The sequence below is a fragment of the Scleropages formosus genome, chromosome 24, assembly GCF_900964775.1.
Source record: "Scleropages formosus chromosome 24, fSclFor1.1, whole genome shotgun sequence".
NCBI classification, from domain to species: domain Eukaryota; kingdom Metazoa; phylum Chordata; class Actinopteri; order Osteoglossiformes; family Osteoglossidae; genus Scleropages; species Scleropages formosus.
In genome coordinates this window covers 6,709,007-6,781,095 of record NC_041829.1, presented here as the reverse complement: position 1 = coordinate 6,781,095, position 72,089 = coordinate 6,709,007, and the positions used below count along the sequence as shown (strand labels likewise).

Genomic DNA, 72,089 nt, shown 5'->3' with positions numbered 1-72,089 from the left:
GAACAGTATAATGTACAATGTTTGCATGGTAAGGGGGTGCGGTGGCGCAGTGGGTTGGACCGGGTCCTGCTCTGGGGTGGGTCTAGGGTTCGAGTCCCACTTGGGTTGCCTTGTGATGGACTGGCGTCCCGTCCTGGGTGTGTCCCCTGCCCCTCCAGCCTTACGCCCTGTGTTGTTGGGTAGGCTCCGGTTCCCTGTGTGGGACAAGCGGTTCAGAAAGTGTGTGCGTGTTTGCATGGTTGCCATGGCAACAATCCTGCAGTTTTAGAATAACCAGGCACACCTACCTCAAATATTTTAGTACTACTTTAAAAAAATAAATAAATAAATAAAAAAATAAATAAAAAAAGACTCAGAAAATTATACGGAATGACTGTCAAAGAATGACAATGAAAACCAGTCCCATGACAACATGGGTCTCCCAGCTATTAATGACTGTATGTACAGGAGCACTAAAAGAAAATGAATAACTATCACATCATTTCCCAAAAAGCCTTCACGGTACAGGCTAACAATAACCCCCTTTGCTCCTAGCAGAGATCAGGCTCACGTGACAAACTGGACATCTTCAAATGTTGACACACCTGCAGTGCAGGACCACTCAAGGAACTAACAGGCAGGATTTTTTCAGTCATCTCTTGTCACTTAAGCTGTCAGTTATGTGGAAGTCGTAATAGTTCGATAATCCACAGAACTGAGGCTGAATTGTTTCACGTAAACTTGGTTAACTATGACTCCAGGAAGGCTTTTTAATACCGAGAGAGTCCTTAGCCTGTAAAATGAAGAGGATTCTTCGGGGGGGACTACAAGAGGCCTTAAACATTAAAATTCTCTGCAGTATTACACATTTTCAAATAATTAATATTGCACGGGACCTTTATCTGTGAAAATTACACAACTGTGCCCGTAACTCTGACAACTCATGATTTTATGTGTCCTTTTATGAGCATTTTTTGGTTTGCAGTAAATTTCAACGTTTCAATGAAACTTTTATGAGCGGCAATATTCTCTTACGGCCACCCTGCTGGAAGGGACCTGCCAGTACGGAAATACAAGCAGCCATTGTTCATAATTACTACACATTGGGGGTAATTGAGGAAAATTATTACTAGGGTTGATGGTGTAATTAGAGAAGGCTTCAATATTTCATGGATCCCCCCCAGCCCACACACACATGCACAACATAATGCTTGAAAGCGCCACAGTGCATTAGGTCTGAGGGTGAGATGTGCTTCAAGTGGACGATCTGACAGCTCCTGCTGGGAAATTACCTTGTCAGAATTCACATGTGCTAGGTACGAAAACGACGGGATCAGAGTGCGCTTGATTTGAGTGCGATTCCCCCCCCCCCCCCCCCCAGGCCATATCCCATCTTGCGATGGAAAGGAAGACACAGCCCATGCTCATACGTGGGTGATGGGAAGTGTCTGCAACTGCTTCCATCCCTATCAGAGATGTGCACCTGCATCCTGAGCAATGCCTGGGAGTTTTTCTGGCTGTTAATCGGCTCGCTGTCCCCCTACACGCGGTACTATCAGTTTCCCAGCGACACCCACCCTTCCATGCATCGGAAGGCAACCCTGAGAAACTAGAAGCTGACAAAGTCGTACTCGCGTCACAGAGGCAGAAATTACACATGAACGAGAAGAACCAATAAATAAAAGATAAAGTGCGTGTGAGCGAGTCATTGCTGGAGCGATGTTCCATTTATCACATTGCGATGTTATCCTGACCTGCTATGACAAACAATCTTCAAAATATCAAAAATAGTATATTAAAGGATTTTATTTGCCTTTATGCAATGGGAGAACTTTCCAAGGTTTTTTGTATCCAGAGTCTCTCTTCAAGATGCACTTTACTTTCACGGTCAGGCTAACGATTAGCTGGAAGCAACAAGTACCTGTTAAGTTTTACTTTGCGTTTTCACTTTAGAGAAAAAGCAGCAAGATCACCCGGCCGGTCGAACAATCTCGTCTTTAATTAGGGTAATGTTCGGCGGTCACGACAATGAACGGCGCAACCGACAAGAGAGCACAGGTGGCTAATGAGAACACGAGGCAGTCCGGCAAGGGTGCAGAAATGAAGATGTATGCGCCAAGAGCCAAGCGCTGACAGATCTCACTTTTATTTGTGCAGCTAATGGGATGTGCTTTGCCAAACAGACTCGAGCTCATCAGTATACATTTTGCATAAGTTATGCATAGCAGCAACCAGAGGACATCTGTTGTACATTTACCGTTCAGGTTTTTTCTTTTTTTTTCCTGGGTGGTGGGGGGCTTTTGATAGATGCCCTGGGATGTACTGCATCCCAGGAGTCTCATTGGCTGACACTGTCTGTGCACTGTGCAGTGTTAATGAGTGTGTGCATCTTTACAGAAGTCTGTGACGAAAAGCTGGTCGGAAATGGCAAAACAGGAAACCTGTCTGGAGCACAGATACAACTGACATATCTTCAAGAACTCCTCCACTAAAACAAATTTGGAATTTGTTAGATGTAAACTCATTTCGCTCCTTTACCTTCCCCAAGTCATTGCAACCACCTTCAGATTACAATCATATACCAGCATAGTTTTTTTTCACCTTGTCCCAGTTTCTTTAAAATTAATGTTTTATTTACATTTATTCAGTTGACTGATGCTTTCTCCAAAGAAACTTACAATGCTAAGGTATTTATAATTATTTATCCATTTATAAGCTGGGTAATTTTACTGAAGCGACTGAGGGTAAGTACATTGCTCAAACCTGAGACCTTTGGGTCCCAAGGTAGTAGTGTTACCCACTATGCCACCAGCTGTCCCTGTCCTTCATATCACAAGATCATCAAAATTTATTCAGAAGAATCCAAAGGATGAGTATTATTTCTCCCCCTCCCCCATTCACAGTCAACATATGGGTAGAACTATATTGACTTGTGTTTTTTCATCCCAGCTACATCAACTCAATTTGAGGCATGCATGATTTTTTTAAAAAAAATAAAGCCATGTCATTTCTAAGTTCTTCAAACCATGTCAAGGCACAGGCAACCACTGAAAATATTATGCATTTGCGCTCAAACAATTTGCAAATGGGAAAAATCCTTTGCAGCAACACTATACCACTCCAACTATCACAGAAGGGCACAGCCGGCTGCATCGATGTGGAAGGGAGCGCTGGCATATTTCTTAGCTCTGTGGAGAGGAGCAAAGCGTCCTGCTGAACAGACCACGGAAGAAACAAAATGGAACGTTGCGGTAAGAAGGGGCTCCATATAATTCTAATTACAGGGCCTCTAACATGTGGTTTGACATTCCTTCATGACAGTGCTCAAGTGAAGGTTCAGCTTTTTGTAGATATTAAATGAAAAAAGATTGAAGTTATGGTTATTTCTTTTTTTTTTTTAAACTGAACAATTATGCAGAATACTCCAGTTGAAACATAATTTTTTTTTTGTTGATAACAATGCACACACACACTGTCTGAAACTGCTTGTCCCAAGTGGTGTCGCAGCAAACCGGATCCTAACCCGGCAACACAGGGCGTGAGGCTGGGGGGGAAAGGACACACCCAAGACAGGACGCCAGGCTGTCGCAGGGCACCTCAAGCAGGACTCGAACCCTAGACCCACCAGAGAGCGGGACCCGGCCAAGCCCGCTACACCACCACACTCCCCCAATGCACAAACATACTAAGCTATAAGATACTTCATAGGAATTTCTTATAGAGTATGTACTCTTTTGTACATATTAATACCCTGTGATGAACCAGTGTCCTGTCCAGGGTGTACCCATCCTAGCCAAGTACCGTATGATGCTGAGACAGGCTCCAGAATGTCACGACTCTGACAAGTGAATATATTCAGTATGCAATTATTGCATTTTTTATTTCCTTCAAAAATATATGCATCGAAAATTAGTCATTGTCCAAATGTGATGGAGTTTGAAGAAAAAAAAAAAAAAAGCAGGGGAAATCTGAAAGTCAATATGAACAAGCAACTAACACAGGATATCATGAATGTTTAGCTATTAATATGCCTTTGGTTGACAAGAACCTGCTAAAATGCAACCTATGTATTAAAAAAAAAAAAGAAAGCACAGAAATTAAAACATGCACTTTAGGTATTCCCTCGATATCTGACAGAAAGGCAGGACTTCCTGCCTTTAATAAAAATTAATTACTTACTTAGAAGCCCAGTGCTGGGTCATTGATCATTCTGTGAGGTACAATAGCTCCCTAGAGTAAAATAGCTGTTCTCATTCTCTAATTGTTACTGTATGTAGTTCATTCCAATTCAGTGTTATTGATAACACCTTTACCGGAGCTCAATGTATAGGACAAGCTGGATAACTGACCTTTTGCATTGAAGGTAGCGATGCATCATCTTGTCAATGGTTTTTTAATGGGGCCCTTTTATCCTGTAATAGATCACATTTATACAGAATGCCCCTAATGATCCCCCTGTATAGGTGGCAAATCGATACAACTGGGAACAGCCACTTGGAGAAGGAGTTAAAAGAGAAATTGCTCAATCAATTTGCCCCTACAGTCGATGAGACCTAAAGTTTATAAGCGATTGCAATGACAACCCCATACAATTACAGTTAATCCACACTTTTAAATTTTACTTTGTTTTTGTTCTTCCGTAAATACAGAAACAAAAAAAATACTGCTTAGCATTAAACATAGTCTCTGGGGACACGGTGGGTATGGCCAGTGCCCGCTGTATGGCAGGTCTGGAGCTTAAGCCCTGCTTGGGGTGCCTTGTGACGGCGTGTCGTCCCATCCTGGGTGTGCCCCCTCCGCTTTCGGCCTTGCTCTCTGTGTTGTTAGGTAGGCTCCGGCTCGCCGCGCCCCACTTGGGACAAGCGGCTGTAGACATTGGTTGCTTATTAAACATCGTATTAATTTTGTTTTCTTCTGTCCATCTCCATCTTAGTATTTTAAGCCAGTGTTAAATTACATCCAGGTACTGATTAAGCCCCACAGATTAGTTTCATAGTAATAAGAATGAATTGTTAGTATTACAGTCACGCTTACAACCTTGACCCATTACAGATGTACCACTTCAATGAAAAACACATGAGAACTGTCATCTATACCCATAAAATAACTTGCATCAAAACTTGGAGCTTTGGAGCTTTTCTATTGTAGCAAAACACTAGTTCAAGTCAGCTGTCATTACAGCTTTTCTATTGTGCTATAATAGCCTTATTGTTTTGAACAACTGTGCTCTAGAAAACAACATTTATAAAGCTATAAGTTGAGCAATTAATAATTTGCCAAAATAATTACAAAAAGATAAAAATCATTGGTTCCCTACCATGTCTTTGTCTTGAAGCTTCTGGGTTGGTCAAACGCATATTCCATTGAAGCAGGATTGTCAAGACAACCAGACAGGTTTCGGCAGCTCACAAAAAGGTAAGGCCAAACAGTTGTATCTAGTAATGACTTGTTTGCTTTCTCTGCCCATATGCTGGCACTTGCAATTGGATTTATGGAAAGTCAGACACTGAACAGTCAAACAACATGTAATCAAAGACAAAGCAGGGCAAGAAACATATACATGTAAAGTCATAGACCGAAGAAAAAAATCCATCAGCAGCACCTAATACCAATCATCTCCATTGGTTTAACAGCCCCTAAGTGAACAAGAGGTTACAACGGTTAACAAATAGTTAACTTCAGTTCTCCAAATGTTCTGCAGCATCTACATTCTTTAAACCTTGCTTGATTACAGATGCAAATTTGCTCTTGACATTCATGCACTGAAGAAGGCTATCTTGACCACTTCAACAGAATAGTTTCACGATACGCACCTGTTTCAGGACATGGTCTTAATTTGAATGATGGTCAACATTTAGTGAAGTAATATAGGTTCTTTCTCCACTCTAAAAACCAACCAGATGTTGACCTACAGCTGTTTTATCCCCATCTGGGACTACTGCACATCACAGCCTGAACAGTATTGAATTTTTTGGCTCATTCTTCAATCCAATAATGCAGATCAAGCATTTGCATTCAAACAAAGTTTACAGCACAGGAAATGACCCTGAAAGAAGTAATTTGGACAACTCTTTGAACAACTGGGCCACTTACAAAGTCATCCATAGTGATTTATTTATTTCATGAATGGATCATTAATCAGTCCTATCAGACACAACATTGAATTTCTCTCCATTTTGCCACCTAAACAGATCTGAAACAGCACAGGTTGAATATTCATATAAAGATTACCTGTTAAGCACAGTGAAGGTAGTCTTCGGTGTAATCAATCAAGTGGACAAAATGTAAAAATAACACTTAGTCAGTTTCTAGTTTGTTTTGCAATCCAACCAACCAATGTCAACAACCGCTTGTCCTGAACGGGGTCGCGGCGAGCTGGAGACTTACCCGGCAACACAGGGTGCAAGACCGAAGGGGGTGGGGCCAAAACAGAGCTCGAACGACAAACTCGCCACACAATGGTCACTGCTGGTTGGTTGTTTTGCAACCCTACTTTGTAATTACAACTTAATGGACATTGTCTGTAAAGCCTAGAATACAGGAGCTAAAATCCAGAAATCATCCAGGAATCAGTTCTGCTGCATTTCACTTGCAAGATTGTATGCCTCATGTATAAGATGATATCTTCAGAGCTTAGATCAAATGCAAGCAATGGACACACCTGCCTATACATGTGTGTATTTAGGTATCTCTCCGTCTATCACATAAACACAGGATGATGCCAGCCCATGGGATGGTGATGCATGTAGACCCCTGGAACTCAAACAGGAGAGCTGGAGAGCTGTGATGTGACTGATGCCAAGTGATGCCTTCAGATACGTTTCTTTACATACCAGCATGGGCCTTCAGACAGCCTAACAGCTACCTCCGCAAAGAGAAACCTGTATTTACATTGTCCCTCCAAGCTTCAACTGCACCATGTAATACACTTTGTGTACACCCATTTTTAACACAACAGGGTTAATTCCTTCTGTGAAAGCACTCTGCTAAACAAACTGCCATTGTGATGGGGCTGAATTATCATTATTTCTTATGGAAAGAATTGGTTTCTGGAAAAAGAACGTCATCTAAAATGAGCTCAAACACACAGTTTTTTTTTTAATGACACCTTATTAATGCCCGTAGGGAGATTCACTCAGGCCGTCGCTGTGATGGCACTAAATGTAAGTCCTTGGACTATGTGTGGAAACCAGAGCACCCAGAGGAAACCCACGTGAACAACATGCAGTCTCCACACAGACTCAGTATGGATTGAACTCATGTTCTCTACAACCATCCAGCCGCTGTGAGACAGCAAGAGTATCTGCTGTGCCACTGTGCCTGCCTATATCTGTAATTCTGTATCTCTATGCTTGATTGACAATTATAACGCAGAGCAGGCCCCGGCCAAATCCCCTGCGCCATCACTCCCCGCCTGCTTTAAATAACATATATATAATTTGATCATGTTTTTGTTCAGCTGCATTAACAGTATAGCATTCTAACAAATTGTACCGCACAAATTAATATGAATAAATTAAAGATTTAGGATTTTCCAACGAATGTAAATCGAAACAAAATAGTATATTCACATGTTATAATCTTTTGCCGATTTTATGAAATTTTCTTTTGTTGAATGTGTGTGCATTCCTGATTCCTCTTATGTGAAAATGAGTTGAAACCAGCTATTATAACTTATGAAAGTATGACTTTTAAATTGTGGTGTACTTTGCATCCATGGGAACAGTGAAACTATTACTCACAGTACAAAGATTCAATGAGATGCTGTGTTTTTGTAACACATATAGACTGGAAAACATATGCAAAACATCTTTCCCATCCAAATACCCCAGCAATGCTTGAGCTGAAATAATGTGTGGCGTGTCCAAAATGCACATTCGTTTGCTACTGGTAAGCGTCCAAATGGCACAAAATTCTTCTATAAAGAGACAGTTTGACAGATGTTACACTACTAGTTTCAGCCGGGACGGTTCACAAGGCTCAATCTCACCCAAGTGGAAATTCAAAACCCCTGTAAAACAATCAGGGGAAAATTCCTCGAACATTCTGCAAACAATTTTGTGATGACTCACTGCAAAAAAATATTTGGCTTTACTACATTCCTTATTGGTACACTGATGATAGGATTTTTGGGGGTTCTAGAATTTAAACTGGTGGCTACAGACCAGCCTTTACAACACACACATTTCTTAAACAAACAGTTACTGTTTTTCTGTGTAGCCCTCCAAGTCATTGATTGTAGGCATATAATATAGACCAAAGTGCCCAACATTTCTTATGTTATACATTGGCAAACAAGCACCTTTTTAATGCTACAACTTGAGCTTGCTTATATATAAAGAGGAAAAGTGATGTACGACCCCCTTACCTTCACTGAAGGGCTTCTGGACATTAGAAAGGACAGCTTTGCCAACGTTGGCATGGCCTCCTTCAGGTCAATGTGTGGTGGCACTGGTGTCCCGGTCTGATAAAATACAAGGATCAGGAGAGCACGTGGGTCTGTGGAGAAAATGGGCTGGGGGTCCTTAACTGGGAGCATCTGACAGCGGCACGAACCCCACAGGAAGGCTCTACCACGAGCTGTCGTGATGCTGATCCCAGCCCTGCAAACCCCAGTTGCTGTGCCAGGCTCTTCCTTCCTGCCACACAAGTGGAAATTTGTTTCTCATAAATGAATAGAAATACAAGCGACACATTTTACATTACGAAAGATTTAGTGGAGTGAGAGTGGAAAATCCTGACAGCACTTCTGCTTCCTAAGTCAAATCTTAGATGCTTGTGGGTGGAGGCAAATTAATATTTTATTTTCCTTTTGAGTTGCCATATTGTTTTTTTTTTTTTATAATTATAAATCTTCTATTTTTTTTTCTCTCCTCCCCTCTGTTTCTCCCATCATCTGATTCCGCGAGGCTTTTAATAAATAAACAAATAAATATCTGCTCACTTATATAGGGTAATAATATTTTCAGAATGTCGTAAGACTTCAATTATGGTGCTTAGCTTCTACAAGCAGTTGTTTTTAGTCACATAACTGCCCCTGCTATTTGACAACACTGCCTCGTGGCACATCTCTGTAAAAACAAACTCTGAAACACACATTTGGAATCAATTAATTAATTGTAATTGGAACTCCATAAAAACACACTTGCCTTGAACCTTAGGCAACTTCAGCTTAACTAATTAATTCTGCCACTTGTCCTTGGCTCAGGGTTTTATAACTCCATCTCCATGGCAATAGTCTTCAGCATCTGCTTACACATTTTCCCCTAAATGTTTTGTGTCGTTCATTGACGAACAATGAATTCCACATATTCAATAACAGCATATACCTTGTAGATGAGGAGCAAAGCCAGGTGAAGGGCGTTCTGTGGGTGTGTGGGTTGTGTGTCCCTGTCTATGACTCACCATTCAGGGAAAGAAACTAGAAGAAAACTGGTAGAAATACTCGAACAGATGGGACTCAGAGTTAAATCTCAGGCTGGCAGCAGTCGTTCCATGAAGGATGTGAGCCCTTTCCATGCCAATATTCACAAGTCCGCACAGACTTCAGGCTATGAATAACGACAACACACGCTGTCTGTGCCTTTCCTTGGTCCCCAAGTATCTTTTATCTGGAGAGAGTGGCACAGATATTTACACCACTGGGCAGTGTTTGCAAATGTTGGCATACATAATGCGTATAAAACAAAATACTGACAACTTTAACTTTCTTATGGTATTAAATGAAAATAGAACTTTCACTTCCAGTTTTTACATTGAGTTTCTGAAGCCAAAATATCATCTTCAGCATGGAAAGCAATAAACCATTAAATTTTCCGTGGATAGGCTGCCTTTGCAACCATAAAAATGCACAAATGACATCGGGGAGATGGTGCCAAAGCACAAGTCATCATCTATAATTACCACAGAGATATGAGGACATGTGGACAAAGCAAATACACATATATCCGCAAGGCGAAGCAGAGACGCCATAGGGAACATGAGACAACTGAGGCCCAGACAGGTCTAGGCCACAGGAGTGTGTGTGTGCGGTAGTGTGTATTCCATTCAGTGCGGGCGGTAGCGGAAGTCGGGAGAGTTCGAATGTAAACATTTCAGTGGCATCATGGGAAAGCGGTAGGCCGCTGTCTGCAGTGCTTGCCAAGCCAGGAAGCGCTTCCCTCATCCGCTACAAGCCTCTGAACTAAGACAATCCCAATGAATAACGTTCTAGGACAGAGTCACACCTGATAGAGAAGCACTGGAATCTCCTGACACCACTTATGGCTGCTTTTATTCTTTGTCCATTTCGTTTGTATGGAGCGAAATGTAACATCAACTCCAAAATGCATTTCCTCACTTGCACCATACACAAACATGCAATGAAAAAAAAAGAGATGTGACATGTTGAATTCACTCAGTATGTCTTGTGAGATTGATGATAACATCTTTCACAGATACAACCATGAAAAAAGTTCTGAAAGTTATTAGCAGTTCAGTGTAACGACCGTATATCAGCATATAGCTTTTGCAGTAGAAATTACATGTATTATTATTATTATTATTATTATTATTATTATTACTCCTACTACCATCACCATAAAGTTAAGCTTTATAACACCTGAGTAACCTGGGTACAAGCTATATAAATTCACCTTCATCTGAGCTGCATGTCACTTTGGAGAAAAGTGTGTGTTAAATTCATATGTAAATTACGCATTTTTATCCTGAGATATAAATAACCAAACGTTGTTAATTATGAGGATCCTATTATTTGAAGTAACATAACTGCTCAATCCGTACTGCTGTTTATAATTCATAATCTTACATATGAGCAACATTCCACACCAAGCACAGTAATCCATAGATCTGTCCTGTGACCTGTGGCAGCTGTTGAAATATTTTGTCAGATTCCTCTATAACTCCTCTGTTTATTTTCAACTCAAGGTTTGCAAAATCAGACAGCAATGCTTACACCAGAGAGGGCTTGTGCAGGAGAGGATTTACATACTTCTATCGAGCAAAGGGGAGGTGTAATTTTTCATTTAACCTGGATTTAGAGTGACACGTGATGCTTTAGAGCAGCGGAGTCCAACCCTTTCTGGCCAAGGGCCACAATCATTGTCATGAACTGGTCACAGGCAAAATCACAGAAACTGTCTTACAGAATATTGAAATTATTTTTTAACTGTATTTTATTTATCTGTGATGTGTGTTTAAGTGTGCGGGTTTCACTGTATCTTTGCTATATGATTCAATAGCATTTGACAGTATTTATAGTAGGTATATCATATTTTAATAATTTTACACGTGTTCTTGTGGACCACATTACTTGAGACCCTTGGGCCAGACACTGGACACCCCCGCTTTAGAGAATTGACAGTATCCCAGATAATGGGTGGGAATTGTTTGCTGTCCTCCCTAATTATTTGCAGTGTTTGAATGGCAAACACCTGGGCAACCGGGGTCTCTCACTTCTCACCATCAGCCTGGAAGGACGTGCCAGTTAAAACTGTAGCCCCGCTTGCCTCACTGATGTATCGGCCACACAAATAGAAGGTGACAAGGTAATCCATTTCAAATTATGCCTTCCTCAACTACATTGACTGATGGAGCAGCAAATCGATGGAAGTCCTGCTCATTATCCGACAAGGGTAACTGCTGAAGGAGATTCTGACAACGCACAAAATACAAAGGTGGAATCCAGTTATTTTAAATGAACACACAATTAAGCCAGCTCACCCCAAAACAGTATTTCCCTGTTGTTTATCAAACATAGGGGTGAAAAATATCCACGAACACCGTCCCGTATTGGAACACACTGATTTAACCCAAAAGGAATTTAGCATGAAGTATTTCAGACTCATATTGCAATGCACTGAACACATTCTAATTCCAGTACTTGTATCTTTCTGAGGAAAAACCACAATCTTTTCATCTGATTTAATGTCTGCCAGCTCACTTGAGTGGAAAAAAAGCAAACAGTGTTTTCCAAGTCGTGAAAAGACAACACTCTTAATTTTGTTACTGCATGTAATTTGCATGCCACTTTGCTCTTGTAACCTCAGCCCTGGAACAACCCTGCAAAACCATTGGCGCTGAAGCCAGTGTTTATTTAATTTCTGAACATAATGCTAACAGTCGCAATGGACAAATAACTGAATGCTGACACCAATGAGACAAACTTAAAATTTGTTATTCATAAAATAAAATATCAGCTTTCCATTCTGGGGCCCAGTCCATTTTTCTGCTCAGACTTGGTCTCTTAGTTCATAGTCCACATACCAACCTTTAAAGAGACATTGTAGTTATGCTTACAGTTAAAGAATTTGCTGTGTCTCTCAGTGAAGTAAAGAGAACCTATATACCTAAACCTATAGAGCTGATACCCAACTTAGACCATAAAAATAGTGAAAACCAAAGAGGACAAGCAATGAAACAAGAAGCAGTCTCCAAGAATGATATATAAGATGAAACCTGTAGGGTTAGTCTAGACTGGTACTTGGCGCACACGTGACCATAACCCCTTCTAGATCACGTACAGATAAACATATGTTTTATGGAGTGTTCTGTGGTTTGCAGACAGTTCCTTCATGGTGAAGACCTTCCAAGTATAGAGCTCCATATTTCAGGTAGAACATATTCTGACTGAATCATGTCACGATTCCTTTGCAACAAATAACAACCCATTTAGCAACACCTGGAACGTCCAGAATTGACTAACCAGAACATATTAGAACCACGTGTGATCCATACAGTGTTTGTCATTCCTCTGCTGTTATCTGTTCCATATTGCAGCTGCTATGATTACACATTATTTTAACAGATGGAGATTTTTAAAACTAACCAAAGGCTATAACCACAGAGCTAGCAGTAGGAAGCTTGCAAGAAGTCTGCTGCTAAGCACAATAAAATGGTTTTATTTCAGCAGAACACACACACACCGGCTGAAACCACTTGTCCCAAGCGGGGTCGCGGTGAGCCAGACCCTAACCCGGAAGCACAGGGCATAAGGGGGAGGGGACACACCCAGGATGGGATGCCAGTTTGTCACAGGGCACCCCAAGTGGGGCTCGAATCCCAGAACCACCCAACACAGAGCAGAACCCAGCCAAGCCCGTTGCGCTACCACACCCCCCCACTTCAGTAGAAGAACTACGGAAATGATTCATAGATACTAAAGAAAAGGTCATGGAAATATATAACCTGCTACTTTCAAATCTATGAATAGGAAAAAAGGGAATTCTATGTTTGCACTGAAGTAATAAACTTCTACAGAACTAAAATCTACAAGCTTTGCCACAACAGTGTGAGCCATGTAAATCGTTTGTACACTTAATATGGTTTATATTTTGTAAGAAAGATCTTGAAACATGGACAACCTCTAAAATATATTCACATTAGGTATTAACCATGACAGGGTTTTTTTCACATAAAACCCCATCAGCTCTTTGATTTCACCAGAGATGCCCCTGCAGTCACAAAGGAAAATAACGTACAGTAACTGAATTACTGCTTCTCAGCTCGATTAAGAATAAAAGACTGTAACTTAACACATGATGCTCGGGATATAACCAATACAGCACATACACGCACACGCACACACACACACATAAACTGATTAGAGTCAAATGCTTTGTGACATACTGGACACTAACTACATGTGTAGGGAAATTAAAATTACACATAAACCATAGCATGCTGTCAGCTATAACCATATTTAATGAATTTACATAAAACAATTCAACATCTTATTGTGTTTAAGGACACTGAAACAAAAAAGGTCATACGTATTTCATGTGATTGACGTGACAGCCGGAAACAAGAGCTGAAAGAAAATAATTAATTCTGCAAGAGCTCCCAGTGTTTATAGATGTAACATTTTTCTTTCTGCAATGTTAAACATTAATGCTGTACATAAACTGGCTGCTTGATCCACTTTATCGTTCTGGGAGAAATGTTCCAAGAAAATGGTTTGAATGTCTGTGCTGGAGCTTTGAATTTGTCAGAGAGCTTTATCCCACACTGGTGGAACTGGGCAACTCTCCCACAAATGACTTAGACCACATTTGGGCTTTACTGGTATCAAACCGTCGGCCCTGGAGCTCAGTGCTGTCCTGTGTGCCGCACTCCGCATAATGGCTCATTACAGGATTAGCATCTCCCACACTCTCCCTCGAGCCCCTCATCACCTTACCACCACTGTCCCTCTCCGGACCCAAAGGAAATACGGTAATCCTAAGACTGAAGGTCAATTACCCTGCGAGCTGAGAGAGTGAGGGCAACGGATAGGGCACAATGCCCAACAGAAACCGAAATATTACACTGTGAATGATCCAGGCCCACCACCGCCTCCCCATGGTGTGTTTGGGCTCCACCAAATCAGTACAGTGCCACTCGGGGGGTTGAAGCTGAGAACACCATAAGGGTGGTGGCCTTTTTGTGGTGCCCTGACCGCATTCAATAGTTGTCAAGCTGCCTCTATGGTTTTACAGACATTGCTGAGGGTACAGTTCGGCAAAAAAAAGAAAATTGGAAATGTTCAAACTATTTCTAATGAGGTGAAATATAAAATGTATCAAGGTCATTCATCGTCATCACATGTTTACATTCGATCCACAATTCAGTGCGGCTTTTTTGTAGCTTATAGTATTTCCCGTTTTAACAATATGATGAAAACTCCATAAGAAAACATTAATTTCTGGTTTGGCTGAATAGCCTTTAGACCACCCATCTGCTGTTTGTCATTTGTCTTCTTATTGCAGTCTTAAATACTTTCAGTGTGTTTCCTTTTACTTGAATTTCACAAGTACGCAAAATTCATGAAGGAAAAAAAAAAAAAAAACTGAATACCGAATCCCATTCCACTTTGGCCCATTTTAGTCCCTACAGCCAACACAAACAGCACATACTGTACTTTTTTCTTACTTTACTACTGAAAAAAAATTGCATCATGAAACAACTTTTAACCTTTGTATTGTTTACAACAGCAAAATACACAAATGCACACATACGGAATAACACCTTCAGATCAACCAGAAAGAATCTTTTTTGTCACTTTCTGGATTTCAGGTAAGAGATCAGAGGAACTGCCACAGGTCTGGTCTGACACATAACCTCACTTTAAATCACAAACAAGGAGGTCATACCTTGAAGGTCAGACACATCTGTCTAGCAATGCCGCCATACTGGTGTGAAATGAAAGTTTGATTATAAAGCTTTGCTATGCCTATATGCTTATGTATTACCGTGTCTAACTAGTGAAACGGCCTATGCAAGAAAGCACCACATTCCAGGCAGCAGTCTGGTGCCAGTCTGTCCCTTTCTATGTCAGCCTATTATCATAACCTATCGGGAGGAACACAGAATTACGTAGTTCCCGTGAGACTGTGCGTAATGAGGATGGTAACACCAGCGACGGCTGGGAGTGTTTTCATCAAAGGATGGGAGATTGGGGGGCACCTTGACCTGTCTGGGATGATGAAACAAAACATGTATCTCACCATGCTTGCGAAGAACCGCTCTAGAGTATGTATAAATATCTGCTTGCTTAACTGCTGGGATGTGACTCTCTCTGGGAGGCTCACCCATGTGCGCGCATGAATAAATGAACTTTTCTGCAATTTGACCATCTTGCTGAACTGAGTCTTTTCTTCCTACCACAGTTCTGGGGGCTTGTCCGGGATCACGACCTTCTGCCGGGACCGACCCGTGAGCTGCGAGGATCACGACTGAGGGGGCGATTATCCTAGGATACCCGCTGGTGACCGAGCGCGAGCAAAAGTTAGGGCTGGCCCGTCCCGCGGTGCACGGATCGACTCGGACAGAATACGTGATGCAGAGGTAGGACCTGACAGAGCCAGGTTGCAGAAACGGTGCATGGTGTTTTTCTGTGCCAGGAAAAGGCACGAGGAGTAAGAGATACGTTCGCTACTGTCCGCCTTATACCTTAAGACAGATTGGTGAAAGGCCCGTCTGCTAGTTTGGTTCGAGTCCAGACTATCGGTTGGTTAGAGTCCAGCAGGAAGGGAATAAGAGAAATAGAGATACGTATCGGTTGGCCCAGGGAAACGAAAAAAGGGGAGTCAGGAGTGTCTGTTTGTCTTCTTTGTGGTTTTCATCTGTTAGTGTATCAACAATCTACCTCATGCATGTTATGTTTTATTGAAAAATTACTTTGCTGTTTAATCAATAGTAGTTGATAGAAAAATATTATCCCTTTGTAAGGCTTACGCAAGCCTTTTGGTCTGTGGGCCTCTGTGTGTGTGTGTGTAATTGCGCATGGGAGAAAAAAAAGTGTGCATGTGATTGCAAGTGAGGAAAAAAAAAAAAAATGCATAACCAGTACTAGTTGTAATTCCAAAAGTAAAAAAAAAGAAAACCAAAAGAGTAAATTGCTAAAACTGAAGTAAAAAGAAAGGTGGTGTGTTCAACGGTAAAAGAAAAGCACGATGGGGCAAACTAACAGTAAACCACACTGGGGTCCAGAGCCGGCATTTGATCTGGCTGGGGAAACTGAGTTTGAAACGCTAATGAAAAAGAAAGGCAGAGGTGAAGCGCCACTGGATTTGAGTACCGAAGACAGAAAAAAGACATATAGAGAGAAAATAGAAATAGAGACGGGGATGAGCTTCAGAAAACTGTGTAAGAAATGGCATAAACAAAATCAAGGTTTTTCGCCACAGGAAGTAATAAGACAAACTAAGGAGAAATTGTCGGAGAGAGAGGTTCCTGTTATGGGTGTAAAAGTTCGGAACTGGAGAAGTTTAAAGCATGGGAAAATGCAGCTCAGAAAAGAACACTAGAAACGGCACAGAAACGTGTTGCAGACCTCACGGTTAAATTGAAGGCTGAAACTGGGAAACCGAAGGCAGAAAAGGAATAGACTGAAATGCACAATATTGTCTTGACTATGGCCACTCAAGCTTTTCCTGCAGGGGAACGCAGGAGAGCAAAGGAGAAAGAAGAGATGCCTCTGTATCTTGCTCTCCCACCCTCCTACGACGAACAGGGGCCAGAGGGACCTGTTCCCAACAATACCTTCATCTCTTGCCATTGTGACTAACTACACAGCATAGAACATAAAGCAAGGCGTTGCAAGTCATGTTGTATGAAAGGCCAGATTTTAAGAATAAGAATTTCTCTCACAGGTCCTAACATCCTTCAACACAAGCCAAGCTTGGCTAGCCCCCCACCGATTCACACCACAGTCAGGTGATGGCTGTCGCTGTGCTTCTTCAACATGGGGGTCAAGCCACTGGCACCAGTTAAAGGAGTGTCACATCCTCAAAGCAGGAAACAGGCAGCTTACGCAGCCCAACACAGTCCAGTGAGGTAAATACACAGTACAGTCATTCACTCCCATTCTAAATATTCAAATTGCATTCTTCCATGAATCAACTCACAGTACAGTCAGGAAATTATAACCTTCAGTCTGAAACCATGATCTGATGGGAAAAAACCTTTAATATAGTTTCTCAGCCATTTGTGGCCAAAGTAATCAAATTTTAATTATGTATAACACCGTTAATGAAATGCATTAATTAAAAATCCACACTTTATATTGACATAATAAATATTATACACTCCATACTACAGCTGGAATGAGTAAAGGCATAAGGATGGTCAGCAGGCAGCTCCTTCAACGCAAGCAAACACATCTTCGATATCAGTCCCATCAATACCAATCCCAGGGCCGAGTGAGCCCTCCGTCACAACTACATGACCTTGATAATAACCTTCTGAAACCCTGTATGGCCCCAGCTGCACTCCTGTGACTGTAACCTTATAAGCAATAGGCAATAGCTCCTGAGGCTGATTCAAGGACAGCTGAAACCACACACTGATACAACAGCCTTTCTGGCCACAAAAAAATCTCAAACTGATTATCAGCAGAAAGTTCATACTACAAATAAACTATGGAAATCTAAATTATGAAAGTATTCTAAATTTTATGTATATTTGTGTTTATTTCTTTCAGAATTACAAATGTTTACTGCATAAGACAAATGCTGAATAACGAATGAATAAAATTCATAACAAGGAGCGATTCACATTTTGAACATCGTAGTAATAGACGATCACTTTTTCAAGAGCAACTTATAGTTGAGGAGAAATGTGAGTATTCAGCATTTTGTGTGTATCTGTTCTATTTGAATAGAGTCTCAGCCAGTGCGGGTGGGTTCAACACAACCAAAACCTGAAAAAAGTCAACAGCCGAGGGTCAAGATCAGTCAAGAACCAGTCAACCAACCACAGCTACTGATCAATTACGCTCTACTGGCACACCTCTCCACTTCTAACTTTCGACAAGCTGATGATATTATCTCAACTGGTAATGTTCCCACCCAAAATGTAATCTCAGCTACCAGCTGAATGTCAGTCTCAGCAACCCAAATTATTAACATCCCCTTTCATCTCTAATGACATTTACCTAATAATTACTCAAACACTACTAAAAAGAAGGGTGTATACAGCCAAATGGTTTTACTGGAACAACTGAAGGTAAGTACCTTGCTCAGTGATACTTTAGTTGAACTGGATACCTTCAGGAGGTAAGGGGAAAACACACACCAGTACAACAGCTGATGCCTCTGAATATTTGGGGTAAAGCACCAGGGGTATACTGACTAGGGTTCCTTCAGTGGTATGCAAAACAGGAAAAACTATTTCCTTGTAGACTGAGGTACAAAAACATCAGATAGGATATTTTGGAAAGAATCACTAATTGTTGTTGAACATTTGCTTGGGGAATCAGCAATGAATACCATCTATATGGGTGAGATACTGAAGGGAGCTGTGGGAAAGTCGGTGCCAGGCTGGGAAAACGAACAAAGGACATCCTCACGGACCACTAGACGGAGTTTCCACTCAACAGCAGATAAACTCTGATCTTTGTGTGGAGGTCAGCGTGGGAACACATGGGAACAGAGCTTCACAGAGCTGGACAGAGGCCCAAAAGCACCTGTTTCTTTGCTGGTCCAAGAGCAGTGGACGAATACAAGACTATCTGACAGTCTCTTATTGTCCAGCTGGTGAATGGTCATACAACATTATGGCCAATGCCAGAGTTTGCATGTAGAGTTTACAAGTGACTTACTTTCGATGTGGGGTACATGATCCTGCCATGACCTTTTCACTGCACTGTACTGCTAGGAGGAAGTATAACGTCTGAGCACTGACAAATTTTAGGATTTCTTTTTTCCCATTTTTACACTCTTGGCTAGCATGAACGTTCTTCTGCCAGATGTCACGCAAATCATTGCAACATCACACCTCCTGCAATTTATCACCCTGAGTTTTCCCATTCCTGCACACCGTAACTTCTGACATGGCATCAGAATGCACTCAAAGCTGGTGTGAAATGTGCCACTAAGAATATGTTGACACGTGAAAAGCAGATCCAGGAGCATTTTGGTTAACTCTACAATGTACAGTCAGTAAAATGGTCTTCTAATATGCGTTGATAAATCTTTGGTCAGTCAGTCATGTACATTAGTTACTGCAGATGAGAGGTATAGAGAAAAACATACATGGAGAACACAGTCCAGCTGCAGTGATTCATTAAAGCACAGATAGAAACCCAAAATGCTCTTCAGCATGGGCACATCCACATGCATAACAGTTCTGGATATACCGTAAAATTAAACTATAAAGTGAAAAACTTTATGGTCCATTTAGAATGGCAGAAAGCACCTCTAGTAATTATTGGGTTTCAGAAAATATCTTCCTGAGTGCCAATTTATGCAGGTAAAGATTTTGTCAATGAAGACATCTCTCAAAGCTCCAAAAACACTTTGATAACATCTGCACATCCCGACCCCTATTCAAGCTGAGTAAAGGTATAAATCAGCTGAAGCTTGCACAGGTAGTCATTATAGGTTTATAACTCACAACTGTTCCTTCAAAACTCATACACATACTTTTGATGTATTAGCTTCAGGCTACCATTAGTACAAGCGATCCCACTGAAGACCCCCCCACCCATTTTTGAAAAGCAAGACAGAACTTCACAGTCAGTATCTAACATCCACAAACACCTGTATGAACATCGTTTCCCTGTAATAATGTACCCAAGAACACCCAAGCTCAAGGCTGAGGGTTTCCTGCATTCCTTAATGACACATACTGTGATCACATAATTCAATGCAGGTTTTTTTTTTTATATATTTCTAAAGTCAAATAAAAATGTCTTTATCACTCATGTTTAAACTCTCTGCTTCCTGTCAGATACTGAAGTTTGTTTAATTATCTTGAAAAAGATGCTACTTCAGATGTAGAAAACGTCCCACACAACCTTTTCCATTATTTCTTGTACAAAGTGAAGAGTCCATGTCTGACTATGGCCAATGCGCAGAAACCAGGAAATGAGCCAATCTGCCAAGACTGATTAAAAAAAGAAGAAAAAAAAAAAAAAATCATGGAAAAATTTTAACCTTTTGGATCTCTAGGCACAGGGGGTGCAGTGGTGCAGTAGGTTTGACCGGGTCCTGCTCTCCGTTGGGTCTTGGTTTGAGTCCCGCTTGGGGTGCCTTGCGACAGACTGGCGTCCCGTCCTGGGTGTGTCCCCTCCCCCTCCAGCCTTACGCCCTTTGTTGTCGGGTTAGGCTCCGGCTCCCCGCGACCCTGCATGGGACAAGTGGTTTCGGACAGTGTGTGTGTGTGTGTGAATCTCCAGGCCTGCAAAGCAATGTCTCATTACTGTTTGCTTTTTAACAAGAAGGGCTCATGAGATGAATAGAAGATTGAAGTGACTTATGTGTCTATAACATTCCACCCAAACAGGGCTTCCACACTGGGTTATCATCAACCTTTTTGGCTTTCGCACCTCAGATGGCATTAACTGAGAGAATGTTAACTGAGGTTGTCACACTCCAGAAAGCATTAATGAAGCGGTGCATAAAAAAATTTACTTTTGCTTTAAGTGCAGAGAGAATTGTTAAATTCAACACAATTTTATCAGAAATGCTGCAACGAGATACCAAATCTGGGCTGTTTCAAGTATTTATTCTGAAACTGTGCATTTTAAAAGAACTACATACATCCTCAAGGCAAACTTAAAAAATAAAAGGTAATATAAGGTCTTTCACTGCAACCAGAAAAAAACAAAAGCAATACAATTTTAGCAAACTACAACTAAGGACTCAAAAACAACACTGTCTATTGTTCTGAAAATATGAGTAGAACAAGTGTGACTGTCATCAAAACTGTTCTGAAATTGTTTAGTTTGCAGTGCTGAATACCACACATTCAAATGTAATTATTCACACATCACAAAAGTTGACAGATCCCTTTAATATTCATAAACTATTACCAATAATTTAGGAAAAAAATTTATTTTCTCAGATGTATTTTCCACTTGCTTTTGCAGAATTTACAATGTTCATTCTTTATTTCCGCAGTAAATAGGACCTTTATCAAGACAAGTAAACACCTACACCAATACCTGTAGACTAAGTTACATGTTTACCATAGGTCATGGAAAGTGTTTGAGTGTGCATGACCACTGGTTTCTCCTAGCTGCTGGAACAGACATGCTATACACAGATTCCTACACACAAATCTCAATGACTTTGAAAATAGAGGTCATTCATGTTTTACTTGCAGTCTCACCATCCCCAAACTCTAGAGGATTAAACCCTGACTATGGCAAGAACCTTGGATAGCTGACAGCAGCTATCCTCAATGACAACACAGTCTAGAATCTCACCAAAGCCTCAGCATGAAGGTAAGGGTCAACACCAAAGAGAATATAAAACAGTGAGGTTCCAGTTGTGGCATGTGGTGACATTACAAGAATAAATGAAGTCAGGTAGATACTCAGGCAACCACTTTTTCTTTTCATGGGATAATGAACGTTCTACAGAAACATTCATATGGAGCATTTCTCTCTCATCAGCCATATAGATTGTGGTGCATGTTTTCTTACCTCCATATAATTCAGCAGTCATTTCACTCTCAAAATCCCACCATTTTTCAGAAATGCGTGAGTAAAATTTGCACATGCTTCAGTGACAAGATATTCTCAAAGCCATCAGATGGAAACTCAAAAATGCAGACACTATAAGGGGCTGCAAAGCTAAAAATTCCACCATGTGTACATAAATCACCTATAGTATTTCTAAAATATGAAATCAATTTTTTCTAAAATCAGTATGCCATCTAAGTCAACAAGCATACAGTTTAAATCTGAGCTGTTCATCTTCAAAAACCTGCAGATATTTCTGAGACAAAACAGTTCTGGGTCAAAATTCATCCAGTGATACGAGACACAGGTCAACAGCTAGAAAGTTGCAGTCATTGCAGCTAAAGGTGCCACACCCAGAACTTCGATCACCTTCCACACAAAGAAAATTACATTTAGGCCTATACAACAATACTGGTGTCAATTTGTCCTCTATTAAGCTCAATTCATATAGAGCTGACAAAAAAATCTAAATTGAGCATAAAAAAATCACCTAGAGAAAATTGGAATTGGGAAAATGTTTTTCATAGCACTGTAGTTACCTCAGTCCGTACCAGCAAATGATAATTTTCTTCTTCTTCTTCTTCTTATTATCATTATTATTATTATTATTATTAATAATATAACACCCGAAAATCAAAGAACTGAAGTGAACAAGGATTCAGGTCCTTCTTAATTAAAAAAATATCCCCACACAATGTCCGAATTGCTGAGAACGGTTGTCCAATAAAAAAGGATCCAGGTGATGGTTGTTTTGGAGCTTGTAAAGCAGGAGGACTAAACAAAAGAGCCACATCTTAAAATTTTTGGATGTATCCATTATATTATTCAGGGACTTTGGAAACGATGCCTTATTTTGTTTGGTAGTCCATTACCAAATATTAATGTTTCTCCCGTGAAGGGATAACTTATGCTCTCACTCTTACAACTGTAACATCACATGCATTAATAGATGTCTCTTATTTCTTCTATACTGTATATTGTACATACTTCGGGGGGGTGCGGCGACGCGGCGGGTCTGGGGTTCGAGTCCTGCTTGGGGTGCCCTGCAATGGACTGGCGTCCCATCCTGGGTGTGTCCCCTTCCCCTCCAGCCTTGTGCCCTGTGTTGCCGGGTTGGGCTCCAGTTTGCCGCGACCCCGCTTGGAACAAGCAGCTTCAGACAATGTGCATGTGTATGTGTACATACTTTCATCACTCTAATGCACAGTGCTGTGGCATGTGATGGCATTTTGCATATGCAGACTTCTACCTTTTAATTTTGTGAATGGAAACTTAATACAGTGTCACACTGGAGTGAAAATGGAAAGATACAGTACTGCGCAGTAAAAGCATCAATTATGTTTGCGAGTCTCCCAGTGATTAAAAGTAATGCCGTACTGGATACTGTATAGCGCTTCCAGCTGTGCCATCACAGCTCCATACTGCAACTCCCTGATCCAACAATGGAGGACAGGTGTTTCACCACCAGCCTCCATCTGGTTGCTCATGGCAACACTCTTGGTGTTACTGGGCCTGACGCAGTACTCGCTGTCCTCAGCTAACATTTCTGCGAAAAGCAGAAGGCGACTGGAAACACTTTGCAAGCTCGCTGAGGTGAATGGATTTAATTTAAAATTTAATTGCCTAATGTCATCAGTAGACTAAACCACCAACCATGGCGTGATTGCACATTTACTTGTCAAAGTACATTCATTTGGAAAAAGTTACTGCACAGCACTGCCCATTGATTGTCCAGTGATTGAAAAAGGGGATGCGGTACTCGTACAAACAGAAAAGAGCTGTTCGGATGGCAACGAGTAAGTTCTTAACTCTTATTCATCTTACGCCTTTGTCCAGTTCAGTTTAAAATGGTAGATATATTATGTTAATTTGCCTGCTTTTCTTTCTCCATTTAAGGGTGATTCTTGAGCCACCAATTTGTCCGAAACATGTCCGAGTCAGACTCGAACCCACATCGGAGCCCATAGCCCAAGGAACTGTGCGGTACGAGTGCTACCAACTATGCCTTCCTGTCATCCTATAAAAGAAATTGTCACTCCATGGAGATGCCAGGGATTGAATGTGGGGCATCACACATGCAACGGAAGACCTCGGGAGGGGTAGCAGCCCCTGGTATTTAGACCCCAAGAGGTTTATTTTTCTCCCATTTTCCATCTCCTTGCTGCAGCTGGTTTACCTGTGTACTATTTGCAAAGCATCATTTTTGTCACTTCACTGTAAACAATTGGACACTGCATCTAAAGACAAATTAGTGTGTCCTCCAGAGACCCAGCCAATTGTTTTTTTCCCATGCCGCATAACATCTTACGTTTTTAAGTGCATCTTCCAGATTGTACATGTTACTAAGAGGGACCACAATGCACCTTGTAGAGGATATTCTATACTTTGTTGACACCGCAAAATGTCCTAGAAAGCCTCAAAATATATACAAAAACTTTTTCTGGGTTTGGAGGAGACATAAAAGCTGGTTAAACTCACTTGTGGCCCCATTTTTACAAAATAACTGATCAAGTCTTGATCCTAAAATTAATTTCTCATCTATCACAAGCACTGCCATCCTCCTTCAAACTAGGTTTTGTCTGTGCACATCAAACGATTTCTGAGGTTGTATACAAAGAATTTTTTTTAAAAGTTAATTGCATTATTGTTGTCATTGATATGTCTCTGGAAAAGTTGTAAAAAATAAAAACTGCTTTAATATGTAAAGTTTGTATATACAGGTTCTTACCAAATGAAGAAAAAGAAATTTTTTGCTAATACATAAATCAAATACTAATACATTATTCCAATGTCATAAGTACACTTTAAAGACATGTTCCAGGGAAATTCCAAAACCAGTATTTAATAAATGACCAAAAAAAAAAAAAAGAGAACTTGTATAAATATAAATAGCATTCCGACAAATTAACATCTACCCACCTAACAGAAAATAGCTTTGTACAAAATAATGGAAAATTGTTACGCAAAAGACCTGTGATTTACAAATATTTATTAACAGAGTGAATGCATCTATGTATGTATTGTACGCACGTACGTGTGCTCACCTGTACAAGTAACTGCACTATTTACAATTATTCAACATGAATTTAGTTTCGTCACTTGTTATAATATACAGAAGAACTAGATATGAAGCACCTAGTTCTTCTGATACGAAGACATCCAACGTCCCGTTGAAGGCAGCTAATTTAATACGGAGAGGCCTCGTGACATGTCATGCTTTTGGCACCAGAATGGAGTCCTTGTGTGGTCTGCCCTGGCCTCGCTTGCCCTTGCGCGCGCAGTTCCGGGTCACACGCGGTGCCTCCTGTTCCGGCTCTTCTTCGCCTCCTGCATGAGCTTCCACTTGGCCGACCCGGTGCGGTTCTTCTGCTTCGATTTGCGCTGGCGGAGCCACACCTGCTCGCAGTACTGGTCCACGCCATGCAGGGGGTCACCCATCAGTTTCACGTACTCTTTGTAGCGCTGGCGCGCCTGAGCCACCGGATCCTCGGGCCGCACGGGGCCGCCTCCCGCCTGACCGTGCTCTACGACCCGGAGAGCCACGCGAAGGAGCGTGCGACTGAAGCTGTGCTCCTGGGCCATGCAGTGGTACACGCCGGCGTCCCGCCGCTGCAGAGATCGGATCAGCAGGCCCAGCTCGGTCTCGATCACGCGCTCGTCCATCTTCACCTGGAGGAGGGCAACCGAGTGAACGTTGACACATGCCAACGTTTTCCTACAATCATTTTCCTTTACTCCCAAACAGCTCGGCTTTCCTGACATTTAATAAAACTGCCACCTCTATTTCCTTGGCAACAAATAATTGTGTGCAGAAAAAGCTGCATTGTTTAATCGTTCAGAGGTACAGCAGCAGGGTCACCTCATGAGATATCTTCAGGTCACAAGTCCGTATGCTGAACCGACACACTACATGTCCCGTTATTTTACATATAGTGTTTAACTGACACTTTTCTCCAAAGCATTAAGCTACTTACATTGATTCACCCATCTACAGAGCTGAGTAATTTTCACTGTGTCAACTCGGGGTAAGCACACTACTTTGATCCAGGGCACTAGAGCAGGAGGTGGGATTCAAAGCCGCATCCTTCGAGTACGCAGATGGTGATGCGCCGCAGTATGAGTATTCTGGACTTGCTTTCATAACCTCTGGAGTTTGCGTGTTCTCAGTGTATTCCCATGGGTTCCCCCCAGCTGCTCTGGTTTACATTTATTCATGTAGCCGAAGCTTTTCTCTAAAGCGACTCACACACACAGAGTCTGAAACGGCTTGACCCAAGCAGGGTCGCGGTGAATCGGAGTCTAACCCGGCAACACAGGGCGTAAGGCTGGAGGGAGAAGGGACACACCCAGGACGGGACGCCAGTCCATCGCAAGGCACCCCAAGCGGGACTCGAACCCCAGACTCACCAGAGAGCAGGACCCAGCCAAACCCGCTGCGCCACCGCCCCCCCCAAGCTACTTCCAATTATTCATTATTATTATCATACAGAAGGGTAGCTTTACTAGAGCAATTTTAGGGTAACTACCTTGCTCAAGGGTACTACAGCTGGAATTGGGAATCAGACCTGCAACCTTTGGGTACAAAGGCAGCAGCTCGAACCACTACGCAACCAGCTGTTTCCACCCACAGTCCAACGATATGTTTCAGGAGAACTGATGACTCTGACTTGCCTGTAGTGTGTGTGTGTGTTACACTGCTTTACTGTATAACTATGTTTATTGCATATGTAAATACTGTAATTAATAATACTTATAATATACTATTTATAACAGTTTAGTGAGGTGTATTTAACACAGTAAGTCACCTTGAGTAAAGGTGTTTGTAAAATACTAGTTGCTAGTTGTAGTTAGTAAACCATTTCATCCAGATTTTAATAACATCATCCACATGGACCTTTCAGTCAGCTGGGCGATTGAGCGACGGGGGGGGGCAGGGATCGTCCAGAATCCAGAAAGCAGGAAACAAACAATGGGGGGCACTGCTGGGAGTGGGTGAAGGGTCGACACGCCACGCAGAGGCGCCAACACGTTAAAAATGGGCCGGCGCAGATGTTGAGTAACTGGGTGCATCAGCCTCCATCGCAGGCCTCCGCTGGTGCTTTACACCCCCCCGGGGTTGCATCCCTTGTCACGGTGCTGTTGGGGGCTAAAACAATACAGCTGCGAGGTGGGGGGCGGTGGGCCGAGGAGCGAGGCTTCAAAGCATACTTCGCTCGTGCAGCCAAAGGTGACTGCCGAAAGGAGGAATAAATCGCCAACGCGGACAGGGAGGGTTTAAATCGTGCTTCATTACTTTCAGTCCTCGGCGTTGAGTAAATAGGAGACGGGGAGAAAATAGCGCGGTGCCCAGCGGGAGAAGCACTCCTCCCTCCGGCGCCGTCTGACACACACTTTCCGGGGGATACGTGCGGCTTGCCGGCCCTGCGAAACTCATCACATGCTCACTGCTCATCTCTGAGTCTCTGGGTAAGGGTTCATGAAAACAATTAAGAGAAATTACTCAATACATCACTGGGAATTTCTGCAGTAAATCCAATTTTTCCATTTAACGGTGTATATACACATATATCGTTATTAATTTTATTTATTTATTTAACAACAATGGGATGCGGTTTGAGAAGAAAATACATTAAATAAAGTTAAATCACCTTTAGCTGTAGCACCACACGTTTGTTTAGAATAACTCCTAAACTGTTTTATAACAGGTTTATACTGTCACTCCTGTAAACTAGTAACCTGTCACGTTCCAGTAATAAGCGCGTCAAAGTGCCTGCAGCGGCTTTGCACTTAAAACACAGCTAAGGTGTCCCTGACGATACCCTAGTAAATATGTACTGGAATAAAGTAGACCACGTAAAAAAAATACATACAAATATTATACATACTATTATACATACTTTACAGTCCATACAAATATTATAATAACAGCTTTCGTACTATTAAATCCAAAGAAGGTCAACATAGTCGTATTTCAAAAAGATTCATTATATTTAATTCCAGCACAGCTAGAGCCGGCAGTGAATATATTATTGAAAATGATATTTACGAACTCATTCCTTCAAAATTCGCACTATCCCAGGATGGTGGATGTCCCATAATAAAGCATCGCTGATCGCCACTGGGGCCGCAACAGAGCCAAAATGGGCATTAATACCGAGCGTGTGCCGGACTTTGAAAGCACTCTTGGCACAAGGAGTTGGCCTGGTCTAGCGTACACTTGAAACACAACATGTGTGTGAGCGATTCGTCAAAGCGCTCAGGCTTAAAGGCGCCCAGTAGGGAGGACAGAGGTCGTTTGGTGTGTAACGTTTCACCTCGACCACATAATCCCCTGTAGAAGCGGAGACCGCACGGGTAAGAGTGTAAGTCGGGTTAGGGGAATCACGTGGAAGAGAAGGACGTTTCATGTTCGCGTTTCTCTCGGTTTTGGGCAAGTCGACCCTAACGGAAAGTAAATCTCTCAAAATGTATCAGAGTTCAGTAAACTCTGCCATAAACCCAGCGGGTCAAGGATTTCACGTGCTCTCAAGAAACGGTATGGTCCTCATTAACACCATCGCAGAGAGGGGGCATATTATAGTGGGAGGACCTCCCGGGGTAGAAGTGGGATCTCTCAGCTGGGCCAGGACGACCCGTCTCGACCATGGGAAAGAAAAAAAAAAAAAAAACCATGCACAATTTCCCAAGACCCAACTCTATGTGACACAATGACGACATTTTACTTTTCTCCAAAGTGACTTACAGTGTTAAGCTACTAATGCAGCTTTATACAGCTGTTTATACATTCATGCGCCTGGTTACTCAATTCAGGGTAAGTACCTCGATCGAGGGTATTAGCGCAACCTGGGTCCTTTCAGTGCACAGCAGCAGCTCTAACCGCTACACCACCTGCTGGCTTACAGATAAATCATGAAGCAAGAAGCAGGATGAAGGAATGTTAGTACTGATGCTGGGGATATCATTCACAAGCACACAAAGGGGGTAACTCAGTCACTGGGAGGAATCCAATCACTACCCCCCAGGGTGGGTCAGTCTCCCACCCTTTCCAGTAAGACTCGTGTTGCATAAAGTGAGGTTGGAGTGCGGCTCATTCCAGATCGCCTGTGATACAACGCAGGGCTTTGCATGTGACGTTCCGACAAAATTCAGCCTTTTCCCGCCACTTTCGCAGAAGGTGATGTATCCCGGTGCTCTCAGAAAGGGCTGCGGGTGTGGTCGCCATCTGCTTGTACCCGTCAAGAGTGGAAAAGGCCAGAAGAGATCCAACGGGAGGGAGATTCTGATGTGAAACAGGGGCACGGCGCATTCGGGTTCCTGAACTCAAGTCGCTGTATCCTACCTGGGGTGGGAGTCGACCGAGCCTATGGCTACAGGTGCAAATACACTAAGCCTCAATAGTCCTCCTCCGGCTCCACTACCGCTCGCTGTATAAATGCGCCACGCCCCGGATGGCTCGAGCTCTGCCGTGTGCCGCCGCGTTCCAATTAATTAATGTGGCGATCGATACCCGGTGTGTAAAAGATCCAGAAACAAGACCGCAGGAGGAAGCGATGAAAGGGGCCGGTCATTAATCACCAATGACTGCTGGCCAGGGGCACGGCGGCGTCCTCTCCGGAAAAAATTCATTACGGCTCAGGAAGCATTACTGTACGAAAAAAGTCTCATAAACGATACGCTTCGCGATGCAATATTGCGTCGGGGAATGCGGTGATTATACGCGCGGCAGAGTGTCATCGCTTCTGCCGAGGTGATGGCTTATTGCGGGCTGCTAACTCATCATCTCGTATTTGCAGGCTTGAAAGAATTCTAATTATACATTGATGTGCTACATTTTTACTGGCAATTTTTACTGAAGAATTAAGGAAAGGCGTGCTCGACTCAGTGTCAAGATTAAATAATCAGCCTGATGGCTGGAACCTCGTTTAACATCAGTACAGCAGGAGGTGGAATTCAAACCCAACCAGCAGCTCTAGCCACTACGCCACCTGCTGCCCAAACTGCATTCAGTAGAGATGTAATCTTTCACTGAACGGCTTATTAAGAAGAGAAAACGGCGCTGTGGATTTCCCGTTATTCCCCACGCTTATTCATTCCATAAGCGCTACTGGTATATTTGACTGAGGAAACGTCACACCTGACAGTCATCATTCCACCGCCGACACATTCGTTTCAGCCGAACGTACAGAAAACAGATGTGAAACCAAAGCATGTTTTCCATTCATTGTAAATCCCAGTGGCGGTTCTCCAGGCTGCTGCTCCACACACATCACCTTGCCTTAAGCAACAAAATGTACCGCAATTCAGACCATGGAAAGAGGAATAATTACCAGAGCCCAAAGCATAGTAACTCCCAATGGATTGAATCAGCAAAGAATTATGACCGGAAATGGGGCGGACGGTGGGTGGGAGGAGCAGTCCCTTAAGAGTCCTGCGCTCCGGTTCTCTGATAAGAACCCACCCCTCACAACACACGTACACGAGGAGTACTGACCACAGGCTAAGGGAGGTCCTGGCAGGGGGGGCCTGTGTATGATTCTTTCTGGAATTTCCTCCGGGTTGCGTGGAAGTATTGTGATCATAAATCCAAAAGTCCAAACGAGACTTCTTTATTGATACGTGATGCCTGCAGTGCATTAGGTCGCATCCCAGTAATGGAATTACCATCTAAGCCATAATGTGAACAAGATGACAACGGCAGCGCAGGGTGGAAACCGGCGGGATGAACGCGAAGACGGCCGACTGGTTACGCTTTAGTGCAGGCGTCTCCGGCGTCGGTCCTGGTTTCTGAAGCTTCGGTGCCGAGAGCAAAGCCGAAATTATTGGCGTTAGGGGAACTTCGCTCATTTCTCACATAACTCTCCCTGTTAGGCAAATTCCTGCTGTGAGGGGATTGAATTTCCATTATTTGTAATGGGGGAAAAAAAAATAATTGGCTGCCAGGCGAAAAATACAGCACCTGAAATTCATTACAAACCAAAAAGAAGTGTTTGCATGCATGAGAATGACAACACCAACATAGTTTATAATATTTGTAACCAATTATTATTTCCAGCTTTATTTCAATGTTAGCTTTGTTTTGTTTCATTCACTGTCAATAACTCTTTCTCCAGCACAGGTCAAGAAGGTCTGGAGTCTAGCCAGGAAGCATAGGGCATGAGATAAGTTCACCTTGCACGGAGACCTTTGCATTATTTGGCTTAGAACCTCCGATTTAAAATGTTGTGCTAAAGACTGCTGGTCATTTGTACCCAGTAACCAGCACGTTAAAAGATTAATTTATGAAACCTGGTTATGGTAACTGCACTCTTGGTGTGGAGGGTAGATAGGATTTCCCCCATTCAGCAACCCCTCTTTACACCCTCCGCTCTCCCTTCCCTTGGCAACCAGAACCAAATCCCTACCTCCTCCCGATGGTCGGATCCTGGCCTCTGTAGGAACCAGCGGATGTGGGCCTGCTGAGACTTGGGGGCGCACTCCAGAAAGGTGGAGTTGTGCTCCACCCCAAACAGCAGCTTCTCCTCCTCGTCCGTCACTATGGCTACGATAACCAAAACAAGTCCATATTTTCATACCTTGTCGTAAACTGGTTCTGGTATGACATCTATGAGCGGACTGTGGAGACCTCACCATCCTCCAAATCCCAGCACTGAGTTGACGGATCACCATTTTTGATGTCCTGTCTTCTGGCTCTCCTGTGAAGACAAACCAGAAGCTCTTGAGCCAAAGCCACCGCTGCTTGGGGAGGAGTCCCAGTGGAGCGCGGACGCTCCATTTGCCCAAAGGACATTGAGAAGATTCGTATGAGACCCAGAGCCGTGTACTTTGAGTCTTTCAAGTGTTAGCATTTCTATCAGTGAAAGCATGAACTTTAACCTCTGCTAACTGCTTTGCATTTATTTCACGGAAGTGTGACACCTACTGTACATATGACAGTAATAAAACTGAATTAACCTGCGGGAGTAGTGGAAAGCCCAAAAACTCTCTTCCATGGCATCTCCCCACATTTCTGAGATTTAGGAATTAAGAATTAGGAATAGGATAACATGACGGTTCATATCATGAGTCATTCTGTACCAAGATTGCTGGTAGCATATGCAGTATTTAAACATGACCTCAGAAGAAGAACAAAAGGGTGTGAACAATTGTGGGAAAAAAGTGTTTTAACATTCTAAGAGAACGCCACCAATTTACAGAGTAAAGTCAGTAACTTCTAAGACTGGCCACTGTGTGGCACTGCTAAACAACTTTGACTGGCAGCCACAGCAGCAGTATTGACTGTACCATATATGAACCACGCTTTACCGCTACGTGGCGTGGACAACGTGGGGACTGACCTCTTGGACGCGGGGATGTATCGGGAGCAGGAGTGTCCATCCCACGCGCAGTACGGGTCCCGGGCCAGGCAGCATTCAGCGCAGCCCTGCCCATAGAGGGCACAGTGGTGCAGGGAAACCTGGGCTAACCCATCTCTGGATCCCACATACAGCTGTTGCTGCAGAAGAGAAAAAATACTCATGATTTACGGTTAAATAAAACTTAGGACACGAGAGAGAGCAAAAAAGACACAAATAAACATTCATTTAAAGAAAACACTTTTTTGACACCTATGACCAAAACACAAAGTTGGAAATGTTGCATCAACTTCGTGAGAAAGAACAGTGTGTTACACAGGAGGTGTTTTCCATACATTGCACTGTCTCGTTTCTGCGTGCTGTCCATTAATAAATAAATTAATTAATTAACAAATAAAACTTGATAAATAAACAATTAAAAAAACTCCCCCGTCACACCGAGACCACGACGGCACTCGTAAGTTGGGGACAGTTCTCGTTCCATCATTTGCTCCAGCTGATTCGCACCCCGGTGCCGCGTCCCCGCTGATTTACGACAGAGTCGCGCTGACAGCGAACATCGACCCCCCCCGGGCCCCGGATCTTAAGTGACTCCGCATGCTGTCACCGCAGGGCAGCTGTCAGCGCCACGCTGTCTTTGGCGAGAAATTACCCACCGAGGACCTTTGTTTACCACAAAGCTCTTACCACATAGAAGCAGTTGGGGGACAAAGATGGACATGAGATACGACATGTGTGTTCATACCCCGGTGAACACACAAAACCCAGGAGTGAAGGATGAGTATTGGGTACCGTGACCCTCCATTGAACCCACAGGTGTTGGGTGCGAGGGCAGCACAATCTGTGTGTCGCCCACATCAACATCCGGGGTCCGCGAACAGACATGTGTAACGACCTTTCAGATCACGCGTCACGGGGGTGTCTCTGCAGGGGGCCGAGGGGAAGGAGCACTCGTATTTAATTTATTCATTAACTGTGTTCTCTTAAGCGACGCATGATAATTTACCGCTTTAAACAGCTGGGTAATTTTTACTGGGTCAATTCGCAGTAATACGTTGAACAAGGGGACCACAGCGGAAGTGGGATTCAAACCCAGATCCTTCTGATGTGAGGATGCTGCTCGAACCGCTACGCCACCTAGATGTATGGACACTCCTGGCTCCAAGCAGCAAAGGCAAGATGCAAACACACACACACAGCTTCATGTGAGCCATTTGTTTACTAACTGGATTATGGCCAATTATTACACACAGGGAGACCGACTGCTTGGCGCATCATAAATGTTACGCATTCCCAGGGCGCACAGGCGACGGTACGGCGGCCGAGTGTGTTTATTCTTACTTGTTTGGAGGAGATTTCCATACTCAGTATGGGGGACTGGACCTGCAACAAAGAAAACACACCAAGTGGGGTAAATGTGTCTCAAAACTCCATTGGCTCACATTACTCACAAATTGTTCCTTAAGAAATGTAGCTTGTGGTAAGAGATTAAAAAAATAATATATCACAATGCAACAAAATTTTTCAAAGTTCTTATTTATGTTATTTTTTTGTCTTTATTATGATTAAAGTTTACTGATTATAAAAACACCACTAGTTCTTTAAGAAACTCAATCTTGCTTTATTTTTATGAATTTTCACTCGCACAAGGAACCCTACACTGACAGATTTTAAGTGCCATTTATTAAGAAAAAAAAGGCATAGATATTCCGCACTGGAACATTCTAGAACTCATTTGTTCCGCTTCTAAGATTCTAGAAAGTACCAAAACATGCTAGAACGCATCGGATCCTTGAAGGTACCGGAGTATTTGGTGCTTGGAACTCGGTGCCAAAATTCACCGTAATTTATTCATTTCAAGAATGTGAAATATTTCTCTAAAATCTCACACGTAGCATGAACTAACGCCAAAAAAATATGTTTAATCTAACAAAACTGAATAAAAAATGTAAGAAAATTGGGGGGGAAAAAATTCTGTTACATTGTGTAAAGCATGTAGTCGATGTGGCACAGTGTCGCTGGACAGGAACTGATCTCATTTTTCTTGATTTTCTCTTGACTTCCCGTTGCTCGTGCGGTGGGGATCTAATCATGCCACACGTGCGCAAATGCTCTTTATTCTGGATCAGCAAGATCCACACGAAGGAGCCCCTCACGCAGCCACTCGAACCCTCTGTGCTTCTACGTTCCTTCAGCGACGAGGGTGTTGGTTCATAACTCGACCAACTGGACAGGAACTTAACAGTTGGCCCACGGGCATCTTAAAATCCGTACCGTCTTCGAGTACGGTCTTTTGGAAAAGGGGTTAGGGTTCGAGTGGAGGTAAGTCGACAAAATCCTTACAATAGCCTGAAAAGCTGTACATGTCCCGGCACCTCTGTACCGTACCTTTTGTCATTTTATACGTATTTCTTATGGACTTATTTCTTATTACTGCACATTATACTGTGGTTCTTGAAAGTATTTGTTCTCCTGGTGCCCCTTAGTTTTACCACAACATAGTTGTTTAATGAGAATCAGTGTTTCTCATGTGACATAACAGGTGTGTAATGACCAATTCCATATGTTGCTTAAGAGGAAATCATGAGTGTAGCAGAAACCCCAAGTTGGATTGGTTAAACCAAGTAGGTAAGTACTATCAGGTGTGTAAATCATCACCATTTTTTTTATTTTACAAGTATATTTTAAGATTTAACATTTAGATTTTTTAAGTTTTTTTTCATATTTTATACAAGAGGGGCGGCGTGGTGGCGCAGTGGGTTGGACCGGGTCCTGCTCTCTGGTGGGTCTGGGGCTCGAGTCCCGCTTGGGGTGCCTTGTGATGGACTGGCATCCCGTCCTGGGTGTGTCCCCTCCCCCTCCGGCCTTACGCCCTGAGTTGCCGGGTTAGGCTCCGGTTCCCCACGACCCCGTATAGGACAAGCGGTTCAGAAAATGTGTGTGCGTGTGTGTGTATTTTATACAAGAATAATGGCCATCCCTACAGGGTTCACATGTTTAGATTATTATTATTATTATTATTATTACTACTACTATTATTATTATTATTTGACAGGCTAGTACTTCAGCACTGTCACGTACAGAGGCAATAGGACTTCAGTGTTACACTCTGCCAGTCTCACCTGGAACACCTGCAGCTCCTCCAGGAGGAGTTCCTCCGTGGACCAACCCTCCTGCGTGATGGTGACCACCTTCAGAACCGTGCCCACATCTCACATAGAAAAAACATGGGTTAACACGCTACACTAAACGAAGCTTTTTTCACCTAGGGCACCTGGTCTATCAGGGTCTGCGTGTATAAATGCTCGATTGGTGTCTTGCACTGAGGGTATATGAGGACAACATGCATTCTGACCCCTGCATTAAAAGGTAAGCGAACAGGTAGGGGCGTTGCCTTGGAACACGAAGACCAGGGCTTGAATCCCACCTTCTACTGGAGTGCCCATAAATTGCTCCAGTAAAAATGACCCAGCTGTATAAACAGGTAAATCATTGTAAAAACCGCTCATAATACCAATAATAATATTAGTAGCGTTGGGGGAAGAAAGCGTCAACTAAACGCATTAGGGATGGTTTCAAAGGGAAATTCCTAAGTTCTGTTTCCAGGGATGTATGTCGCAGAATTCCTAGGAAATAATCGGGCGCGAAAGTAGAACGCGTGAAGAGCGCGGGAAAACGTGCGAGGCCGGATGATGTCAGGAATGTAGAGGCCCTGATGTTTGTTTGAGCAGCACTGAAATGGGAAACCAGTCCAATTGCAGGTGCCCACTTGTGGACTACATTTAAATGAGCAAACACTGCCATCTGCTGGTGGGTCGAAAGGATGCAACACTGTCAACTTGCACTGCTGCTGGAAAAGGGTGAATTCAGCCAGACTCTAGATTTGGTGAAACACAAAAAATGTCTTTGTTTCACCTTGTGTACTTTCATCCGGAAATATAAAGTGGTCTAAAGGTGAAAAACGAGGAAAAAGTTAATTGATGGTTTACAACATACATACCTGTCCCGAGAAACATGACGGCGTACTGGCCATCCTCGGCCATAACGTGGTCCACCACGATCTGCGTGAGCCGGTACTCCACGTTGATGCGTGTGAACACGGGCTCCCCAGTCAGAGGGTACACGGCTTTGTGCATCATGGGATGGTACTTTATGAAACTGATCACGTCATCCGGCAAGTCTTTAGTCGTTTTTATCCGGGGATCGTATGTCTTACTCGGACACTGCAATGGTCAAGCAAAGCAATGGTCAGCCATCGCCCCCCCCTCCCACTGGTATCACAAGTGAAAAATAATGACAACCGTTATTCTATTAATAACAACATCTGTTTGGGCTTAAATTGCTGCGATTGTTAGGGCATCAGCACAATTAAAAATATAATGTAAACATGAGTGGAATGTTGGTGCAGGGAGAAGTGCTCTGCATCACAGCATCTAGGCTGTTTGGCCACAGGTTTGGATCAGACTCAGCCTGTCTGATTCCGAAAAAAGCACCGAAACATCGCAGCTATTTCCCCAATGGGTTTCCTCCCACAATCAAGGCTGTTCTGAGGGCTTGGGTCAGGAGCACTGCAACCCTGAATTTGACGCACGGCAGCTGAAACTGGATGAACAGACTAGAACGAGGCCCAGATGTTCAACACCGCAGGGAGGAGGGTGGTTAGGTGTGTTCTTGCTTTATCTAACTGCTTTAATATTTTCAGTAGTAAGGCACCTTGCCTGTTCTGATAGGTATAAAATCAGTTTATTATGATTAAACATTTGTTTAAAATGTTTTCATTAAACCTGTGAAACTGCAGGCTCTCAAAGTTAGAGTTGTGCGCTCCAGGGCCTGTGCAACTAAATAGAAAATCGAGTAAAATAGTGTACATGGTGGGTGGCACGGTGACACAGCGAGCAATGCTGCTGTCTCACAGCGCCTGGGTGGTGCGAGAGGATGTGGGTTCAATCCCCACTTGGTCTGTGTGGAGTTTGCATGTTCTCCCCGTGTCTGCGTGGGTTTCCTCCGGGTGCTCTGGTTTCCTCTCACAGTCCAAAGATGTGTCGTTCAGGTTCCCCCATAGCGCGTGAATGACACAGAGAGTGTGTTCCACTGATGGATGGATGAGTGACCCATCGTAAATAGTGTATCCAGCAGTGTAAGTCACCACGGTGAATAAGGTGTTTGGGCTCATAACACTACACAGAGTTCATTGGAAGTCGCTTTGGACAAAAATGTCTGCTAAATATGTAAATATAAATATATATATAACTAACTAACTACAGGGGTCTGTCTCCCTCTAGTGGACACAATATGTCATTACACATCCTGGGGTCAAAAACAGTGTTGGACAGATGAGCTCCCCAGAGTTACCTATACAAACAAACCAGGCCCCAAGCACAGCACCCACCACTGATTATTTACACTGGCAGTATTTATATGATCCGAAATTATGTGCATTTCTCTGCTGATCTTAACACGTCGCCACGACGAGATGAAAGCAGCGATCTGTCCCATAACTACAAATTGTTAACCTCTCACAAATAAACATTTGTGATTATGAACGCGTCATAATTACGGCCAAAACTGCGCCGCGTGGCTTTTTATATTAATGTTGTCACTGCAAGCAGAGAGAGATTTGATCAACACTGATTTCAGGATTGCTCCATCGCTCAGATTATACAGTGTATCGAACCCTAAGTCACCTTGGAAAAAGGGATCAAGCTCAATCGCTGTACATCGTGTGCTCGAAAACTGTCTGCAAAATGAATGAATGTAAATGTGATGACAAAATGCATTCATGAATATACGGTGAGGCTCATTTCTTCTTCTAATTCCGATATCGTCATGCAGCATTTCATCGTCGGCCTTTAAAACGTACAGCAGTTGTTCGAAAACTGATTCCGAGCAAAACGCTCCAGCTGTTGGTCACAGAGATTGAAATCGGTCACGAGGAAACACCGGTTCGACACCAACCCTTGTTGACCTGGTTACAGTAAAGTGGAGGGGGATCAAAGCAGAGCGGCACAGCCAATCACGTAGAGGAGACAGTGAATAATGCCGTTGGCCTCGGGGTGTTTTCTCAAGTAAACGAACACTCTTCCCGTGGCACATAATTCCAAAGGAAGGGCTCCCCCCTGAGGAGCTGCGAGGGGGGCCTCCTCCGGCAGGGGCACGAATACTCCCCACACCCTCCGCCCATGTACATTCCCCAGCGGTTACTTTGGATGAGCTTTGACTCCATAACTGAGGCCAAATCTGTGACGTTGGGTCCAAGACTGCAGCGTCCAACAATGGGGGCAGGGGGCTGCCGATTAGGAGGGTCTCTTTCCTAACTATAAGAATGCATGACGAATGCCCATGGAGCAAGAAGAAATTTTATTAATTTCATTTCCAAAGCAACATTGGAAATATACTGATTTATTATAATATTATAGTTCAGTTCTTACTCTACTGCAAGGTTACTATAGTCCAGTACCTCATAGGTTTGACATGCGGTCCGTCAGTACCAGATATAAAGTGATAAGAACCGATGTTTCTTCATTAATCTTCAAAAAAAGCTTTATAGAAACACAAATACACATCTTCACAAAGTCAACTGGGCAGCAGTTATGACAGTTCAACACCTCAGCTATGAAACCTTATTTCTAAAACATAAAAACTTCAAATCCATTATCAGCCCCAAAGGAAAGAAAAATAAATATAATATAAAATATATATATAATGCTGCAGTCCAGTGTCTGGGGTGAACTTCCAGGAGTCATCCTCAAGTGATGCTTACCGTGCCGGGGCGCGGGTACGGGATCCGCCCCTCGTACTCCACCCAGCGGTGGTCGGGACCCTCCTTGTGAGCGTACGGCCCGTTGAAGACGGCGCGGATGTCGGCCATGCTGTAGACGCACACTGCTGAGCCTTTGAAAATGGAGCTGAGACCACACACAGCGTCGTCAGAACGCTTTCTCTTTTTTCTCACCTTTTTAAACTGCAGTTACAAAAGGAAACAATATACAAAACAGACATATTGAATAAATGTGACCGGAATGATTTTCGTTCCCTACTATATGGTTTCCCGACATCTGGTTTTTCCACTTACCTAGTCCACAATGATTAATACTATTTATTTTTAATGTGTCCCGATTTTCACATATCCAGTCTGGGCTGCAACATTGAGTCCAGTACCCTAAACTGGGACCACGTTCGAAAATTCATCCCAGAAGCTCTGGCAGAGTCTGTGAGATGCAATGCATTATGGGAACTGTGTACCCACGCTCTCAGCTGCTGTCTGGCAGTCTTTGATCTCACCTGAACTCATGCGTTTGTGCTTGGATTTCTCTCTTTTGCATAGCTTTAATTTTCTACTCATTTAAATCGGACATGCAGTCTCTCTTTCCCAAGCCAGTCCACACTCTGTATCATGGTAAGATTAGTTTATGAAATTCTGATTTTTGAATATGCATTTTTAAATATATTATTATTAATTGCTATTCTGATCGGGGTGACTGTTGGTGTCATGGTTGGAGCAGCTGCCTTTGGCTCTGAAGATTGCTGGTTCGAGCCACGCTTCTTGCTGTAGCGCCCTTCAGCAAGGTGTTGGCCCTGCAATTGCTCCAGTACCTTCACCTGACTGTGTGCCTGGGTACCTAGGTGTAGTCTTGTGATGGACTGATGTTGTGTCCTGTCCAGGGTGTTGCCCCCCCCCCTTTCAGTCTGGGATAGGCTGATCACACAACTTTTCCTTATGATAATAGGATGATTTTAGTGTATACTTGGGATGGGTTTAAAACTAACTGGAATTTTTAATTCTAATAAAGAATTGAATAAATGACTTCATTAGCCGATTTTTCAATGTTTACTGCATTTTCCGGAACAGACTAGGACTGGATAAAGGGGGATAAATACTGATAAATTGGAATTTATGATGCTAGTTTGTTTTTTTTAAGTACTTTGAGGCAATCTTCCCTGAACAGGTAGAATTATGACAAGTGGAGTTACAGTGACTGTATACTGAAGAATATTAAGTATGACTGGATGGTGGGACACCATGTGATGCTGTACCTTGTAGTGGTGAACACTCCATACACGATGGGGTTCCGCTCGTCTCTTGTAGGCAGGAGGAAGATGTCCTCTAAACACATGAAAGACACACCAAACCCAAGGAGGTTATTTTTCACACACAGCTGGAAATGTGGCACATGGGGCTGAGGGGATCGGCGAAGGAGACGGCTTACGCAGCTCATCAAAGTGGGTGTCCACACCGTCCGGCCCGGGTATGGAACACACCAGCCGGGCCTTGAGGAACGTCGTCCACTTGTTGGTCAGGCTCCTCAAACCTCCGACATCGTTCTACAAAGCCGGGGCATAAAGCATAAGGGAGGCAAAGCATCAGCATGAAGCCTTTCAAGGACAAGGGGGCACCAGGCGGCACAGTCGCTTGAGTGGTCTTGCACTCGAAGGAACATGGTTCAAAACAGAGTAGAAATTACCCTGCTGTACAGATGGGTAAATAACAAAGTCGTTTTGCAGAAAAGCGATTGCTTAGTGAGTTAATAAATGAATAAAATAACAGCAGAGATGAACATATGTGTGGTTAATGAAGCCACCTGGTCTGGTGGAAGGAAGCACGACTGAAGGGCAGACTTCCTCATTAGCGTTCAGCACAGCCTGCTCTAAAAAGCCTTTAAACAGAATGTGGAATTCAAGGTAAAACAACCCTGCCCATCGACAATTTAGTCAGATTTGCATGTCTAAGAGGGTTCAATGAACACGTTGACAAAGGAAGTCTTCGAAGAGAACCATGGAGATCCTCAAGTGTATTTCCCAGCTATGCTTTGGAAGACCATGTACAAGTGGTTCTATTGTTGGCGTCGTAGCGGTAAAAACCAGGCTCTCCATCCAGCTACGAACACACACACACACACACAAAACCAATAAATAATAGATGACCTGCTCTTATTTAACACAGTACCATAGTTCTAGGGGTCAAAAATGTCTGCAAATTTCTGTAGATTTGCTTAAATCAAAGAAAATTTCAGAGAAATATCTCTGTATTCCTCGAGAATCAGTTTGATGAGATCATTGAGACGGTATCATTTACAAGCAGGAGAACCCGCCCCAAAAAAAAAAAAAACAGCATGGCGAGTGATAGGAAACATTTCACCAAGTAAATATTATTTCTTGTCCTCCAGTTTAATTTCTCAAAAAAGTAAATGGCACAGTTAAGTAAACTTCACTATAAGCCAAACAAAATGCACAACTGAGTGGGCTATATTCACTATGTCATTGTTCATGGCAGGTATTTATCATCACTCTATTATTGACAAATGGAAAATGCAAAAACAGTTGAGTTGCGAGACATGAAGTCTTGACTTTTTAGAAAGTTTACATCAATGATTTGATATTAATTTCTTTTGAAATCCTTTTTTAAAGCAGTTTGTGGTATAAAGCACAGGGAAAAAAAAAAATTTGGAATCAAATGCAGAAGATTTATAATTGTGTAGAAGTTTTGATCTTTGATCTTGACAGTTTTGTTGCCCAGAAGATTGTGGGTGGAGGTGGGGGGAGAAGGGGTGTTAGTAGTGGTTGTGAGGAGGGGAATCAAAAATTATTTTGTGGTTCCCCTTACAAAGAGTAGAATGGAAAAGCAAAGCCGCTTGTGGATGGGCGAGAATTTGGACTCATGACCGTGTGCTGTGTATTGGAGGTAAAATTCATAAGCAGTCTGTGACACTGATATAAATAGGGGGTAATGACCATCTGATCAAAGATATTAATTTTTATATTGAATATACTTACCTGAAGTGTAAAGACACACAGCTGCATGAATGGACCAAATGACTAAGTTTCTTTAGAAAAAACCTCCAGCAAAAGAAAAAATAAATAAATAAATGAAATATAAAAACCAACTAAATAAATAAAAACAAAGTAAAGATCAAACAAAATTCAAAATAAGAAGAGACCAGATAAAAAAATAATAATAAAAAAAATAATACTGTTTGAAAGAGTCGGCTAGGTCTTGGTTTCCGGCGGGTCTGGGGTTCGAGTCCTGCTTGGGGTGCCTTGTGATGGACCGGCGTCCCGTCCTGGATGTGTCCCCTCCCCCTCTAGCCTTACTCCCTGTGTTGCCGGGTTAAGCTCCGGCTCGCCGCGACCCCCCTTGGGACAAGCGGCTTCGGCCAGTGTGTGTGTGTGCGTGCGTGCGTGCGTGCGTGCGTGTGCGTGAATACTGTTTGAAATGTGCTCACCTGACAAACCCGAGCAACTCGAGAGAAGACGTTTTTATCGCCGGAGCTTCCTTCTCGGGACGCCTCACGGAAGAAGAAGTAAATCTTGTCATCATCAGGATTGAAGGTGTCGGCGAGAGGATGGGCAGCGATAAACCTGGCCTCTGTCACAGGGAGGGAGAAAGACTCCTCTTTCCAACTGAGCCACAAACATTTAAAAAAATCTCAAGACCCCTAATATACCTCAATCCACTATTTAGAGCAACCAAATGAAAGGGTTATGGAAAATGCATTATTAGAAAAAAATTGCAACGGTAGAGAAACTTTCTTTTAAAAATTAAAAATATATCATGGTTTTAAAGGCACTAAAATGTGTAACTTTGACACTATTTTATTAGCTTTATTAATGATATTTTATTTCCCGCTTGGCGTGATCTTAAATGATGATGAAAATAATGATGTCTTGGATGCTTTATTCTATGAGTTCTTGTCCACCACGTCTGCATGGGGGAGACGCACTTTATGGGCGTTATTTCATTTCGGAAGGCCTGCATTTTACTGGGATTATTTGTACTGAGGTAATAGGGCTCGGGCTACGGGTACAGAGGTGCTTTTGTTAATGCCAGACTGGGTGCCGTCCAAACACCAAACCCAGGAGGAGAAGGGTCTGTCTGGGAAGCTGGAAAAAGATCCCAGCCCTCGTGCACGAATGTTGGGGAGGAGAATGAGGACGGGGGCGTCTAATGGAAAACGTCGGTATAGTGCGGTATCACTTTAACCGGGCCAACTGCTTTTTATTTCCATACAAAATGCAGTGTCCGGCATCAGCTGGCGAGGTCGTGGGGGAGGGGGCACTCGCTATGCAAACACAAAGCGGGGATCTGTCTGGGTTTCCCTACACGGCCGAAGGCGGGAACGCACGAGTGGATTTTCTTTTTGGTTTTTGAAGGGAAGTAAACGTGTAGAGAAAGCAGGGAGCGCAGGCCTTTGCTGTGATGGAAACGTTGGCTCCCATCACGGTTGGAGAACTGGGATAAGCAGTGGAAATTTAACACTAAAATACCAATCCAGAGGACTAAACTGAAGACTGGTGGAAATGGATACACAGTCTTGTTGGGGATGATTTTAGCTTTACGACCGTGTCCTCTTTTGCGGTCAGGACATCATGTGGCATTCATGTGGCCGTGCGGTCAAAGGAATAAAGTCAGGGTTTAGTTTTACCGTTGATCCAGTAATCCTCGGAAATGTCGGTCCTAATGTAGTGCTGATCGTGGGGGGGTCCCAAGGATCGGCTGAACGCCGTGTCCTTGCCAAGGAAATCCGACGCGGTGCCCGCGTACAAGTATTGATCTGTAATCAGAACATGGTCAGCAGAAGTCAACAAACACAGTGAGTAAACAAGTGGAAAAAAAAGAAACATGGGGAGGGTTCTTAGAGCACAGTAAACACAGCATGATTCACACCATATAAACACTTGATTTTGGCAAAGACCTGAAAGCTTCCTCGAACATTGCAAGGTCGGTGCTCACGCGAGGTTGGACGCACATATATCTTTACGATAACGCTCTGGAGGAATGCCCTCGTACATCTGCTTCCTCGCTGTGCGCTCGCTCACACTCACAGCTGGAACCTAAGCTGCGGAAGGGAGGACTGATGGAACAAGTTGGAGCCAACGGGGACGACCCTCAGAGCGAGTCCAGCTGTGCCTTGCTTTTACTGCGTTTTGTTGCGGTTTGCATTAGAAGCAAGGAGGACCGCGGTTGTGGATATCGCTGAATCGCGGCCCTCGATCGTGTTCCCGGCCATTCCGAGAGCCTTCGCTGAACACCAACGCGCCCGTCTTTTACACACGCATCAGGCTTATCATGTAAAGGTCTTGCAAGCCAGCAGATGCCTCGTTTCTGCTCCATGAGACAAACAGCACTTTAGAAAGAATATGGAAAAGGAATCAGAGCCAACCTGACATCCATCAAAGGCTAAACTCCCATCAAATTTACATTACCAGCCTCACACAAAGCTACTAAATCACTGCTGTTAGAGTACATATTTAACAACCTATGCTTACAAAGTCGCATTTCATATATCCCACGGTAAGATGACTGTCATGTCTCACAGTGCTCCAAAATTCTGGTATTTCTACAATATAAACTCCAATGTGCAATCCACCGTTTTATGTAATGTAATTATTATATTACATTATATATGTTACATTACATTACGTTACATTACATATATATATATATATATATATATATATATATATATATATATATAAAATGCCTTTTATAAATACTATGAATTTTATTGAATCTCATGATAATAGTTACACTTGAACAAATATGGTATTAACATAAAATGCAGTACAATTATTTATTTATTTATTTATTTTTTTTTTTAAAGATTTGGTATGTCAGTCGAGATCATTTTTACACCTGTGTCCCTCCAACCAGTTCACAGTACTGACACCAGGTCACACAAATCTTTCTACCCCTGTGATGGCTCCAGTTGTAAGCACACTGAGAACCAGAAGACCCAGCAGCCCTTAACAGCTGCTTGGTAGATTTCAAAACCATATGGAGCCGAAGACAACGGACACCGTCTTGTCAAGCAAATTTCATCTGACAGTAACATCAATAACAATTCTCTCCTTTTCGATTCCAAAAAAAATGAACGCGTAGCTTGATAGCCTATTACAGCTTTCACGTGCCCCAAAAAGAGGCCGTTACCCCACCTATGCGTGCGAGTAGGAATGAGCACCTTCTGCAGTTTCGTTCACCTGGAACCTAAACCCTTGTGTCCATCATGCGAAACCAGGACCGGGTTGGATTAATGGGCATTTAATGGGTGCTCTGATCCGTACATTCCTTCATACAAAGGCCGAAAGACATCTCCCAGCAGGCACCCAGAATGGTGGTGGGGCACAAGAATGAAGATTAGGATAATGACCCTCCCCATTTAGCCTGGAGGCCATATATCCCGTTAATCCGCTGCCCCTGCACACGTTTCACAGTGTAATTGAGTTTCAATCCTAGATGACTTGTGGGCCCTCCTCTCACTCTTATCACCGCCTGCTCATCAGTCCAAAAATTAAAGCTTCGCCCCACCGTCGTTTTATTGGTAGGGTTTCCTTTTTTCACCACGATTTAAAACACTGGGGCAACAGGGGGTATAGTGGTTAGATTTGATTTGGACTCAAAGGACCTGGGATTGAATGGGTACCACCACGTTGTATTACACTTGATCAAGGAATCTACCCTGAATCACTACAGTAAAAACTACCCAGCTGTATAAATGGGTAAATCACAGTAAGTAGCTGAATGTTGTTAGCTACTACATGTATATGAATGTTTACGGAAAGAAATCATGGGAGGGGGGATCCAAAAGCACAAGGGACGGTCAACAGTTGATGCTCTTCTCTTACCTTTCATAACAGAGGCGAAGGGCTGCCAGGGATCAAAGGGGCACTTGAGCCTCCCGGACTCAACGCTGTTTGTGTTCAGGTGGAGCGTAGCTTCCTGGAGAGATGCATTTGAAAACGGATTAGAGGCTGCAGCTTTATCTATCAAATGAACGCATCGCGCAAACACCGCGGTCGCCCAGATGGGAGGGAAGTGCTGACGCATCAAGGGGTTAGGGTTCGAAATTCTGAGGGCCGTATACATTTCCCCGATTTCCCTCGGTTGCTGCAAGTCCTCAGTTAACCGAAGACCTTGGCTGGGTCTCAGCTCAATCTGTGTGGAGTTTGCATGTTCTCCCCGTGTTTGTGTGGCTCTCCTCCAGCGCTCTGGTTTCCTCCCATACTCCAGAGGCATATAGTTCAGGAAGTGTGACTACAAATCACCCATGCTGTGTGTGTGCGCGTGCTATATAGACAAGTGAATATCTGCAGGGTGTGTACAGTAGTATATCACTACCCAAACAATGTAATAACCCCTTGTTTAAAGGTGTCAGCTAAATATTAGTCAACACTCATTGCAGGTCACCAAACAGTGCTAGAATAATAAATGTAAATACATGAATAACTGAATAAATGGACAATGTCACTCTGATACAGATATTCAATGGTCAGAATGAACGGCCCTTTGTTACCAACTGCGAGAGCTCATTTGCACTGTTTTGATCACTGCAACCGCGACTGGATAAGCAGTTATTCCTTATGTTTATTACAGTGCGCTACACTCTCTTAGGGGGTTATGCCGTTTTCTGCATTTTATGCACATCACGTCCTTAGATAGACTTTATTTGGATCTTTCCGGGCAAGATAAAACCCCCAGCGCACCTTCTCGTTCGGTTGCACGCAGGCAAGTTGACACAAGCCGTCTTCTCAGACAGGCCCGTGACGGTGTTTATTTACTCCCCACGTCAGCTCTAGACCAAACCACCATAATTGGTGGAAAAATAAACCACGGACAATTTCAACGCAGGACAATTAGCCGCCGTTGTCAGGACTGGCGCCTTTGAAGGGGGCCGATGGAGGATCGCATTCCGACTGCAGCCACGTTCCTCCGCTCGCATCACGTCAAGTTGCCGGCGGAGGCCTCCCCTACCTCCCCTCGCCCGGCGACCTCCGCGAAGGCGCACTGCGGGTAGAAGGCGCCGGTGCCGCACGCATACACGTGGGTCCTGTTGTAGCTGTGGAGGACCCGGATGAAGTTGGCACACTCCGTCTGCGTGGAGGACACACATCCAGGGTTGGGTCAGTTGAGAGTCATTCAACCTCAATGCTTTGCTTATTATTTCTTTATTATTATGCTAAGCACAGGGCAGACAGGGCAGCAATGGTATTATAATTTTGTTCTTTTATATAGAATTTGCAGTTTTTTTCTACAAACACTGAATTAAAATGTTAATACTTATGTCATCCTGTGCATGATTTTTAAATAGGCACATGGGTCAATTTAAATGTAGATAAACCTGTTGGGTTAAAATGAACCCGTTCAACACAGATCTCACAGACCAAAAAACACATACCTCAGCACGAGAACATTTATGTTGAAACATGTCAGGACTGCTTCATGTTTACTCGAACCCGGGACTCCCGATTACAGGGGTCGTATTTGAAAGTGTCGCTGATGGGATCTCGGGCCGTCAGCACCAGCGCGGCGCAGATAGAGGATCAGCCGCAGCGCTATCGTGCGCTGTTAAACACGCAAACCGAGCTTATCGTACTTACGTGCGCGTTCTTCCCTGCGAGTTTACACATCTCTATCCTCTCCTTTGGCGGAGGCCAGTTAATCTGTAAAGAGAGGCAACATTTTCCACCCTGTCAGCTCTGCAAGAAGGACCCTGATAGTTTGACAGCTCTCTCTAGGACACACACACACACACACACACACACACACACACACACACACACACACACACACACACACACACACACACACAGTGCTGCTTGAAAGTATATATCCCCTATAGAGATGATCATTATTCTGGTATAAAATATTTAAAAAAAACTTATACAATGAATAAATGATGATGATTTACACACCTGATTCTACTTACTTACTTGGTTTAACCAGTGCAACTTGGGGTTCACTTATTTTTTCACCTGCACTAATTCTGTGTTTCTACTACACTCATGATTTCCTCTAAAGAAACGCCCGGAATTAGTCATTACACACCTGTTGCGGCTCACGATAAAGACGGATTCTTATTAAATAACCGTTTCGTGGTAAAGCTAAGGGACACAAGGGGCTCGCATACTTTAAAGCGGCACCGTAACATTGGTGGATTGTGCGCCGTATCTGTAACTGTCACGCAGCACAGCTCAATGCAGTTTTTCAAACAACTCTTTCTGTCAAAACACTTAAAACTAATTTATATCTTAAGCCTCCCAACAAGAATACCTCCGAGCGCCTCGAACAAAAGAAATACTTTCATTTCGAACCTCACTCACGGTGCACAATTTAAGAAGTATAATTGGGGAGTATATTTAGTGGAGTCATTTCAAGTATAATTGCAATGAGGTTCCAGAAAGAGTCATCTTTCTCACTGCCAGTCCCGTTTGTTCCACAGGAAACGGTGGATGTGAGTAAAAACGGACTCATGGGATGCACAGCCGGTATCTCGATGTTGCATTTGCTCAAGAGATGGGCTCTTCGGAGGAAGTGGTACAGAGAGGGACCGTAAACAAACTGTCATAGACAACGAGCGTCGCCGTCTGCGTGCCGCCTTGGATCAACAGAGGAGCATCTTCAGCAATAGGCTGGTCCACTTGAGCGGCTCCAAGGAGTCACTTGAGGTCATCGCTGTCAATGACCGTTAGTCTCTACAGTTTATATTTCCATTCATCTATCCATCCATCCATAGATCCAGATTGGGTTTGGATCTAGTGGCAAACTCAGAGAAGGGGCTACCCATTTCCTCCCCATCTCTTCCCGTTCTGCCCTTCTTTGCATGGTATTGTTGGCCTACTGCTGACTGTAGCCAACACTTCCACTGAGGCAGGAGGACTTGCTGGCCAACGCCCCCAACGCGTTGACTTCTATGCTTTCCACGTGAAGGCCTTGGGCGTGCGAGGCTTAAAGCACCCCACTTTGCAGGCGACGGGGAAATTCTCGTGCCTTCTGCTTCTCTAGCTTCTTGACCGCAGGAAGCTTAATCACAGGGCTTCGCTCACTTGGCTATTCAAACGTACTGACACACTCCGCGACAGCCTGTCATCAAGTTTTATGTCTTGGCACGAGCGCTGAGCAAAGTCGAAAGAATTGCTCAAAAACGTTCCATGGCGTTAAAAGCCCTGCATTAAAAACTTTATAACACTCGATCCTCCCCACACCCCCTCCCCTCGCTGCCCGACCTTTAAGACAGAGATGTTACTTGTCAAGTCACTTGAACGTCTGGAACCAGAGACATGAACACCACACCCTTTGTTTTTGACTTTTACACCACGGCCTTTTGTACATCGTCCTAAATACGTCATGTTGTGGACAGGGCAATGTGTAGCAGATGGAAAAGATGGGGGAAAAAACCTCAGAGTCACATTAAATAAACACAGTGAGGCCTCTCTCTGGTCCCTCCACTAGCTATTGGTCTTCTTCATGCCAGAGGCAAAGGCAAGGATGAGTTCCTGTGTGTTTGTCTTGGTATAATAGATTATTATAAGGATCAGGACACTGACATTTTAGGCGCGCAATCTGGTCAAATATGCAGAAGGTTTAAAAAAAAAAAAAAAAAAAACCTTTTTTTTTCCTTGTTTTTTTGCATAAATCACAGCATCATAAGCTTTGTGCAGCAATGACTCAGACAAACCCTCCTTTGGGGTTGATCCATTGCATGTCTTGTCATTGTAATTCTCTTAAAGAGGTGTTTCATGGTTGCAAAATAGAAAAAGGCAGTAAACTGTAATTTGAGATGATTTACAGTGCAAAGATCTAGAAACAGATACAAAGATCTGCAATAAAGTAAAAACTGTGGGCAAGAAATGGACATCAAATCCTTGCTTTGAAATAAAATAACAGATTGACATTAAACACAGTCACGAAGCTTCATATAATTTTGCATTCATCATACTGAATTTGAATTTTTAGTCTCTTTTTACTCAACACTCCCTCAGTGTATCACTAACTGATATTTTCCTCTTCAGAGGAGTCACATAGGAAATTTGAAAAGAATCAGACAAAATAAGTCTTAATTTTGCCAAAGAAAAAGTAAATAATGACAACTAAGCATGAATATCATCTTCTTTATTTCCTTTTCGGCACTTAATCATTTTCGGAACTTTCCGGAATATAGGATGACATCCGAGTTGGTGGCTAAAGCTAGGTGGAACAAGAGGCTTCTAACAAGGCAGGACAGATGGCAGGCGTTCGCATTTCTAAGACGTCTGGAATATTTGCTCCTATTAGCAGGCAGGAAGTGGGCTTTTCTGAGATGGAAATAAAGTGCCCTTGGCCCTCGGGGGCGGGGGGGGGGACAAAAACCTGCGGAAGCGACGCTGCGGCCTGCCCTTAAAACATTATCATAATAATAAGCTGTCATTAAGTGATTGCATTCCTTCTGGGAGCGGAAGAGGGAGAGGTTGTATTTCTTTACGAGGCATTATGTCATACACCCCCACACCCTAGGACGGTCTACCCCGTGTGTGTGTGTGTGTGTGTGTGTGTGTGAGGGCGTCTCAGCCAGCGTGTGACAGACAGGCTCTGAACCTTCTCACCCGAGATGGCCTGCACCCGAGGAGCTGCCGGCCGGATGGTTCTGCATTATCTCCTCACGCCGTCGACTCCCCCTGACAGTGATTGACACATTTCACGGGCCTGGGAGCCTCGCCGAGGGGAATTAATTTGCCTGCGCTGTGGCGTGGGAACATCTTTACGTGATTCACTGAGGCTTGTATGGGCTGAGGACAGAGAATTTGTATGTCCTCGATGTCCCAGTGCGAAGTGGCCCCAGCCAACAGGGGTCCACAGCATTCACTCCCAGCTCCATATATTCCTGTGCAGCGACAGAATCCCCACCTCCACCGAATCACTGAAGATGTGTGACTTTTGACTCTACATTGCTAAAAACTCTTATTCTTTAAGGGACGGAAAAGGATGATATATTTCTTTAAAACAGACTGAGAAGCCTGGCTTTTGTGTGCAAATTTACAGCAATTTATACATGGGCTGAGTTAAAAATGTTGAGTGTTATAAACCTGTTATACACCCATGTTTGAGGATTCGTTGGAGTCAGGAATGTTTCCTTCTCAAAGTACCTTTCTTTACATGATTTTAATTTCTTGGGCTTACACACACACACACACACACACACACACACACACACACACACACACAGAGTTGCTGAAGCCGCTTGTCCCAAGCGGGGTCACGGTGAACCAAAGCCTAACCCAGCAATACAGGGTGTGAGGCTGGAGGGGACACACCCAGGACGGGACGCCAGTCCATCACAAGGCAGCCCAAGCAGGACTCGAACCCCAGGCCCACCACAGAGTAGGACCCGGCCAAACCTGCTGCGCCACCGTGCTCCCCTTCTAGGGCTCCAAAATCTTTAATAAGGCACACAGAGGCAGATTTTCTTGACATCATCTTGAAGGTAGGGGCCTTAGCTTTTTCACATTTATCTGATGCTTTTCTCCAAAGTGACTAACATTAAGGTTACAGTTATTACAAGTTTATAATTATTTACCCATGTGCACAGCTGGGTATTTTTGCAGGAGCAGTTTAGGGGAAGTACCTTACTCAAGGATACTACAGCCAGAGGCAGGGATCAAACCTGCAATCTTTGAACCCAAAGACAGTAGCTCTAACCACTACACTACCAGCTCTCCTCTATCACATCGCATTTTCCTTCCCTGTATGTCTTTGTTTCACATGCCTGACGCAACATTTCAAAAGTCTCTTTACCACTTTTCCTGAGCTTTACACAAAATATAGTCACACATCTTTGTCTCACAGTTGACATGAGCGACTGCCATCACGGCCACTGGGCAAGACAACTGAAGGTCCAAAGAGAACTCGGTCCTGTAGAGTCGTGTAGCGTACGGTCGTAAGGCCTTGACCTCGGCTTCCCAACACCAGACACCGCAGCCAGGGGATATGAGGGACACATCCATTACAGTCAGAACCAAACCTTGTCAACCAACCCCCTATCTTCAGGTCCTAAAAAACATTTAGAAGACAGACTTCTTAAAGATAACTTCCAAATCGTGTCAACTCTCCCATATGCCCAGATAGTGTTATTTAGGGGCTTTATTTGGCTTATGGAAGAGTTCAGGTCTCTAATCAGGCTGTGAGGTTTAAGGGATCAGAGAGGGATAGTTTTGCTTGTTGCTGGCGAGTTAAAACAATGAGATAAAAATCAAATGGACATCATCTCCTCGCCCACTAATGGCCCACAGCTGCATAAACAGGTTGGGATTAGAAATCCAAGCAGCATTTTTGGGGTCTGTGGTATCTGATGGGGGGGACTAGGTAAGGGAGCGGCACACGGCAGTACTACAGTCTTGACCCCTGCGTCCTGCTGACTGCGCAGATATACAGAGGTAGCTCTGGAGGATTCCAGCATTGGGCAAAGGGGAGCAGTTGGAGGTGCTGGACGGCGCACATACGCACATATATTTACCTTCACACTGGCTCTCAAAGCGTTGATATAAATTATCCCTACGATCTCGCCAAAGAAACTTAAAAACATTTATTCTTTTATCTGATTCTCCTCTCTAGAGTGACTAACAAGGTACTTACACTGATTTACCAACTTATACAGTTGGGCATTTTTTTAACCTGAGAAATTCAATGCAAGTTCAAAGGTACTAGAGCAGTAGATGGGATTCGAACCTGGGTCCTCTGATTCCAAAGGCAGCAGATTTCACTGCTACAGTACCCGCAGCCCTCATATAAAAATATAAGAAAGTTCATAACAAAATAAAACAGAACACAACATTAGCGTGAGGCTGAAGTTCCCCGTTAACCCCGACAGCCCTAACCTTTAAAATAACCGACTTTTAACATAAGGTATGTTACCTTGTGAATTTTCTATCGGGGCCCATTTTTCAGGGTTTACTGTCCTTGCGGGGACATGTTTCAAACCTCCAGGGACATTTGCACAATGTGAAATTGGCCATACGTCCCACAAGGTTAGGAAAACACAAACTCCGTCGGCTTATGGACCGAGTGTATTGGGGCAGCGTGTTGTTTCAACCCTCCACGTGAGCCGGGACGACGAACGGGTTTGACCGAGGCTCGACGTCACGGACGTGTCTTTTCTCTCCCTTGCTGGCCCCGGGGCTGGATGCCGGCCTGGTTGGCAGCCAGCCAATGTAAACGTGGTACTGTCTGAGAAAAGCCTGCAGGTCGCCGTGTCACTTTCTGTCACTCTGCTGCTACTGCCCATCACCCCACGAAGCGGAGGGCCTTTCTAGTGACCATGATGTATGGGGATAATTTGGTGCCTTACTCTGCAGCTGAGCCAGAAAAGGCAGGAAGCGCTCATTCAGAGACCACCTAGACGTCGGGTAGGAGCACTGCCAGCTTCTGGCTGCCCAATTAGCCGCTGTGAGGGGTTTGATTTTTGTCTTCTTGAGCTCCGGGAAACTTCACGCATGCGTCAAACGCACATTTAACTATATACCGTATGACAGCAGAAGAACACTTTAAACACACTTCCAGCTGGCTTACTTGGTTAATGTTCGCATAAGATTACATATGTTTTGTCGTTTTTTTCCATTCTTTCACTAGTGGACGATTATTCAGCCATCTGCATAATAGGGCAATAAATAGATATTGATCTCTTGGATCATGAAATAAGCAATAAACTGGTTCATTCATATCATTGCACAATAGACAGATAGATTTCCATTTGAGCATTACCCTGCGAGCCAATGGTACCAAAATGGTTAAAAAAGAAAAAAAATATTTAAGATTCTTGACTGCTCACATGACAGTTACTGTTATTCTAAATCAAGCTACTGAATAGCCCTAATCACAGAGAACCGCAAGCCAAACAGGCAAGGTTACTTAACCAGCCCAGACAACGTACATGAAGGCACATGCCTGTTTATTTTACTTTCTAATTCCGATAGGTCAGAGGTGTCTGTCAAAACTCCCCCGAGTGCCAAGACCGAATGCATGCTTTCCTCCAAGTCGGCTATGTCAATGCCTCGCTCGTTTTTTTTTTTTTAAAAAAAACTGCTGAAGAAAATATGGTAGACAAAAGCGATGCAAAGGCTGGAAGGTTTTAACTGTCATATCCACATGGTCACATTTGCTCTCCTGTCGAAGGTGATTCGCTGGACCATTCGGTATCTAAAATATATTCAGTACAACATTTAAAGGAAATGTGCAGGTCTGCGCTCAATGACAGGTGACAAATGACACAAGGAGCAGCAGGAAACTGAATAATGACACACACTCAAAACCAGAAGGCTGGCAGTGCAAGACCCAGAAAGGAGTACTACCGTTACACCTTTGTGAACTGCATAACAGGGTAAAATCACAACTTGCTTTGGATCAACGTACAAGAACGATTCTTTTTTTCCTCATGAACCGTTAACAGTCCCTTATAGGTCTCCTGTCAGTGCGACATCATCCAACCACTTTTTGTAATTTGATTCTTATTTATTTACTTTTTTTGTATCTGTACTCCTATTTATACTCTCGTGTTTGTGTACTCGGTAAATATGTTATTTATTTATTCTGTAATTCTGCGTCATCTGTTTATTTGTCTGTAAATACTGGAGGCACGTGGAACCGCAGTAAATTCCTTGTGTGCATCAGCACGCTGGCCAGTGAAACTCAGTGATTCAGATAATTCAGATTCCGAATAAAACTCATTCCGATTCTGATTTCTGAGGAATGTGTTGGCGAAGCAATAAAAGTCCTCCGATGGGCTGATGCGTCCACAGGAACGAAGATTAGGACTGTTCAAGTAATAGTGCTTTTAGTAAGACTGAAGCTGAGTATTGCGTCAGATTAGACCAGACCAGAACTGTGATTGAAACACAAATTATGCAACTGAGGACATATGTTTGAATATAGTACTGGCTGCCAAGAGTCGACAATACACAAGTTCAGCCCCTCTGTCCTAGGGGCTCACCTTCTTGGGGTTCCTGTTGAGGTTGTCCAGCTCCAGAAGGTAGATGTGGTCCTTGGCACCCAGGAGAAGGTTGCCGCGCTCCTCGTCCAGCAGCAGGCTCTGGAAGCGCAAGTTTGAGCCGGAGCCCAAAAAGAGGGACGCGCCGCCTGAGAGCTCCAATTCTGTGCCGCGGGAAAGGAAAAGTTGGGTGTGAGTCACGACACAAACCATTCCAAGCTCCTTCCAAGCTGTGTTACAGCTTTTGAAAGACTTTTAAAGGATACCCTTTCACATGCTCAAGCTAAGGTCTACCAACAGCTTTGACTTTGTATAGCAAGAAAAAATGTATTCGCCCTTGTTGAACAAAACTTTAAATTTGATGCCCAACATTACAAGACCGGGGGGAGGGTGGTGCAATGACTTTGCCCGGGTCCTGCTCTCTGGTGGGTCTGGGGTTCTAGTCCTTCTTGGGGCACCTTGTGACGGATTGGGGTCCCGTCCTGGGTGTGTCCCCTTCCCCTCCAGCCCTGCTCCCTGTGTTGCCGGGTCAGGCTCCGGTTCGCCGTGACCCCGCCTGGGACAAGCAATTTCAGCCAGTGTGTGTGTGTGCACATTACAAGACTATTATCACGTCTTGATAAAACTGAGTCAAAAACAGGTTTTGATGTGAATAAGCATATCACTGCAATGTTCAATTCCTGGAAATGATAACACTATATATACATACTTTGCACTTTATACTGATAGTGATCACAAGTAATTCAATAGGCTGCATCTGTCACCAAAGAAATTATAGCTATGGATTTCCTGCCCCAGTGACCTTATAATGACTGGGATGTCTGACCTCCACCTCCATAGTCATTAATGTTACTGGAGCTTGTGGCTATATCTTTCAGCCAAGAATTTGAATTATTACATGATCGAAGCTCAGAAATGAAAAGATTCTTTATATATACTATGTTTAATGAAGACTTCTTCTCTCTGCGTAACCAGTAACCTCTCTGGATAAATACTTTGGTCATCATATTTCCCTTGCATTAGATCTTGAGTAGTTTTCAAAATAAGCCTGATGCTGTGCTAGAAAACTACCGACAGCTTCCCGAGGTCATTCATCAGCTGTCATCCAAACTCTTTCATTTGACTGATAGACACTCTACGGTGCAACATGATGACCCTTCTGACAGCTCATCAGTTGCCATCTGCCTTGCGACGATGCTCTAGTTCATTCCTAGTGATCTGTGCAAGCCTGCAGCTAAACAAGCCAGACCCCCTTCGTGGAGTCGCCAGCCGTTGACGGCACCGTGTCCTCGGCCAACTACACAGAAACAATGTCGCACGAGGGAGTCAAGGGCCGAGAGGACTGACACAGCGATTAGGCTGCGGGGTAAAGGGCTTTACGTGGGTTACTTTCAACGAATATTTGCACACCCCCTTCTCCCCCTCCAAAGCCCCCTGCAAAGCCACTGAAAAGATTAAACAGGATCCAGTTCTGCTAATCTGCTCTGTAAACATGGTGAGCCGAGAGCCAATGTAAGGACGGACTTAAGGCTCCGGTTTGCGCCAACTCTACAACCCCTGAATAATACTGACAATTAACATATAATCCCTTCAACGATTTGCACAAAACAGCATATCACATTGCCAGTTTATTTCCTAAAGAGCCGTAGCCTGCAGCATCAAACACTCAACCTCTGTGATCCAGTCTCAGGTACAGTACTATATGCTTAAATGGACTTTAAAAGACCTTTAAATTAATGGTAAATTATGTTTCCAGTAGCATTTTTTTCCTAGCATGTCAACGTACAGGGTGAGTAGAAATGTTTTTGGGACTCCTTACAAAACAGTGATGCCTATTTTTAGTTTTACTGAAGAAAAGCTTATAAAAGAAATAAATGCGGTTGCTTCCAGTGTGGAGCTGCCATTCTTAATGTTAGGGGAAAATCCTGAGTGTTCACTTAAAATTGTGAGCTGGCATTCTGCTCTGGAAAGAATGGTCAGTACACACCCTATCAATTCCTATTTTGCCCCATGTTACATTTTTTTCCGTTAAATTCTGTAAATTCTTCAGTGCTTTTCAGTCCCTTCACACCAGCAGTGTCATGTGTTGTCCAGCGTCATGGATACCACCCACAATCATAAACAGAAAGCAATCCGGCATGGAAACATGGCCATTCAGGTGGGTTCAAACATGCTGGGGGGGGGTGTAGCAGATTTGCATTCAAATCTGACTCTCTACTCTGTTCTTTCGACCTGGAGCGCAGAAAATAGGGTTAGGCTCAGAAACCTTAACTATTATTTGGCATATTTTGGCAACAGTAATTTTAACCCAATCAAAATAAATTCAGTAAACTATGGATCACAAAGTGCACCGATACAAAAAAAAAAGAATGTTTGACCGCATCTCTTGCTTTAGTACCCTTGATCAAGGTACTTACATGGAACTGAGATACAGTAAAAATGACTCAGCGTATAAATAGGTAAACTATTCTAAGAACTTAGCATTTTAAGTTGCTCTGGGGAAGTAAAAACAAAAATCCTTTCAATTTAATAATAATATGGAAACTGCTGTTTTTGTTCTGATATTATATTTACTTTGGATAAGAGCTGTAATTGGCTGACATTTTCAATGTAATAGAAATATACTGTATAGAGTAGATGATTTAAAAGCATAGCAGCTATGTACTTTGCAGAAGGAAATACATGGTGGGTGAAAATACTTGTATTAGAATTACAATAATGGTGTAACTGGAGTGGAATTCAGTCGTCTTGGACAATGAGCTCATTATATGAAAAAGGTACTATATTCAAACATATACTTAAAGAACATCCTTTATTAATGTCTCACAGAAAGCGGCACTGCAGCCCTCACTGATGATGTTTATGAAGAGTTGCAATATAATAGACTCTGTTGCAGGATTTTACTTTCCAACATTTTGGTCACAGAAGTTTCACCCAGAAACCCAGAAATGGAATGAGTCTGAAAACCAGGACCAAGATTTTATAGCCTATCTTAAGAACAACATGTACTGAGCATCATTTTGACATTCTGATTACTGGTGATGTGCACTACACAGACTTTGTGACAAACTACATTCGTGCGCAGTTTAAACATAAATAAACTTTTTCCCGCCCACAAAAACTTCTTTCCTCCCAGAAAAGTAGCATTTCTTCTCACTGTTATTTTACATAGCCTAAGATGACCTTAGAGTAAAGAAAAACAACAGGGAAACTTGTCTTTCGCTTTATCATCTGTCCAAAAAGACTTAATACCAAGACTCATGAAAGAATTAAAGTGTTTAGATGTAAAAATGAAAAAAAGAACTCAAATTATAAATTTCAGGATTCATAACATAAGCATATCGTATGTTGTACTGCTACTCCATTAAGCCTGTAAATCTTTATTTAAAAAAGTTTTTTCAATGGTTTGTCTGTCTAGACTTTTTTTTCTTATTATTATTTTGTATGGTTTAATCAGTGAAGAATATCTCAGTACAGTCTGTAATTGTCATATTGTTAAAAACCTCAAACGCTGCCATAGTAACAGCTGGTTACAACTGGCCTTCAAATGCAATTGAAATTTTACCAAAAAAAAACATAGAAAGGGGTGTGTAATTTTTCCTGTCTCTCATATCTTTCCCTTTTCTTTTAAATAATTGTTAATCTTTGCATTTTGTGTTCCAGAACAGGTCAGACAACTCATGAGGTCCTCCTCAGAGGTGGCCAGCTGATTATTTATTAATTCAATAAATTAATCACAGCCGATAAAACAAAAAAAATAAATAAAAAAAAAAAAAAACAGAACTTTTTAAGAAATGCTTGCTGCTGTGTGGGGGCGCGGTGGCGCAGTGGGTTGGACCACAGTCCTGCTCTCCGGTGGGTCTGGGGTTCGAGTCCTACTTGGGGTGCCTTGTGACGGACTGGCGTCCCGTCCTGGGTGTGTCCCCTCCCCCTCCGGCCTTCCGCCCTGTGTTGCCGGGTAGGCTCCGGTTCCCCCGTGACCCCCTATGGGACAAGCGGTTCTGAAAATGTGTGTGTGTGTGTGCTGCTGTGTGGCCTTGGTATGGAGAAACCATGATCTTTAGCCATTGGTACGATGTCAAAACCACATGCCTCTGTGGGTGGGAGGGAAGAGGCCACCTTGGGTGCACTTAATCCTTTTGTGTGCTTCTCAATTCCTGGTGAAACCACAAGATACACTTCCCTGCCCTTGGCCATCAATCACACACTGGCTGAGCTAGTGATGTAACTGGTCCATTCATCTGTCCAAAGAACGCATTCCTCTTGGAGCCTTGGTTGCTCCATCCATTTGGCACTAATGCACCATTAGATACTGCAAGTGGATCCCAAACTACCGTTCCGAGCTGGCAAACAGTATGAATAAGATACCTCAAGTGGAGTTTGTAAAGTACGCCATGGCAAACAGCTTGGATGAGCAGAAGTGCCAGAAGAACAACCTGACATGGAACGACCCTCTGCAACAAGATGCACCATCAATGGGATGGCATGAGCACCACTTCAAAGTCGAGTAGAGAGACGTCTGTAGTTTCTCAACTTGGCAGGTCAAACACCTCAACGTGATTCATAACACCATTTAAAAGGTGATGAGAAGATAGATAGATAGATAGATAGATAGATAGATAGATAGATAGATAGATAGATAGATAGAAAATTTGCCCACTTTCCATGCTATCCTACCTTTGAACCCAAGCTTGACCCTAGGAAGACTCTGTTTTATGCTGTCCACCACTGGAAGGAGTACAAGGAGTGATGCAGAAAGACACAGCCAGATGTGGACTGTTCCGTAACACCAGTACTTTCTGTTTTGGGTCGCGTCCATGTCGAAGAGCAGGCGGAGGTGGTTGAGCTCACTGGTACGGCTGTGGGGAGAGGAAGGAGCAGGTTAGCGCTCATCCAAGGGTGCTCAATGCTGTCCCTCTCTGAGGGGGGTACAGCATGTTTAGGCAGGCCGTCTGAAGGGAGGAGCCTGGCACTGAAGGCGGGGGGTCCGCTGTAGATGCTCAGCTGTTTACCATGGTGCTCCAAAGGCATCCCCTATAGTCTCAAACCCACCCCTCAGCTGCTCGACGTTCTTTCCTTTGTCTACTGTCTTGCTCAATTCTAAATCTGTTTGCCCCAAACAAAGTCAGAGAAGACAAAAATAGCCATTGGGGTTTCCACAGAATTGTCATTCCTTCTCTGGCATCTTACCCCGACACCCACGTCCATCCCTGCCTTTCTCATGCTAAGTTATATCCACAACCCCTTTTTTGAATTCTCGACCATTTAATGATCATTGTGCTATTCTCTTTACTCGTTCTGCCTTCATTAATCTGCTGGGTGCCATTGAACTTGCAGCTATCAAGGGAAAGCAATGGTGCCGCCAAACTCGTAACCCCCTTACTTCTGGGTCAGAGCCCCCCTGTGGAGCGACTGCATAAGGATGTGGCAGAAGTTTCATGATGTCCCCTAGGAAAGCTCCTTCTTTTCAGTGGCCCCTCTGACGGCAGCCTGCCGCCTTCCTCTCTTCTCCCACGCAGCAGTTTGATCCAACACCACTTGTTCAAGTCATCTATTCATCTCCTGAGTCAGAGATGATTTAAATGGGATGTGCCATGGCAGAAGTGACTCTGCCTTACAATTCATACTGGAATGCATTTTTATTTCATTTTGTATAAAATATATACTTGCGTTATATATATAAAACAACTGTGTTAACTCTCATAAGTTAGAGAAAAATCCGAGTTTCACAGCTGGTGGGGCTACGTGGAGTGATCCATAGCAGATGCTTGTGTGTGTTCTGAGACATAAGAGCTGGGGTTTTTGATGCTGAGGCTACCAGGATACATCCATTGCTTCAGACCTCAAGCGCAGCGTGGGCTGGATCTGAGGGTGGGAGTATCACTGATAAAGGTAGACGACTTATTTACCCACAAGAGTGATATCCTCAGACTGCGGGCTACAAAACAGAGAACTGTGAGACACAACAGTTAAGGCACTAAGAACACTTTGAATGGTCATTTACATTTGTTCGTTTCGTTGACGCTTTTCTCCAAAGCAACTGAAGAACTTCACCCATTTACACAGCCGGGTAATTTTTACTGTATCTATTCAGGGTACATTCTTTGATCAAGGGTACGACGGCAGGACGTGGTCTTCAAACCTGGGCCTGTAAGCTCGTTTATTTATATTTATTTATTTAGCAGACGCTTTCTCCAAAGTGACTTCCCATGAACTCTATGTAGTGTTATCAGCCCACACACCAAGGTGACTTACACTGCTAGATACACTACTTACAATGGGTCACTCAACCATACATCAGTGGAACACACACTCTCTGTCACTCACACACTACGGGTGAACCTGAACAGCATGTCTTTGGACTGTGGGAGGAAACCAGAGCAGCCGGAGAAAACCCACGTAGACACAGGGAGAACATGCAAACTCCACGCAGACCGAGCGGAGATCGAACCCACGTCCTCTCGCACCACCCAGGCGCTGTGAGACAGCAGCGCTACTTACTCGCTGTGATGCCTATTTAACACTTGATTATACTTGATTCGATTATATTCCATCTCCATTGGAGATTATGCTTATATCAATTAAAGAAAAAAAGATTTTCTTTGTTACACTTTAAGATCACTTTGGAAATGACACAAGACACGGAGAAAGGGAAATACTGCTACTTTCAGTTCTGTCATACCCGGGTCTGCCTACCTTCTCTGGTCACACTATAACACCAGGCTGACAGTGTAAAACATGGCAATCCCATGTTAGCACTGCACAGAGCTCACATAAACCAACCGGGTAGACTAAGTCCCTTCACTTTAAAGCAGAACTGGAAGTCGTCATGGTTACGTCCCACGGTCCTGAGACAGAATGGTGAGCCGGCAACTGCTCTCCCATGGCCATAGAATCGTATTTATTGCAATATGAAATATAAAAGCCAAACCTAAATCAGCACATTCGCCTTGAGATGTTTGATCTTTATGTAAAGCAGAAATGGACTAGGGGGGTTGCTCCACAGTGCAACCAGTGTTTGAGAGATGCCGGTGCTTCTGGAGTGATGTGGTCTACGGTCAGTTAGGAGCAGCTCATGCGTACAGTGAGGCTCTTGTTTGAGGTCTGGCCCCACCTGGTGCCCTAAAGAGGTGGTGGGGGGGGGGGGGGGGGCGCACGTCGGCTCTCGAGTGAGTCCTTAACTGGGGGAGGTGGGAGATGACTGGAAACCCCATTTTGCTAGAATCTAACAAGATGACCAGTTGGCCAGGGGCCAGGAGGGCAAAACAACACTGGGGCATTTAGGCCCCATGTGCTGCACTGACCTCTGTCATAGACACCATTTGAAATGCAGGTGCAAAAAAAAAAAAAAAAACGGTGCAACACCTACAGCCCGAGGTCCACGGTCGCAATCAGTTCATCGGGGGAATGAGCCCCAGAGCGCCCTGCAGTGCTAATCAACTGTCACATTACTTTAACAAGCATGTCTCCATCAAAACTTAATTACACAGCCTGCTCTGCCGTAGCCCCTCTGGATCACTTCAGGGTGTCCGGCAAAATAACTGCATTGTTTGCACTTGGGAGGACGGCACAGTTTCAGCGGGTCTCAAGGTCCAGCCAAGAGCGGGTGAATTAAAGTCATTATTGTACCATGTTCCCAAACGAACCAGGGGAGCGGATCAGCGTGCAGGCAATTGGTTCCAGCTTTTTTCTAAAAAGGCTTTTACTATTTATGTTGGCAATAAGGAAACGTTTACCTTGTAACTAAAATGTAATATTAAGTCCAAGCAGCATGTCGAAGTGGAAGAAATATTAGTAGGACACCAGCGCTATGTACTGTGTGCGTCTCCCTCTCAGACATGTACAATCCTTTCCGTAACAACGAACATAATGGTGTATATACACACACATTCTCTGAAGCCGCTTGTCCCATACGGGGGTTGGGGGAGCCGGAACCTAGCCCGGTAACACAGGGCGTAGGGCTGGAGGGGGGAGGGGACACACCCAGGACGGGACGCCAGTCCATCGCAAGGCACCCCAAGCGGGACTCAAACCCCAGACCCAACGGAGGGCAGGGCCCAGTCAAACCCGCTGCGCCACTGTGCCCTCCATATATACATGAAGGAAGAAAATGAAAAAGAAAAAGGAAAAATTTTACAGAGCATCACAAGTGGAGACTGTGGAGTTTCGCTCGACACAAATTGATTCCCATTAATTTATTCTGCAGCTAAAACAATCGATCTGTCCCCATTCATAATAATCTCACCTCGATTCAGAACAATACAACTTTGAGCCACTCTTTACATAACCCACTATTTACAAGACTCTACACGCAAATGGCTCACGGACCTGCTGTAATAATTTTAAACTCCTCACTGTACCCATAAAGCGTAATCGCTCAAGAGTTCTGAGATTTCTGCATTAAAATACCGCCTTTCATAACACACACAGAATGAGCGTCGGACAAAGTAAACATTCGGGCAATGAACTCGCGGGCTTTTAGCAGCATGGATCTTGAATGAAAGAATAAAAGGTTAAGTTTAAATTCTGGCAAAGCAGCGCGTGGAAGCCGTTCTGCTTCGGTGCAGCCGAATTATACTTTGAAGTCTCAACATCCACTCAAATCATCAAAATACAGTAACCACTGGGCCAATTATGAAATTCTGACTCAAATGATGATTGCCGTTTCTATTTTTGAACAGAAACCCATCAAATTAAATGTGACCAGACAAGTCACCCTATACACTATGCCTTGAACCACAAGTTACCCTACGGTGATGTATTACTGTACCTCTGTTTTGGTGCTATGGAAATATTTTCCATAGCGATTTGTGACGGACCGAGGTTGATTATTTATGATTTCTGATTATTCCTGCGTAAGATGAGAACGGGTGGCAGGCCATACATCTTAAACACATAAAACGCGGCGCTACGAGGCTCACAAAGGTTTCAAGTACTGCATATCCAGATGTGGAAGCAGAAAACCGGATTATGGTTATTCTAAGGAATATTGCGCACGTGTATTTATTACATACATTTGCGTTCGATATACACACATATTTTAGCAGACAGCCTTTTGACTGAGCCATCTGCGCAAGATCCCGTACAACTCCAAACAATGCTATGAAACACTAACCTATTTACGAGAGCGTAGCTATTCATCAAGTACAGAAGTATTTCATGTACAGTGTTTGTCTATATTTTAGCCTATATTCTTGGAGTGAAAAATGTCTGGACAGTGTCAACACACATTTGGCGCTGCGGTTCAGTTTTTTTCACAAATCTTAGACACAGCAGCTTTACATGGTGTAGCTCCAGTCTTTAAACCGTTGAACGTCTGTGTATATACAGCAGCTCGTGATGTATTGCACATGGCAGCAGTCGGAGCGCTGAACAACTCATTGCTGCTAAAAGACAGTTTGAAATCAAATTAAAAACAGAGTATTTTTCATTTGAATAAACACTTAAAACAGAGAATCAGTTTACAATTTCGATATTTCATGCCTCGTAAGGAGTGGAATGACAATAGGCTTTACAAAGAATACGTACTCTGTAAGGGACGCTATATCAAACATCTTAACGAATGGAATTATGGCTTCCTATTACATATATCGTACTTATTAAGAAAATATCTCAAATATGTCAGTTTTTTTGTCAGATATATCAATATGTCAAAGTTCTGTATTCCTTGCATTTCCAATGGCAGCTCAACAAACAATCGCTGTCCCCTTCGCTTTCGTGAAGCCCTTGTTGACTCCCTTTGGGCTCCTCGCTAGTCTTTCCACGGAAAGCCGCCTACGTTTTCAAACCCGAGTCACACCCCGTGTTTGGCGACATTCCTCAGAGTAAAAGATCTGTTATTGAAAGGATTTCTTGCATTCTGCACCAGGGCTTGACTGAACTGTAGGTAATCTTAGACATTCTGGAAGCCTGCAGTGATACCACCACCAGGCCACGGCACAGTAGAGGAGGCCTAAAGTACGTTCAAATCCCCACCTGCCAATGAGAATGCAGAAAAGCAGTAACTATTATTTCTCAGAAACCTTTTCTTTGTGGTGTTTACAGGCCAAGGATGTCACTCAGTGGCACCCCCTTTGGCCACATAACTCCAACAAAAATGTGGCCTGGAGGTGGTTTGTTCTTTCCTTCTGCACATAGCAGCTCTTGCTGAATGAGGGTGATTGTATTGATGGGCTCCTGAAGGGACATTGTGAGGTTCAAGGACAATCTCCAAAACACGTGCGCACAGCTGGACTTTTTGATACGGCCTGAGGGTTTGGAGCATGGCGGCCGGGCTCCGAGTCGGCAGCAGATCTGATCTCATTATCCCAGTATCCTTAACTCCTGCATTAGAACTACCGACATGTTGCAGCTGAGCACATCTCAGCACTGGGACATACTTACACACTCGTGCTACATTTCTACATCAACACAACTGGCTTCGCAAGAACACTCCCAGTTCTGCAGCATTGCCCTTAACCATTTAATGACTTCCTCCAGGTACGAGTGCAAGTCGGAGAAGGCGTTCACTTTCTACAGAGCAGCAGGTGGCGTAGTGGTTAGAGCTGCAGCCTCAGACTCCAATATTTGAATCCAACCTCCTGCTGCGGTAACCTTCACCAAGACACTTACTCTAAACTCAGGCGGCACGGTGACACAGCGAGTAGCGCTGCTGTCTCATAGTGGCTGGGTAGTTTGAGAGGACATGGGTTCGATCCCCACTCAGTCTGCGTGGAGTTTGCATGTTCTCCCTGTGTCTACGTGAGTTTTCTCTGGCTGCTCTGGTTTCCTCCCACAGTCCAAAGACATGCTGTTCAGGTTCCCCTGTAGCGTGGGAGTGACCGAGAGAGTGTGTTCCACTGATGTATGAATGAATGACCCATTGTAAGTAGTGTATCTAGCACTGTAAATCACTTGGGTAAACAAGGTGTGTGAGCTGATAACACTACATAGAGTTCATTAGAAGTTGCTTTGGAGAAAAGTGTGTGTTAATGGAATAAATGCAAATGCTCCAATAAAAATGAGCCAGCGGTATAAACAGGTAAATGAGTGAAAGTAGCTTAACAGAGGAGATCACTTTGGAAAAAAGAATTGATAATAAATGTAAAAATGAAAATAATAGCAAAAAAAATAAAGGGGATGAAGCTGGTCAGGAAAAAAAAAAGTTGATGTCAGTGCTTAGTAACCACTGGCACATATAGAGTTCCTCTACAGTGTTTGTCTTCTGCTGATGTGTTCAGTGTCCATCAGGTTGCTGATTGTCCTCTTCATTGCCTTCCATCTTTCCCAGGCATTACTGGTTTTTTTCAGGGCAATCAATCGTCTCTTCTCAGGACATGTGTAAAGTTTGACAACAGAGAAGCTGCATGAAAAAGTGTTCATGCTCTATAGATGCAAGGTGTCACATTGGTGTGAAACCTCTACTTAAGTTTGTTCCATGTCATTTCATGGTTGAAAAGACAAGTAGATTAGAAATTCTTCTGTTTTGGGGGGTTGGGGGGTCCAGATGACTGGGTTATCTCAGCTGGCCCCAGTGGCCAAGGGGTCCTGCAGTCAGTGTGAAGAGACACTGAAAGACACTGCAGCCACAGGCTGACACACACACACACACGCACACACACACACACACGCTCCCTGACACGTGAATTGATGCAGATCAGATATACTTCTCACACTGAATTTTTGTTTGAAAACAGATGACAGAACTAGCCCAAGGGACACCCCCCCTGCACCCCTCCCCCCGCACCTGCTGTCCTTTACTGTAAGCAAAGCCCCTGGAAGTCTGCCAGACACAGATACAATAAATAAATTAAAAGCACAAACCGTGTATAATCTTTTTAAGAGGGGGAAAAAATGTGTTCTGAAATCTGAGTATAATGCAAAGGGAACATTAAGGGTAGTTTTTTTTATATTATTTATTTATATAAATTCTTAAGATCTAGTCTGGCTGTCCTTATAATTAATCTTCAAACTGGACTAAGAAAAACTGTAAAACACCAGGGTGCGAGAAACGATCCATAGATGGCCAAAACGGGTAAAAAATAAATGCCCATAAAGGACCCATAAATCCATCAAGGGAACATTATCCTGACTATTAAAACATAGTAAAATACTTGTTGACGGAGGAAACCTTGCAAAATGATGGACACTTTACACACTTTTGCAAAAAGAGGAAATTTAAACAAAAATGAGTAAACAGCATGGAGATCCAGTGTTGTTGTTGTTGTTGTAGTAGTGGGGGGGGCGCGGTGGCGCAGCGGATTTGGCCTCTGCCTGCTCTGTGGTTCGAATCCCGCTTGGGGTGCCCTGCGATGGACTGGCGTCCCGCCCTGGGTGTGTCCCCTCCCCCTCCAACCCTGCGCCAGCGGGTTAGGCTCCGGTTCGTCGCGACCCCACTTTGGACAAGCGGTTTCAGACAAATGTGTGTGTGTGTGTGTTTTATAATAATAATTACAACCTAAGTCAGTGTGAGTGTAGGTGTTTATGTACAAAACACGCCGCAAAAGAAGCATCTAAGCTATAAGTTCAACATAAATGAAAATATGTTCAGTTACACTGCAAATTCATCATTGTTTCATGAAAATGACATATTGAAACTGTAAAAAAAAAAAAAAAAAAAGCGGTACCAGCAAGCAAAAAAATCATATAACAAAAGGTAAAATTAGAATATAACAAGGGGCATTACACATTTTCATGACCCTCCCCCCCGAAAGAAAAAAAAAGAAAAACAGTAAGTCTAACAGACACATATGTGACATAATTAATATAATGGAACCATCAGTTGCCGGTGCGTCTCTTTCATTATTTGAAGAAAACACATGAAGTAGAACGAACGGCTTTTGCCAGTTTTTTAAAGTTGAAGTTTAATCTGTTCGTAAAACAGCGATGAAAACCAACACCAAACTAATTCGCTGTTACATTTCCACCTCTTGGCAACAGTTTGAACTCGATCGCAACACACGTTGATGTCGCTACTTCGGTGAGTAACTGTGTGTGTGTTTGTGGACGAACTGGACAGCGGAGACACCGCGCATCCAGCGCGCAGAACACACTTCGCGCACATTCGCGTCCCGTTGCTTTCGCTACAGGTGCGGCTAAACGGTGTAAACGAGGTAAAGCGTCACTGGAAGCTGTACCTGAAGGCGGACGGCGCGTCTCTCAGCGGCGAGCGGCGGGACCTCGAGCGGAGCGGCGCGGACGCGCGCACGAGACCGTCATCTGCACGTGTGTGAGCGCAGCTGTCAGGGCGGCGAGTCCTGCGGAGAAGAGCTGCTCTCCACCCCCGAGCAGCCAGGAGGGGATGTGGACCTGCACGTGGGCTGCCTGAGAAGGGAGGGGTCCTGCTGGAGGAGGTCAGACAGGGGGTGGTCATGCTGGAGGTGATCAGATACTGGATGGTCTTACTGGAGGTGATCAGATACTGGATGATCATGCTGCAGGTGGTCAGACACTGGATGGTCTTACTGGAGGTTGTCAAACGGGGTGGTCGTGCTGGAGGTTGTCAGACACTGGGTGGACATGCTGGAGTTGATCAGATACTGGATGGTCTTGCTGGAGGTTGTCAAACAGTGGGTGGTCTTACTGGAGGTTGTCAGACACTGGATGGTCATGCTGGAGGTGATCAGATACTGGATGGTCTTACTGGAGGTTGTCAGACACTGGATGGTCGTGCTGGAGGTTATCAGACTCTGGATGGTCATGCTGGAGTTGATCAGATACTGGATGGTCTTACTGGAGGTGGTCAGACACTGGATGGTCTTATTGGAGGTTGTCAGATAGGGGGTGGTCATGCTGGAGGTTGTCAGACACTGGATGGTCATGCTGGAGGTGTTCAGACACTGGATGGTCATGCTGGAGGTGATCAGATACTGGATGGTCTTACTGGAGGTTGTCAGACACTGGATGGTCGTGCTGGAGGTTATCAGACACTGGATGGTCATGCTGGAGGTGTTCAGACACTGGATGGTCATGCTGGAGGTGATCAGATACTGGATGGTCATGTTGGAGGTGATCAGATACTGGATGGTCATGCTGGAGTTGATCAGATACTGGATGGTCTTACTGGAGGTGGTCAGACACTGGATGGTCATGCTGGAGGTGTTCAGACACAGAAGATTGTTGAATGGTACAGTTAAAAAAAAGAGATGGTTAGACAGGGCATGTTGACACAGAAGATAGTCACCCAAAAGATGGTCAAAGAGGCTTTGGTTGGAGAATAAAAGGTCAGTTAGAGAACCCTTGGCGGGTTTTTGGTCAGCAATCAGACTGTTGAACGCGGTCAGATTTTCCGATCTGCAGTTGCTGCTGTCCACCACACCTGCCGGTGTGTTTGTGGAGCAGCAGCTGAAGCCCGAGAGGCTGTGAATCCATAAATACCACTTTTTCCAGTCTGAGCTCATTGGTTCCTACTGGTCAACCCAGCAAAGTTCACCCAGTAATGATCGCAGCAGCACTGTTCTTTCTGGACACTTCTGGACCACAGTGAAACTTCCACTGTTTTTACAGCATCCAGTTTGTCTCCACTTAACACAAAGCATCTGTTTATGGCCTTTCTTTAATAAGAGATTTGGCAACTATGCAGCAGATCTAGGCCTTTTACTGTTGATTTCAGTGCTGGGCTGATGTTCCTGATATATTACAATCTGATACATTTAATAAAACAAATCCTGGATATCACCTGTTTTTGGCAGTTTACTGACTCGTTGACTGAAAATAAATATCTGTAAAAACATACTGTTCAAAAAAGAAAAGCTGCATTATAATATGGAATAATGATGTGATTATTGTTTTTGATGCTTTTGCTATTATCGCATAATGAATGTACATTTTTCTTTACACTGTAGACTTCATATAGGCCATATAAATGTTATTCCATGACCTGGGAGAGGGGCAAAAAAAATTAGTCTGAATCTGAAGTGTACCAGTACAAGAAACAAATGTTATTCATAAACCTGTCTTGTAAACAACATGTATTTATCTGTGAAAATATTCCCTGTGTTAAACTGATTTTATGGCCATAAATAGTTTATGAAGACATTAAGGTAACCATGGCAACCAACCAGTTAGTCGGACATGATTTGCAATTATTATTATTATTATTATTATTATTATTATTATTATTATTAATAATAATAATAATAATAATAATAATAATAATAATAAAAATAATAATATAAGTAACCACTGTTAAGAGCATTTATAACGTATGTGTTTATGCCACTTTAACCAGAGTATGACTAATCTTAGCTAGTTTACTGTTGTGTCTCTGTACGCATGAGATACAGCAGGTGGCACAGTGTTTAAGGATCTGGATTTATAAGTTAAGGTAAACAAATGGCTCCAGGAAATCAAACAGCCATACAAACTAATAATGCTGGACAAAAAGTGTAAAGTATGCATCATTAAATACTGCAATAAGAAAGAAATAAAGAATACACACACACACACACACACACACACACACACACACACACACACATTTTCAGAACCGCTTGTCCCATACAGGGTCACGGGGAACCAGAGCCTACCCGGTAACACAGGGCGTAAGGCCAGAGGGGGAAGGGGACACACCCAGGACGGGACACCAGTCCACCGCAAGCGGGACTCAAACTCCAGACCCACCGGAGAGCAGGACTGTGGTCCAACCCACCGCACCCCCGGAAATAAAGAAAGAATAATGATCCATAAGTATGTTTCATTATAGCATCGCATCTATTTCCAACCCATGACAATTCTACTCTTTATTATACTATTTATTCTATTTATTTTTCCATTAAAATCCTACTTCCTCAGCAAGCTTCATGAAATCATCAGCAACTGCAGACTTGAAAAGTAATAATTAAGATAGATAGATAGATAGATAGATAGATAGACAGACTTCACTGACCCAAGGAGATCAAACTGCACACATAACTTAAGACAGTTAAAAGTTATTATTCGTTGTTATAAATGTTCTTTTGAATCAATAGAGTCTCGTAAACTGTAAAGACAACAAACTGAGCGAAGTTCACTTGACGTGTTCAGTTCTTTTCCCCCTTTTTTTGGCACTGCCATAATCGCTGTGGGGGTATGTAAACATCTGGGTGACATCAGCACTTACAAATTCCCTCTGTGGCCAAGTTTGGGATGCGGACGCGCCGCTCGCCCGCGGTACAGGCGTCTCCGTAACCCATTCGTTCCCGAAAGGTTTGCCAATTCTCAGCTGTAAACTTTTAAGAGTCCCGTCGCGCCGCAGACGCCGAATCACATGAGGACAATAAAGTCCGTCAGGGACTCCGTACCGCGAGGCGAAGCGTATGTTACACATTTCCAGCTGCCCTTGGAGCCGTTGCCCTTTGTGCGACGCAAACTCCTCCTTTCGCAAAGCCCGTCTGGCACAGACACGGCGTACTGCGGTACGTATCGTGTCTGGGACTCGAGCTGCAGCAAGGCTCTCCTCCTGAACGCAGCAGCTTGGAGCCGATGACCCGGTCAGGCGTGGTCACCCTGGCTCCACACCAGCACGCAGCACAGGGAGGATGTGAGAGCCCCCCCCACCCCACCTGCACCCTAGGGCCCGGTTGCCTGGTGGGGTTTTTATTTCTTTTATAACACACCGTGAACTTCCAGTGAGGTGACTCACGGAGGGCTACTGCGGACGCGCACCACCAGCCCCTTGGCAAACACCCCTAGGCGACCACAAGCCCTTGAGCTCAGCGATGACCGTATGGAAAGACACGAAAAGGGAGGCAGCCCCACTCTCGACTATTATCTGGCATGGATTTTCGAACCGAAAAGGCGCACAAACCAACGCGGGTCCAAGTTTGCGTTTACACCTCACTGAATCTGCGACGGTTGCCGGATTTTCCTTGTGGCATTTTATTCAAAACGGTTTATCCCAAAGACTGCCTCAAATCATTCTGGAAACGTAAATGAGAAAGCGTGAGATATAACACACATGACGGAAGACATTAGAAGAGTAATGAGCACAATAAAAGCAAAGTATGTTTCATGATAACATCGCATCTATTTCCAACCCATGACAGTCTGACTCTTTATTATACTACTTATTCTACTATTTATTCTACTATTTTTTTTTCCATTAAAATCCTACTTCCTCAGCAAGCT

General features: G+C 43.6%; 1 protein-coding gene across 1 annotated transcript; it reads right to left on the bottom strand.

Moving 5' to 3' along the window:
- Positions 1-24,845: 24,845 nt before the first annotated feature.
- Positions 24,846-68,387, bottom strand: LOC108936611 (semaphorin-3D-like). Its single transcript, XM_018756106.2, has 18 exons — positions 68,120-68,387; positions 59,682-59,863; positions 55,008-55,168; positions 47,650-47,712; positions 47,024-47,143; positions 45,898-45,991; positions 43,698-43,826; positions 42,498-42,640; positions 40,485-40,599; positions 40,312-40,381; positions 39,038-39,182; positions 36,278-36,500; positions 35,400-35,488; positions 33,619-33,660; positions 32,260-32,417; positions 31,553-31,617; positions 31,327-31,463; positions 24,846-25,594 (listed from the first exon to the last, which is right to left on the bottom strand). Exons 1-18 carry the CDS (start codon positions 68,353-68,355, stop codon positions 25,214-25,216), a joined length of 2,553 nt encoding a protein of 850 aa, XP_018611622.1. The 5' UTR covers positions 68,356-68,387; the 3' UTR covers positions 24,846-25,213.
- Between the last annotated feature and the right edge of the window lie 3,702 nt (positions 68,388-72,089).

What these genes read in the sequence shown, in the direction of transcription:
- LOC108936611 (XM_018756106.2), bottom strand. Translation starts at nt 68,355, where the DNA reads ATGACCACCCCCTGTCTGACCTCCTCCAGCAGGACCCCTCCCTTCTCA. An exon ending in CGTCATGTTTCTCGGGACAG is followed by an intron (nt 35,489 to 36,277) that starts GTATGTATGTTG and finishes TTTCTATGTGAG; the next exon opens with ATGTGGGCACGGTTCTGAAG. An exon ending in TGGAAATCTCCTCCAAACAA is followed by an intron (nt 32,418 to 33,618) that starts GTAAGAATAAAC and finishes TCTCTTCTGCAG; the next exon opens with CAACAGCTGTATGTGGGATC.